This window comes from Rattus rattus, chromosome 2, assembly GCF_011064425.1.
Source record: "Rattus rattus isolate New Zealand chromosome 2, Rrattus_CSIRO_v1, whole genome shotgun sequence".
Lineage (NCBI taxonomy): Eukaryota > Metazoa > Chordata > Mammalia > Rodentia > Muridae > Rattus > Rattus rattus.
In genome coordinates this window covers 176,113,067-176,185,155 of record NC_046155.1, presented here as the reverse complement: position 1 = coordinate 176,185,155, position 72,089 = coordinate 176,113,067, and the positions used below count along the sequence as shown (strand labels likewise).

The 72,089-nt window shown below is 36.4% G+C and overlaps 1 protein-coding gene and 3 pseudogenes across 1 annotated transcript; 3 read left to right on the top strand and 1 right to left on the bottom strand.

The window, feature by feature from the left end:
- The window catches only part of LOC116894536, an 18,405-nt pseudogene extending 17,079 nt beyond the window's left edge, over positions 1-1,326 (top strand).
- A 17,865-nt stretch (positions 1,327-19,191) lies between these two features.
- LOC116894535 (low molecular weight phosphotyrosine protein phosphatase-like) lies at positions 19,192-19,623 on the top strand. The gene has a single exon (XM_032896239.1). It carries the CDS (start codon positions 19,192-19,194, stop codon positions 19,621-19,623), a length of 432 nt encoding a protein of 143 aa, XP_032752130.1.
- Positions 19,624-31,426: 11,803 nt separating this feature from the next.
- On the bottom strand, positions 31,427-32,401 carry LOC116893438 (annotated as a pseudogene).
- Positions 32,402-42,282: 9,881 nt separating this feature from the next.
- On the top strand, positions 42,283-61,506 carry LOC116894534 (annotated as a pseudogene).
- Positions 61,507-72,089: the final 10,583 nt, after the last annotated feature.

Sequence of the window (72,089 nt, the reverse complement as noted above, 5' to 3'; positions counted from 1 at the left end):
ATGTCACAGGGAACAAATTCATAAAGCAGTCAATTATCTCAGGAAACAGTGAGTGTAGGGTTTTGTATTTAGAAAATATACCCAACAGCATTGTAGTTTATGAAAGTATCTTCTCTCAGTTTAATATTCAAATTGACATTAACATAGAACAGAAGGTGGTTTTGGAAATCTTTTCTTTCTGATAACATTAAATATGATATATCAACAATGTTAAATAGACAACAAAATAATTTCTTGCTATTATGTTTCTTTGCAACTTTATGAACATTATGAACTGAAAGAAATGCTGTGCAGAAATGTCCTTGAGATTATATTTTCAGCATCGATGCAGCATTAACATGCTTCTTTCAACAACCTTACTTGAAATACCTTTTCACTAAAGTTTCTGAAATAATACTAACTAAACTCTTCTTTGGATATCAGATATGGATCAGTGTGAATTGTCCAGAATACCAGTATGCCAACAAAGAAAAGAACAAATGCATTCAGAAAGGTGTGATTTTTCTAAGCTATGAAGACCCATTGGGGATGTCTCTTGCCTTAATAGCCTTCTGTTTGTCTGTCTTCACAGTTGTGGTATTTTGTGTCTTTGTGAAGAACCATGACACTCCTATTGTGAAAGCCAATAACAGAATCCTCAGCTACCTATTAGTCATGTCACTCATGTTCTGTTTTCTGTGCTCCTTTTTCTTCATTGGCCATCCTAACAATGCTACCTGTATCTTACAGCAAATCACATTTGGAATATCATTCACTGTAGCTGTTTCCACAGTTCTGGCCAAAACAATAACTGTGGTTCTGGCTTTCAAAATCACAGACCCAGGAAGAATGTTAAGAAACTTCCTGGTATTGGGGGCACCCAACTACATTATTCCCATATGTTCCTTATTGCAATGTATTCTGTGTGCAATTTGGCTAGCAGTTTCTCCTCCCTTTGTTGATATTGACGAACATTCTGAGCATGGCCACATCATAATCGTGTGCAACAAAGGCTCTGTTATGGCGTTCTACTGTGTTCTAGGATACTTGGCCTGCTTGGCCCTTGGAAGCTTCACTATGGCTTTCTTGGCAAAAAATCTGCCTGACACATTCAATGAAGCCAAATACTTAACCTTCAGCATGCTAGTATTCTTCAGTGTCTGGGTAACCTTTCTCCCTGTGTACCATAGCACCAAGGGCAGAGTCATGGTTGCTGTGGAGATCTTCTCCATCTTGGCATCCAGTGCAGGGATGCTTGGATGCATATTTACACCCAAAATCTACATCATTTTAGTGAAACCAGAGAGAAATTCTATCCAAAGGATCAGGGAGAAATCATATTTCTGAATATTTCAGGAATTCTGTCAAATGTAAACTTGGTATATACCCACCAAATATTTGTTTACAGTTCATGTACACAGTTTTAGAATCACTCTCACTGGTACCTCTAGTGATGCCTAGAAGTATCATATCTACCAATCTTGCATACGTTGTCCATAAAATCTTGCACTCTTCCACCTCCTTGATTTCCTCTGGGGAAACTAAAATTCTCAAATTGTTATTCAAATTTTATTCAACATCATGTTTTCATGGAGATTTGCCCCCTGGTAACATCAAATAAATTTGATGAGGCAGTTGAATCTGTATTCTTACACAGAATATGAGTTCCAGGACAGACAGGAATTACACATCAAAACCTTCTATTAAATAAAATGATCAATTAGACTAAAAAACAAACTAAGGATCAACAAGATAAAATCAGGATAGATTTTCTGACTTCAAGGAGTACATACATGGCAGGATGTTGTCTCTTCTTCCAGTTGTTCTTCAAGATATTGGTCAATAGTCTAAGGAAAATTCTTTTCTGATCTAAAACAAAAAAAAATGTTATTTCCAACAATGGACAGAAGTCTTCAACCAGTGTGTTTGAATTAGGGAATAGTTGGAGGATCCTTAGAAGGAAGGTTACTCATAGGAAGACTGGCAATCTTAAATAACCTGGAAAAAAATTCTCAGAATCTGAGCCATTAACCAACTAGCAGCATACACCAGCATGATATGGTGCCCCAACCATATGCAACATAGGAATGGCCTGGTCTGGCCTCAGTGAGAGAAGTCACACCTAACCCCCAAGAGACATGTGGCTCAAGGAATTTGGAAGGTGTGGGGATTTTGTAGGTGGGGATTTCCTCTTCGAGTTGGGGGAGGAGTTATGATATGAGGAAGAGTCAGGGGGAAGACTAGGAAAGGGTTAATGAGTACACAGTAAAAATAAAATAAGAAAACATAAAAAAACTAAAACAAAATTGAATTAAATAGGCTTGTAGATATGTCAACATGCAATTATATTACAGTTATGGAAGGGATAGGTAAAACCCCTGATATTGGTATATAACTAATTTTTCTTCGAGTCTGCCCTAGGTATGCCATTCTGATTGAGGTCCCGTAATTACAAAATTCTGGAAGAAAGAATTGGGAGGTAGATGCTTTGATTATACTGCTTCCTAGAAAATGAATTTTCCAAAAAGACAATTGAGTTCATGCAACTGCACTAAATCTTCACATTTATTAATTCTCTTCCCACAATGGGATACTGTATGGGTCTCAAGTGCATCAGCATTAACCAAAAAGAAAAAGAAATAAAGGAAAAATCATTTCCCTAAGTTAGTCTTCATAGACCATTAACAATGTCCCCTTAAGGAATACATTCTGCAGTAACATCCACTTTTCCTCACTGAAAATCTGTGGATGTTGTCATTTTCGCAAAGAAAGATTTGATAATTGAACTACGTTTTAAGGGATTTCTATGCAAATTTATTATACTAACTGATCTCCTCTAAAATTACATTCATACCATATTTCCATGTTCAATTTTAATATTTATTTATTCTTTTTGACATTTAACTATGAGTTCCTATATATTCTATGGACAACATGTAAGTGAATGAGATAGTGGAGAATAGAAAACGTGAAAAAGGTACCTGTTGGATGTAGGAAATCAAGATTCAAGACCTCTGTTAAGTTGATGAAGAGGATAAATGATTAAATTTAACATTAAAAACTGCTAAAGAAGAGACTGAAGACTTTATTCATGGACTAGACATTCCCATTGTCTTGTTTCCATTGTCATGGTTCCAATATCTGCACACAAACATCATGATTAATAAGCAAGTTGGGGAGGACACGGTTTATTCAGCTTATGTCTATGCTGTTCACCACCGAAGGAAGTCAGGAATGGAATTCATTCAGGTCAAGAATCAAGAAATGATGCAGAGGGAATGAAGGGATGTTTCTTACTAGCTTGCTTACCCCGACTTGTTAAGCTTGATTTCTTATAGAACCAAAGACCACCAACCCAGAAATGGCACCACCCATAATAGACTGGGTCCTCCCCTGTTAATCATTTATTGAGAACATGGCTTACAGCTCACTCTCATGAAGGCATTTCCCCAACTGAGACTTCTTTTTCTGTAATAACTCCAGCTTGTGTCAAGTTGACACACAAATCTAGCCAGTACACACATTTAAAAATTTCTCATGATTTGATATCTACAAATTTGTAGATACTTTTTGATCCATTATGTATAGAGCACAATGAATCTTATATTTGATATTTTATACAAACCCAGTTTATTGTGCTGCACTGTAATGGATTAAAATGTTATTGCAGAATTAGCCACAATTATTCAAATTTATGTTGTCATTTATAGAACCAACATTATTCAAAAGATTATTTGTTTACTGTTGGTTACATATGAATTGGAAAATGTTATATTTAACCTGTAATAATTTACATGGAAATCATTATCTTTAAAGTACATTTGTGGCCAGTATGAGTGCAAAGCAGTTAAGTCCCTTAACATTAAATATGATGAACTGAATCCACCTCAGGTCTATTTATTAAAATGAGAAAGCCTAACCCTAGTAGGTGTCTTATGGAAACCATACATCCTTATATAATATATACTCAAAATTATTACATAAACCCATATAAAGCCATTTCTAATAAAACAAATAAGAATCAACATAATATAGAAAAGTAAATACACCAAAATTTTCACAAAAATTGTTTTTATTGTTTTATTTATCTGTATGTCTGTGCAGTATGTACAGATGACAACCTTATCCCTCACTGCCTTTCTGCTGGAAGTGGGCTTTACAATTCCCCTCTCCCTACTGTAGGGCATTGGATCTAAATAGCTATTTCCTAAGTTGAATTGAGGCATTCTATCTTGGGAACTTTGCTTTGTTAAGTTTTTTGAGTTCTGTGTACTTTATCCTATGTTTTCTGTACTATTTTTGCTAATGTTGAATTATTAGTAACTATAAACCCTACATGTACTTTTGGTTTTGCGTTACTTCACTCATAGTGATATTTTTAAGTTCCATCCATTTTTGTGAAAACTCAGGATGTCCTCCTTCTTAATAGCTGAATAGTATTCTATTGTATAAATGAACCACATTTTTTCTATCCATTATTCTGTTGTGGGACATCTGGATTGTTTCCACATTTTAGGTATCACAAAAAGACCACTATGAACATATTGTAACATGTATGCTTGTGGCATTGCGGGGTATATTTTGGGAATATACCCAAGAGTATTGTAGCTGGATCTTCAGATAGTTCTACATCCAATTTTCTGAGTAATCTCCAGATTGATTTTAAAGTGGCTGAAACTGTTTGTAATTCCATCAGGAATGGAGGAGTGTTCCTATTTTCCACATCCTTCACAACATGTGCTGTCCCCAGAGGTTTTGCTATTAACCATTCTGATTTGTGTGAGGTGGAATCTCAGGGATGTTTTGATTTACCTTTCCCTGTTCACTTTCTACTTTGAACATTTCTTTAAGTGATTCACATCCATTCTCTATTCCACTGATGTGATTTCTTTGTCTAGTTCCATACCACATTTTTAAATTGGGTTTTTGGTTTCTTGATGGTTAGCTTCTTAACTTCTTTATATATTTTGAATATTAGTTCTCTATTTGATGTGGGGATAGTGAAGATATTTTTCCAATCTGTAGATTGCAGATTTGTCTTATTGACTATTTTCTTGGTCTTACAGAAATTTTCCAGTTTCATGAGGTTCCTTTTATCAATTCTACATCTTAGAGTCTAAGGTATTGGAGTTCTGTTAAAGAAAGTACATAAATTTCCCCTTGAGCCAATAAAATTAAAGTAATTTGCCAATTTTTCTTCTATTCGATTCAGTGTATGTGGTTTTATGTTGAGGTGCTAATCAACTTGGTATTGAGCTTTTTGCAAGGTGACAAATATGGATCTATTTTAATTTTGCTACATTGTGACTGCCAGTTAGACTAGCACCATTTATTGAAGAAGTTTTCTTTTTCCGTTTTATATTTTTTCTTCTTTGTCAAAGATCTACTGTCTTTAAGTATGTGGTTTCATTTCTGGGTCTTCAATTCTATTCCATTGATCAATGAGTCCATATCTTTACGAATACAGTGCAGTTTTTATAACTATTGCTCTGTAGTACAATTTGAGGTCAGGGATATTGACTCCCCCAACAGTTCTTGTGTTGTAAGGAATTGTTTTCACTATTCTGGGTTTTTTTGCATTTCTACTTGAATTTGAGAATTGCTTTTCCATGTCTTTGAAGAATTGTGTTTGGATTTTATGGAGATTGCAATGATCTGTGCTGGGGATAACATACGATGACAAGGACTGCCAGCAGTAGGCCAGGATGGAGACATCTCAGAAGCCTGTGGCAGCTCCTTGTAAAGTAGGGTGATGTCTTGGTGTGTGAGAAGCAGGAGACACATCCCTCCAGGGTACCTGCCATCTGAAATAAGAGGCTGGCTGCAGTAGGCCTGGATGGAGACATTTCAGTTGTCCTCAGAAGCTCCTTGTAAAAACTGGTTGTTCCCATTTCTCCTAATCTTAGTACTGGGCAGTGGCTGCATAGATTTCATCTGTGCATGACTGCCTTTCAGTTGGCCTTGTTGTGCATAATTATTCTATTATATCTGACTTTACCACTTCTCCCTCCTTCTGCTCTGGTGAATTCTATCAAACATTAATATTATAATTTTACAACACTCACCTCTCATACTTATACACCCCTAGCACGCATATTAAACCGGATAAGTCTAACTAACTTTCGCATGCACACACACACACACACACACACACACACACACCCTACAGATTGCCTTTAGTATTGTTTGAAGGTCAGTGTTTGGGTAGGAGAATTTAAACTATGAAATTTATTTGATGTCCTGTTGTACTAGAAGATAGAGGTTGCATCTCTCATAGGGACAGCAGTCATATAAATGAGATTAAGACATTGGGGAGCACTGAATCCCTACCATCTCTAACCTTGATGTACACTCAGCTTGAACTTAGCTCCTGAGCCTTTACCAATATATGTTGATTCATAATAGTTTTGATAATGTACTAAAATCTGTAATTTCTGAAACATAATATTATTTTCCATTATTTTCCATTATTTTCAAAATATGGAAATGATGGATTCATTTTACTCTCTGTAAAGGTAATGAGCACTATGAAACCAAATCCTTGGTGTGTGGCAACATCCTTCTATTACATATTTGGCTTACAGATGACTATCTGTATATATATATATATATATATATATATATATATGCATATATATGTTAGATATGTATGGTTATATGTATATCAATATGTATTATATATATTTATATGTTGATCTGAAGGCTTCTTCTGTAAGATTCAAAGTCAGTCTTAACTACCAGGAGACCCCTCAACTGAGATAGAAGAGTGAAGTTTGATGCGAATTCAAGAGGTTAGTTTTCAGGCATGTCATGTCAACCTTCAATCAGTCCCTCATAGCAAGTGAAGAGAAGGCAAGAGAATGGCTATAACAAGCAGTTTTTATAGGGATACAGGCTACATCAGCAAAGTTATAGTTTAAACTTATTGGCTAAACATTTTGACCTTTGAATCCCTTGGCTAGCAAGCATGTGACAAGCATTTGAACTCTATCTTGGACTGCAGAGTCAGGTGACAAGAAGTCAGTACATTCTGCAGACTTGCAAGAGTGTCCCTGCTCCTCCTGATAACTGTGGGTAGAGAATGGATCTTGGACTAGCCTTGACCCATGGTGGAAACTGGTACTTGGATTAATTTTGACCTGAGGTGGTGGGTGTAAAACTGGCGATAGTCCTTAGGGTCCTTCACAGGAACTCCATAACCTACCTACTTTCTACCAGGTCAAGCTTTTTAATAACTCTTATACTTCAGTAAGAACTAGGGTCCTTCACTTTATCACACTTAAGGACAATGGATTGTCTATAAAACTGCTGAACCTGCATGAGCAATATGTTCCTTTCTCTATCAGATATGGATTTGTGTGTGAAGTACCCAGGGGAGAAGTAAGCCAACATAGAGAAGAAACACACATTCATAAAACTGTGATCTTTCTCAGTTATGCAGATTCTTTGGAGAGGCCTCTTCTTTAATGCTTCTGTTTTTCTACATTTACAACATGAGTCTTTCATATGAGGGCTTTTCAAGCACCACAGCAAGGCACTTGTGAATTATAACAACTTTTCTTAAACTGTGTCTTCCTCATATTTTTTCTGTGCTCCTTGTTCTTAGTTGAAAATTCCACTATAGGCTACTGGAACATACACTTAATCCAAGTTTTAGTTATAGTTTCTGTTGTTCTTAGATTGTGCTCACCAAAACTCTTACTATGTGTTTTTCAAACCATAGCTACTGGAAGAAATATGAAGTACACACTGATTTTATTAGAAACGAGTCTCAACAGTACTAGAAGATGGACAGAAGTTACAATGGTTATCATGGTAAATCCATGAAGCCCCCAAAACAGAATAAACATATTAAGGAAGGGGTATAAATATGACAAGAGACCAGTTGCAAGGAGAAATGCATTGTGCTAACTGATGAGAAAAAATGTATATGTAATATGATAATATTATTATGAAACAATATCTCATAGTGGATTAATAGCATAGTACATGATTGAGAAGGTTAGAGAAAATCTAGTTCATTTATTAAGATATTACAGGATTCAACAGAACCCTTTAGGAAGTTCATACAGACATTTGGTCCATCTGTGAATATAGCCATATCAGGCCCTAAAACCAGATAGCCACTGTTAGAAACACTGGCATTAGAAAATGCAAACATTGAATTTAAGAGAAAAAATTAGACCACTGAAAGCACAAGGAGCCCTGAAAAATGAAAGGATAAGCGAGAAAACTGGTCTTGGTTTTCCAGAGCATAATAAAATCTCATAGGTCAAATTGTATCTAGAAATTTCAGGACTCAAAATGTCCAAAGCTTTAATTGTGGTGAATTTAGTCATTAGTAAAAGAAATTATAAGGATATAAATTTAGGAACCCAAAATAAAAGATATATTGTTTCTAGAAAATATGATGTTCATAGATGAGAACAAGCAGTTTCTGGTTCTTATAAGCCACAAAGGCACGGAGTATACTTAAGCTTCTGTGGAAAGGGCAAACACTGTTATAAGGATAGTCAGTCCAAGAACAACACACAAGGTTACATATTGCCATTGGGAAAATACAGAGGGTCTTGTCAACCCAAGGCCCAGCTGAGAAAGTATGAGCAATTTTCCTTTGGTAAACCAGACAGTATCATATGTCAAGAAAACACAAAATAAGTATTTCTTACTTTATTCATGCAACAGTAGGAAGTAGAGTTTGGTTCTGACCAAAAACACTCATTGAACACTATTTCCTAAAGTTAAAAGTTATCCATTGTTTTTTTTTTTTGGTCTTTTGCCCTCAAGGGCAGTGGGAATAATCTTGGGAAGAAGTGGATTAGCTTCCCACGAATTTATTGTACATGTAGGTATAGTAGATGTAGACAGCAAAGAAGAATTAAACATAATGGTATCTGTTTCAAAAGGCATGCAAATTGATGCTGGGGATATAATATTTCAACTATTTCTGGAGAGTTTTTGGGGATGCTTGTCAGGAATTTGACATTGGACCAGAACTACTACCAGGGCTACTCCAGGCAGGAATTTGACATTAGGCCAGGACAGGTAAGTAAGCTCTGAGAAGAATCAGATTTTAGGCTAGGAAAAAAGATGTAGCCCTCAGACAACATTATGAATTTGGGCTAGGACAGGGAAGTGGACTCAGGTATCTTGGTTATGATGATAAGCCCTTTAAAAAAGTGACTATGTGATTTTGTTTATTGCCATGCTTGTTTCTTGACTATTTGTGATTATTGACTTGCTTGTTCCATTAACCTAGAACTGACCTTATTATTTGCATGTTATTAAAATGGTGTAAAAGCACACTGGAAAAAAACAAAAAACAAAAAACAAACAAACAAACAAAAAACAAAAGCAAAACCAGCCTCAGCCTCAGAACTGACTGGGGTCATACTACAATGTAATCTAATTGTCTTCTTTCTTTTTAATCCTTGCTCCTGTACAGGAAAATCTGTTGACTGCCTGAGCTGGCTTGGTCAACCTTTGTTTCCTAACATCAAGATCAAAGATGATTCAGTAGAAATAACAGGGGATTTCAGTATTCTGGAAAAATGTGTTCTGGAAGGTAGTGGTCAATAATCACAGATCCAAATTAATGGCATAAATGTATGGATTTGACATAAGGGATTTGTTGACCATAGGAGCTGAGGCTACTATCCTTTTCCTAAAATATTGGAATCCAATCTTGACATTTCAGAATGATTACATACAATTTATACAAATTAGTAAATTATTAACAATATGACAAAGTGTATGATGGATTACCTGTGTTGAAATAGATGTCCAAACAGGAATTTTGAGACCTTATATGGCTGTATACCCATAAATATTATGGAAAGGAATTCTTTTACAACAATAGCAAAATTAAGTTAATATTCCTGCAATTACAGGTACAGAAATGGAGAAAATTAGTGTTGATAAGGTAGATATTTTGGGGAAGTGTTGATACAAGTGATTGGATGCAACCACTATCTGTGCCAGTTGTCTCAAAAAGACAGCACAGGGATTGAGTTTCCAAATTTATAAAAGCAGTCATGGCTGAAATACCAATAACCATACCACTAAAATAGTAGTCAAACAGACATGCATGGATTGAACAGTGGGTCACAAAAAAGAAAAAAAAAACTGCAGGCACTTGAAGAACTGGTACAAGAGCAGCTGGAGGCTTAACATATGGAACACTCTAACTGCCCATGAAATTCCCCTTTTTGTTGTAAAAAGAAATCAGGAAAATAAGACAAGTTAATAAAGTAATTCCTTAACAGACAAAAAGTCCTTAACAGCCTTGACTTACCTTATCATTTTTACTACTGAGATCATGGCTTATAGTAGTAATTGACTTCATAGATTGATATTTCACAATAACCTAACATTAGCATGATAGGAAAATGTTTGCTTTCTTAGCACCTACTCTGAACAACTGTGGCCCAAAGGAAAGATAACATTGTAATGTTCTTTCACAGAGAATGTTAAATTGTCCAACTCTATGTGAATATTTCATCCAACAACCATTAGAAAACAATTCATGGGTTTTTAGCTGGAGCCCAAACCTCGCTGATCCCTGCCCACAGCTACCTGCTCCCAAACCTTGTGGGAGAGAGAGCTCACCACCCAGACAGGTGGGCACTCCTGAGACTGCAGAGTGGGAGACACTGAAATTACTGCCCACCCTTGCCCACATCCATGGCCCAAGAGTAAACTGTATAGGGCCTCTGGGGACAGGAAGATAGGGGCACGCAAGTGGCAAGCTAGAAGAGACTACACTCTGCACACATTTCTGACTCCAGAGGAAAACACCTAATGCTATCTGAGACCCCTGTGCACAGAGGCCCGGGAAAAAGGCAGAACAGGCCCTTCTGGTTGTCGCCCTCACGGAGAGCTCAAAAGCAACTCCCCAGTAGTAACTGCAGTAAAAAAGAAGTTTTATAAAAACGAAGGCTCAAGTGAGGCTGCTTCAATCACACTTAGAAAAGGGAACAAAATAATAATGGGAAGCAGATGGAGGGAGGGAAAACAAAGAGGGGGCAGGATCATGTATATCACAAGACAGATGAGAAGGCCAAAAAGATAAGGAAAATGAATCAAAATATGCAGCTGCATGGGAACAGGGTCTGGGGAAACTTCTAGAAAGTTCCAGAGAATTGTAATGTTAAAGGCTCCTATGACTCAATAGGAATGACATCAGTAGAAATGCCCAACAGAAGGGGAATGAAGCCTTAAGAGACCACCTGCAGTAGAAAGATAGAGTGTCAAGTGGAGAGAGGGGGTCACTAAGTTACCTTAAGCAATTTGTACACAGAAATGTTCCTGACTAAAAGAAGTACAGGGATAAAAATGTAGCAGAGTTTGAAGGCAATACCATCAAGTGACAGGCTCAACTTCACATTTTTCCCTTGGATGGACACCAATCCCTGATACTTTTACTGATTCCATGTAGTACTTGCAGACAGAAGCCTAGCATGGCTATCCTCTGAGAAGCTCTATCAATGGATTATAAAGACCAATGCAAGTGAAGACACTTAAAGCCAACCATTGGGCTGATACCAGTATACCAATGGAACAGTTAGGGGAAGAATTGAGAGAGATGAAGGTGATTGCAACCACAGAGAAAGACCTACATGATCAACTATTCTGTACCTCTGGAGGTTCCCTGATACTAAGCCAACTGCCAAATAACATACATGAGCTGGCCTGTGGCCTATGACATATTTCTAGCAGAGGAATGCCTTCATTTGGTCTCAGTGGTAGAGAATGTGCCCAATGCTATATGAATTTAATGCCTGAGAGAACACAGTTGCTTGTGGGGTTGAGGTAGGTTTAGGTGGGTGGGAGAGCACCCTTTCAGAAGCAAAGGGAAGGTGGGATGGGCTGAACAACTTGGGAAGGAAAGCAATATTTGGAATGTATATAAAATTTAAAACATCTGTCTTATTCTTAAATGCTCTTCTAAGTTCTTGTTCTTGTGGGTTATCTGAGTTAGCCTGTAAGAGGATGATGACTGTGGTAGAGATTCTGAACTCTACAAGAGAAAATTTTCCTTTCTGTTTTCAATTGTGCTTTTTTGGCTTGTGTCTAGACATAGATGATTAGAAAGATTACAGTTCTAGATTCTGACGTCTATTTTTTTTTTTTATTGAATTGGTGCTAAGTATCTTGAAATATGCTTCTTTCCTTGATTTTTGGAGAGTTTGGTGGATGTGTGTGGCTGAATAAAAATTTTCTGTTGCATGATATGTTGGATACTGTAAATATATACAGTTAAAACATATTCCCAGAATTATGATGTCACACTTAGGAATGAGGATAGAGTAGGTTTCTGAAATTGTTCCAAGGCATGGGAAACCTATTACTTTGGGATTTTCTTATTTATTATCTTCGAAAGTAATGTAGAAATTAAAGTGAAGTCACAAAAGTTCATCTCCTATGAAGTAAAAAATTGAGAGTTGGAATGTGGAGCATAAGAGGGTGATGTAAATATCTGCATTCATTCTATAATTTTCATTGCAGTGGCTTTTTTTGTAGCAAGAAATAACAACTGGAATATGGGTGATGAAAAAAATGCAAAGAGAAAATAGACTGGTTAGGATGAGAAGAACCCTGACTTTCTCAGGAGTTGTGGCACGGTCACATGTCAGGAATGGCTTCAGCAGAAGTTCACATGTAGATCCTAGGTTATTTGGTGTGATTGTGCAAAAAAAAAAAAAAAAAAACTCTGAAAATTGCCATGACATACCTTATACATTTGCACAAATTTTCTGTGGTTATATCTTTAGTTAATTTTAGAATATGCCTGTAAATTGATAATTGTACTGATGAGGTTGGGCATAGGAATCTCCTGGGATGATAAAGCCTACATAAAGTTTAAGGTGTTGCAGATCAATTCTTTTGTGTGAAGGCTAATAGATGTTCTTTGTTATTAGATTTGAGCCAAACAGCATTGGTGTATTTCTCTAATTCTTGTTAATTTAAAATACAATTTTAATATGTTTATGATCACTGATTCTGTGATGAACTGTACTTTTTTGTCTAATTATTATATATGTAGGGCATAACCACAGTGATTATCCACAGACCATAGAAAATCTTCTTTGTAAAGATGTCATTTAAGATTTCCAGTGGTGTTTATTGTACATGGAAAACAATATTAAAATTTGTTTATCACTATTATGATGACATTCTATTGTAGAATGCAGTGTAATAAAATTCATTATAGCAATTTCATATACATGTAGCAATATACTTTACTGGTTCTTGCTTATTTATCACCCTCTTCTATAGGCCAAAATTTACTGAGTAGGCCACTCTATCCCAGTAAACATCCTCTGATTATGTTTGTAGGCCATTTCCTTATTCTTCTCTGGGTACCAATATCCGATGTATACTTCAAGCATATGTGCCTCACTTTTGGACATCTAATATCTAAGGGAAAATTGGAAGTATGTTTAATTTTATCACTAACTTCTATCATTTATAGATTTGAAAAAAATCAATGATTTATAATTTAATAAAATTGCAGTTCATTGTGTCATGCCTGGGGCCAACAGAATGAATGGAAATAGGTAAGCTTGAGTGTTGTGATGTAGGAGAACCCTCAAGAATGTACCGGAAACCTGGGTAAGAGAAAGAATTTCAAAATTCAAAGATTTGATGAAATCCTGTACAATGGGGAGAGGGAACATGAAGAATTCACCCCCAGTAGTCAGACAGGGCATTGAGTGGTTAGATGGGGTTGTGATTCCACAGTCAAAATTTCTGATCCAGGATTGTTCCTGTCTAAATGTACTACAGGGACAAAATCTAGCATAGACTGAGAGAAATATGATACAGTGACCAGCTATATTGGTTCCAATCATAAGGGGAAGCTCCCGTCTGATACTGTAACTTATGATAAGGTGTACTTACAGACTGAAGTCTAGCATGGCTGCATTCCAAGAGGCTCAAGGATCACCTGAATAAGTCAAATACATATATTTATACCCAACCAATGGACTGAAATCAGAGACTCCTGTGGTTGAATTATGAAAAGGCTGGAAGAAGTTGAGGTGGAGATCAACCCCATAAGAAGACCCAAAAACCTGGAATTCAGAATCTCTCCAATACTGAGATGCCAACCAGGGATCATGTACCAGATGGTCTGAAGCCCCAGACCCATATACATCAGGGGACTGCTTGGTCTGGCCTCAGTTGGAGAAGATACACCTCACCCTTAAGAGACTTGACACCCCAGGAAATAGAAAGACCAGGCAAGGTTTGTGTGTGTGTGTGGGAAGGTGAGGATATTCTCTTGATGATGGGGGGAAGAATGGGTTGAAGAGCTCTTGGAATGCAGAATGGGAAAGGGATAAACACTGTCCTATAAAAAATTAAATATAATAATAAAATTATTTTCATCTTGTTATTTAGCTAAATATTTTGTGTACTGTTCTGCACAGGTAGGTTAGTGGTTAACAACATTGTGTGCTCTTCTTGAAGAATAGGATACTGTTCTCAGGACACACAGTACAGATTACATCTTATTGTATCATTATCCCAAGATATGACAACCTTTTCTGACATCCAAAATTAATGGATAGAAATGTAGAAGTATATTGATATACAGTATGTAGCAAGATTTACACACACACACACACACACACACACACACACACACACACACACACACACACACACACACACATTTGACCACATTTTTAAAACAAGAAAGAAATGGCCAATTACATTATCCTCTTCCTCCTCCACATTCTCTTCCTTTTCCTTTCTTTCTTTCTTTCTTTCTTTCTTTCTTTCTTTCTTTCTTTCTTTCTTTCTTTCTTTCTTTCTTTCTTTCTCTCTCTGTCTGTCTGTCTGTCTTTCTGTCTGTCTGTCTTTCTTTCTCTCCTTCATTTTTCATTCTTTCCTTCTTTCTTTCCATCCATCTTTCTTTCTTCTTTTTTCTTCTTTCCTTCCCATTTTTTAACTTGTACACTGCACATTCCCCATGCTACATGACTTATCACCACTCCAACCCACTATTCTACCATCATTACCAATCTTCTGCTCTGAACAGGTAGGGACCACCTGGGTCTCAGCACAACCATGCACTACAATTCTTTGCAAAGATAGGTGCTTCCTCTCCAACTCATTTCTTAGAAATCAGCCCATCTATAGAACATAACCCTCATATATACATTTGTTCTTAGTACAGCTCTTGCTCCAGTGCTTGGCACCCAAACTGTGCATCAGTTAAATATATGCAGAGAATCTTATATACATTCAGTATATGTTATTTGGTTAGTGGTTAAATATCTGAGAGCCTGAAAAGTCTCGGTTAGTTGATTCTGTTGATATTTCTGTGGATTTACTATCTTTTTGTGGTTGTAATATTTCCTCATATACTTTCATAAGAATCCCGAAGCTCAATGCACTGTTTGGCTGTGAATGTTGTATTTGTTTCAGCTGCTCCATGGAGCTTCTCAGAGAGCAGCCACCTTTAACTGGTGACTACAAGCATTAGAAAGCATTTCTTATAGTGACATGAATTTGTAACTGCCTATGGAAGACATCTTATGTTGGTTTAGTTTCCTCAGTCTCTGCTCCATCCTGTTCCATCCACAACCCCAGCATTTCTTGTACACAGGTTAATTGTGAGTAGAAAGTTTTGTGGGCAGTCTGGTCACCCTATAATACCACTGGAGTTCCTGAATGACCACAGAAAGCAGTCTACGTTGGCTTTATATCCTTGATGCTATTTTCAGAGCTAAGATATGTCCATTTATTACTAGGTACCTAACACATACCAAGACGCTATCTCTTCCTGGATATGCTCCCTACCTTCCCATTGGCTGCAGATCTCCATTCATTCTAATGGACATCAAAACATTCATCTTCCAACTCCACACACCTTACCCTTATATCTGACTCTCCCCACTATATCTTCACCCACCCAGTTCCATTCTTCAGTCTACCTTCCCCTTCCATGAACTTCCATTCCTCTTTCCAAGTAAGGCTTAAGCATTTGTTCTTATGCCCTTCTTCATGTCCAGTCTTCTTGAGTCTGTGGAGTGTGGCAAGCTTACCCTCATGGTAGATGTACAGTTCTTACTATATACAATTGTTTACATAACAACTTATATACTGAACAACCTTCTCTATACATTCTGTTGCTGAAATAAAACTAAAGTATGGCTTATGGAAGAATCAATTTCTGGACAAATTAGAGGATATCTAATCCTTATTTGCATTTTATTCTAACTGAATATGGAGTTATGCCGCATTATTTGATTTTTAAATTTTGTTCTGTTACATATACTCAAATATTAAAAAGTGGGTCAAATATGTCAATAGTATTAGTTCTTTATCCACTTTATTCTCTATATTCATCATAATCATTTCTGTACAGTAGACACAAAAGGAAGACAAGTTAGATATCAAATGAGATTTCATCTTATATAAATATTTTGGCAATTTGGATAATACATTTTTCTAATACATTTGATTTAAAATATAGTTTTGCAATTATTTTCACTGTATATTATATATATATATATATATATCTCATAGAAAATACCTTTTATTGGAGTAAATGGGGGGTATGACAGGAATCTCTTCTGCCCTGTGTGGATGCTTCAACTTTCAATAAATAGCCTAGGTTCAATGTGTTGAAGCAAGAATAGAAGTTGGGATATTTGGCAGAAGGATATGATTCTGTGAGATAGTCAAGTGCAGGGGATTAACCCAAACACAGAAAACGAGGCTCATATGAGACTAAGGATCAGGTTAACAACAATGTGGCATGACTTAAATGGCAACAAATGGGTGATAAAAGTATGAGTTAGGGAAGAAGAAAAGTTTTTGGTGTAGGCATTTATCCATATATATATGTATATATATATTATATTAAATATATTATTATATTGTATTATATTAAATATATTATAAAATATATATATGTATATATATATTAAACTTTATAATTTCTACCCTTCCTGTTTTTGACTGATCCTTTCCAAATACCTCCCTCTCTGAAAAATCTTCCATACCCCTCTAAAACTGTTAGCTACTTCTTCAGAAATATTCCATGACAAAACCAAATCTGTACAGTAATTTTACCAAATCACTACTATCTATCTATCTATATATATATATTTATGTGTGTGTGCCTTGTAAATGTATATATATATATATTTATGTGTGTGTGCATGATATATATATATATATATATATATATATACTCATATATCCTTTCTCTAATGACAATAAATATTTAAACTACTGAACTGTAACACAGCTCCAAATGCAAATAAATATGCATTTATATGGACAAGCATATAAATTTAGAATGCTATGTCTCCTTTTGGGCTTGCTGTGTATGCATTTTACCATGTTGACCCTCTCTAGTTTTCAAGTAGCCTGTGATTCTTTGTACAGAAATGTGACCCCAAGAAATGTTCTCAATTAAACATTACCATGTCTATTAATATGTCCAATGAATAAATCTTGTTTATTCAGTCATTTTGGGAGAGCATGTTTCAACAGCAGATCTGATATTCTGATTTTCAATCTTTAGGCTCTCTCTTCTACAATATTCCCTCACAATTGAAGAACTTGTAATATAGATGAATCCATTGGAGCTAGGCTCAGTAAAATTTGTTAAATTCTACGTTGTATGTTCCTCATTTATGATGAAGAATAGCTTCTTTGATTATGGGTGTTAGCTACCTCATTTATCAGTAAGCCTAAAGTTGAAACTTAGTAAGGGTCTGTGCTAGTCTTGAAATATGCTATTCACTTCTTTTCATTACTTGCATCATGTAAAGACATTTCCTCTGTTACCTATAATTTAACTTTAATACTGAGACAAAGAACAGACTTACAATCTGCACAGAACACACACACTGGAATGCTCTTTCAGATAAACATTATTTGTAGAATACCAAAATTCTAAGCTAAGGAAATGCTTTAGGATTATGGGACCAATTCATCTCTTTTCATCCTTATGTTCGGCAAATAATTTATAGTAAGATTAAATATCTGTGTATTAATTTATCTGTAGTAAACGAAATATGAAAGATCTGTATTTCTCAAAATGATTGCAATTTTATGCACCATGGCAAATATGAGAGTTAGCTTTGGGGATCCAGATTACTTGTGAATGTCATCAAGTTGATGTATAAATAAAAAGTACATAAAAGCTTTTTGTGAACATTTACAAAAGCACAAGAGGTTTTGAGAAGGTACTAGTTTTCATTATCTCTTAAAGATGACCAGGTGTCCTGTGGAAGATGCTAAAATTTTGATGCAGATTTGTAAGAAAGTCAAGAAAGTCTCTGTGTACTCCTGGTACCAAGTTTTAGTGACTATTTTCAACAAAAAGTATTTAGAACACTTAATTCTTAAATATTTATTAGAATATTTTATATGTGCATATGTATTTTACTCATTGGCCAAATATTATTAATTTTCCAATCTCTTCCTGATTCCCTACCACTATTTCCTCCAAACTTCATGTTTTCAAGAAGAAAAACACTTGTGCCACTTAGAGAATTGAAATGAAATATGAGTAGAGTCAAGACATAAATTGGCCATCTTGAACAGGAGATGTTCAGATAATTGAGATGTTCAGAATTTCTAGATTGATTTTTGAAAAGTTATATGCATATTGGTAAACCAATTATTGAGGGGAAGTGCACTATTCTGTCTGAACAAAACCTTACTTGGAGTCATATGACACCTCTGTTTTTATATAACTTCTGAATAGTCTTTCTGGATGATTCCTGACTCTTGAAATGAAAGGTGTGATACAGATATTTAATTTTAGCTGAACACGCCATCATCCATTATTATCATCATTTTGAATGATGGTGGACCCATTAGTTAATTACCATAAATTTTGAAAATAAGATCCCCTAATGAGGATTGAGGTATAGACTCATCCTCAATAAAAAAGAAGATTCTGCAGAAATATTATCAATTTTACATTAAGCTGGACATTTCTGTTAGATCCTTCTCCAGGGTTTATATAACTCTCTAGCTGCATACTATACTCCCTGATAACTGTGCCAGGCATGTTTACTATCTTGTGAAGTGGACCTTTAATTCAATTATGTAGCCATTAGTTGCTACTAGGATTGTCATGACATTATTTCAACAGATATAATTTTGTTATTCCTCTCAGGGACCACCATTGGGTAATATGATTACTTCCAGGACTATAAAAATACCCACTATAGAAACATGGCAGAGTTTGGGTCCAAGTCAGTGCTGTTCGTGTGTCTTAGTAACATTTACTGGTCACCCATTGCAGTAACAGTGTTCAGAAAATTGGTAACCGATGAAAACATTTCAGATAATTGGGCCATTGACAGCAGGGCCGTTTCCGACTGGAATGTGGGCCAGACCCCAGACCCAAGAGCTGTCAGCTGCCTAAGAAATCATGGCATTAGCACAGCCCATAAGGCAAGACAGATTACAAGACAAGACTTTGCCACATTCGATTATATACTGTGTATGGATGAAAACAATCTGAGAGATTTGAATAGAAAAAGTAATCAAGTTAAAAATTGCAGAGCTAAAATTGAGCTACTTGGGAGCTATGATCCACAGAAACAGCTCATATTTGAAGATCCCTATTATGGCAATGACTCTGACTTCAAGGTGGTGTGCTAGCAATGCCTTAGGTCCTGCAAGGCCTTCCTGGAGGAGACTCACTAGCTGGTCCTAACCACCAACACTGAGCAACTCACTCATCAGTGCTATGCCCAAGTGTGGTGGCAGTCCTTAGCCCCATATCCTGCCTCTCTTTTCAGCTTACTTACTGTATATCTTTAAAATAATTGTAGATGGAAATCAGACATTTGTTCAGAAGGATAAAAACATTTGAGTCAGACATTTGAAGTATGGCTAAGTATTCTTAAACTAACTAAAGCTCTGACCTTGCCATAATTACAAAATAGTGGAGCAAGCAACTATGGAACAAAAGAAAATCCAATAAAGTAAGAATGACCTACAAGGTTCAGATCAGCCTTTGAGCCCAGCAAGGCTGGGTAGTCTGGTCTAACTCGATTGTGTTCATGGACAGCACCCAGTGTGCTGTTTGCTTGCCTTACACTCTGTATTCTAGACTCTTATTGTGACAATAACTCCATCCACAGCAGCCTTCTATTTAATACTGGGAGAGTTTAAACCCAGACACACTGAAGGGATCAGATATTTGAGGGAGGAGAACCTGGATGTGATGATGGGCCTGGAACTCCAGCAGGCCATCATGGGCTATACAGTGACTCCCAGTCTGAAAGATAAACAAATACTAACAGATGGGAGCAACAGGTTGGTAAAGTTAACACCTTTAATCTCATTTGGTTTTTGTGTAGTTTCTTGAGCTTGGTTCCTATTTGAACCACTTTTCTTTTTAAAAAAAAGTAAGTGTGCTTAAGTAGTGGTGTGCATTTGTAAGTGTTCTCTCATCAACATTTTACAAAGTTACAGGCTAGCATGAGCAATTTTTGTGTATTTTCAGAAAAGGGACCTCAAATTTATATGAATATATGTCAGAAAGTTTTGTGAATTAAACTGGGATGCTATCAAATACAACTAAAAATATAAATCCCTGTGTCTGCCTGCTTTCTTATTGACAAATGACAAGGTACCTAAGCATTGCCTGCTTGTGCCTGTTTATTTGCTATAATGTGAATAGTGTGAAGTTTGGGGAGTTATCCTCTATATTAGAAAGTAAAGTGATGGGACATAGGCACATTGCTGTGATTGATGGCGACTGATGTCCAACTGAGAGACTCCAGGACTATCCGTATCCTTGGGCCTTCATGTAGCTGGTGCTCCCTACCCACTTTCTGACTGAAAAGGTGGTATCTGTCTGTTTTAGCCTGTCTCAGCTCTCTGGTCACAACTGGTGAGCTCCAGTCATGCAGAACTTCTAGTTAGAAGAAATATCCGGATGTCTGAAAAGGAAGCACAGAGACTTGGGACTATGCAGGTATGTGTGTGTCCAGGGCTCGCTCTGTCAAAGGAGGAAATATTAAACCTGACTCCAGAAGAAGGCAGCTATCCCAATACCCTCCTACAGAAAAGCATGATGCCACTCCCAGCAAAGGCAGACACTTTAACTGCCTGTTTCTGGCTCTTGTGGGGTTTTGGTCAGAGTTTTCACAAAGTTAAAAACTAGGAAGGGAAAGGGCAAATAGTGAGCCATAAGGAGGAAATAGATTAAGTCAAAAGCCCTCTGTCCTACTTCACTAGTTACTTCAGAATTTCAGATTTCTCTTTCATGTCATACAATCTTATTGTTTTCTTGAACTTTTACATGTATATATCTCACATGCAGATCCTTGAAATGTGGGGTTCTGGTGGCTAGTTTGGTCTATGGCTATCCCAAACAGCACCATAGGTCTCATAAGCAGAGAAACTTAACTTTTTACATTCAATCAAATTACATTTGTTTAAAATATAGCTATTAAAATTTAAAATTGTAAAGAAAACATACCCACTATAATTGAAGCTTCTACCTGAATTTCATCTTATTCATCGAATCATGCGTTCAGTATCTTCTGTAATGGGTACTTACCATAAGAATATGAATACTGCTAAACACTACAGGTCATAAGCATAATCCTAGCTTGTCCACTATTTATTTCTTAACTTGCAAATAACTCATCTATCCCATTTTAGAATACTCATCAAAGAACATAACACTTTATATCAAAATGTGTTTCTAAAGAATCAGAAGTTAAACAATCTACTCGTTGCTGCCCTCATGGAGAGCTCAAATGCAGTACCCCAGGAGCAACTTCAACCCCGGGACCAGAGGTAAGACCAACTTTTCTGCTCCAAGTGACCTGCCTGGTGGACTCATGACACACAGAGTCAAAATTCCTCTGGGACCGGACACTTCTGGTTTTTAGCTGGAAACTTGCTGATCCTGGCCCACAGCTTCCTGCTCCCAAACATGGTGGGATTGAGCTTACAGCCCAGACAGGTGGGCACTCCTAAGACTGCAGAGCAGGAGATACCACCAATACTGCCCACACATGCCCACATCCCTGGCCCAAGAGGAAACTTCTGGCCTCTGGGAACCAGAAGATAAGGGCACTAAAGCGGCAGGTCCCCTGCGGTCCAGACATCGCTGGGACCTGAAGGGACCTTGTGGACAATTCCCTGTACCCAAATCCCATGGGAGGGAGAGCTGAACATTCAGAGGGGCAGACATGCCTGGGAAGTCAGAAGGGACTACACTCTGCCAGCATTTCTGACTCCAGCAGAAAACATCTAATGCCATCTGGGACCCCTGGGCACAGGGGCCCGGGAAAAGGCGGGACAGGCCTTTCTGGTTGCCACCCACAGGGAGAGCTCAAATGTATCCCACCAGGAGCAATTTCAGGCCCAGAACCACAGGTAAGACCAACTCTTATGCTCCAAGTCACCTGCGTGGTGGACTCAAAGACACGCCCACAGGAACAGCTGAAGACCAGTAGAGAGGAAAGACTGCACGCCTGAAAGTAGAACACTCTGTTCCTATAACTGGCCGGAAGAAAACAGGAAAACAGGTCTACAGCACACCTGACACACTGGACAATAGGACGGTCTGGCCACTGTCAGAAATAGCAGAACAAGGTAACACCAGAGACAACCTGATGACGAGAGGCAAGCACAGGAACCAAAGCAAAAAAAACAAACAAACAAACAAACAAACAAAAAAAACCAAGACTACATGGCATCATTGGAGTCCAACTCTCCCACCAAAGCAAACACTGAATATCCAAACACACCAGAAAAGCAAGCCCTAGATTTAAAAATCACATTTAAACATGATGATGGAAATCTTCAAGAAAGACATAAAGAACTCCCTTGGGAAACAGAGGAAAACATAAATAAACAAGTAGAAGCCTAGAGAGAGAATCACAGAAATCCCTGAAAGAATTCCAGGAAAACACAAACAGGTGAAGGAATTAAAAATGGAAATAGAAGCAATAAAGAAAGCACAAAGGGAGACAACCCTGGATATAGAAAACCAAAGGAAGAGACAAGAAGCAGTAGATACAAGCATCACAAACAGAGCACAAGAGAGAGAAGAGAGAATATCAGGAGCAGAAAATTCCATAGAAATCATCGACACAACTGTCAAAGATAACGAAAACGGAAAAAAGCTACTGGTCCACAACATACAGGAAATCCAGGACTCAATGAGAAGATCAAACCTAAGGATAATAGGTATAGAAGAGAGTGAAGACTCCCAGCTCAAAGGCCCAGTAAATATCTTCAACAAAATCATAGAAGAAATCTTCCCTAACCTAAAGAAAGTGATGCCCATAAACATACAAGATGCCTACAGAACTCCAAATAGATTGGACCAGAAAAGGAACTCCTCCTGTCACATAATAGTCAAAACACCAATTGCACAAAACAAAGAAAGAATATTAATAGCAGTAAGGGAAAAATGTCAAGAAACACATAAAGGCAGACCTATCAGAATCACACCAGACTTCTCACCAGAAACTATGAAAGCCAGAATCCTGGACAGATGTCATACAAACCCTAAGAGAACACAAATGCCAGCCCAGGTTACTGTATCCAGGAAAACTCTCTATTAACATAGATGGAGAAACCACGATATTCCATAACAAAACCAAATTTATACAATATATTTCTCCATATCCAGACCTTCAAAGGATAATAAATGGTAAAGTCCAACAGAAGGAGGCAAGATACACCCTAGACAAAGCAAGAAACTAATCATTGTGGCAATAAAACAAAGAGAAGTGAAGAACACAAGCACAATCTCACATCCAAATATGAAGATAACAGGAAACAACAATCATTATTCCTTAATATCTCTCAATATCAATGGACTCAATTCCCAATAAAAAGACATGGATTAACAAACTGGATATGCAATGAGGACCCTGCATTCTGCTGCCTACAGGAAATGCACCTCAGAGTCAAAGACAGACACTACCTCAGAGGGAAAGGCTGGAAAACAACTTTCCAAGCAAATGGACTGAAGAAACTAGCAGCAGTAGCCATTCTAATACAGAATAAAGTTGATTTTCAACTAAAAGTCATCAAAAAAGATAAGGAAGGACACTTCATATCCATCAAAGGAAAAATCCAGGAAAATGAACTCCCAATCCTAAATATTTATGCTCCAAATACAAGGGCACCTACATACATAAAAGAAACCTTACTAAAGCTCAAAAAACACATTGCACCTCACACAATAAGAATAGGAGATTTAAACACCCCACTCTCACGAATGGAAAGATCATGGAGACAGAAAGTAAACAGACACACAGAAAAACTAAGAGAAGTCATGAACCAAATGGACTTAACAGATATTTATAGAACATTCTATCCTAAAACAAAAGGATACATTTTTTTCACTACCTCATGGTACTTTCTCCAAGATTGACCATATAATTGGTAATAAAACCGGCCTCAATAGATACAAAAAGATAGAAATTATCCCATGCGTCCTATCAAACCACCACAGGCTAAAGCTGGTATTCAATGACAAAAAGGAAAAACACCCACATATACATGGAATTTGAACAATGTTCTATTCAATGATAACTTGGTCAAGGAAGAAATAAAGAAATTAAAGACTTCTTAGAATTTAATGAAAATGAAGGTACAACATACCAAAACTTATGGGACACAATGAAAGCTGTGCTAAGAAAAAATCTCATAGCTCTAAGTGCCTGCAGAAAGAATCAGGAGGGAGCATATATCAGCAGCTTGACAGCACACCTCAAAGCTCTAGAACAAAAAGAAGCAAATACACCCAGGAGGAGTAGAAGGCAGGAAATAATCAAACTCAGAGCTGAAATAAACCAAGAAGAAACAAAAAGGAATATACAAAGAATCAACAGAACCAAAATTTGGTTCTTTGTGAAAATCAGCAAGATAGATAAACCCTTAGCCAGACAAATGAGAGGACTCACAGAATGTGTCAAAATTAACAAAATCAGAAATGAAAAGGGAGACATAACTACAGAATCAGAGGAAATTCAAAAAAATCATCAGATCTTACTACAAAAGCCTATATTCAACAAAATTTGAAAATCTGCACGAAATGGACAATTCCCTAGACAGATACCAGGTAACAAAGTTATATCAGGAACAGGTAAACCATTTAAACAACCCCATAACTCCTAAAGAAATAGTAGCAATCATTAAAGTTCTCCCAACCAAAAGGAGCCCAGGTCCAGAAGGGTTCAGTGCAGAATTCTATCAGACCTTCATAGAAGACCTCATACCAATACTATCCAAACTATTCCATAAAATTGAAACAGATGGAGCACTACCGAATTCCTTCTATGAAGCCACAATTACTTGTATACCTAAACCACACAAAGACCCAACAAAGAAAGAGCAATTCAGACCAATTTCCCTTATGAATATCGATGTGAAAATACTCAGTAAAATTCTGGAAAACTGAATCCAAGACCACATCAAAACAATCATCCATCATGATCATGTAGGCTTCATCACAAGTATGCGGGGATCGTTTAATAAACAGAAAACTGTCAAATAATCCACTATATAAACAAACTGAAAGATAAAAACCATATGATCATTTAATTAGATGCTGAGAATGCATTTGGCAAAATTCAGCAACCCGTCATGATAAAACTCCAGGAAAGAATAGGAACTCAATGCCCAGACCAAAACAGAAAAAGCCATATACAGCAAACCAGTAGCTAACATTAAACTAAATGGAGAGAAACTTGAAGCAACCCCACTAAAATCAGTGACCAAACAAGGCTGTCCACTGTCTCTATACTTATTCAATATAATTCTCGAAGTTCTAACCAGAGCAATCAGACAACAAAAGATCAAAGGGAGACCGATAGGAAAGGAAGTTAAAATACCACTATTTGTAGATGATATGATTATATATTTAAGTGATCCCTAAAGTTCCACCACAGAACTACTAAACCCGATAAACACCTTCAGCAAAGTTGCTGGGTATAAAATTATCTCAAATAAATCAGTAGCCTTCCTCTACACAAAAGAGAAATAAGCCGAGAAATAAATAAGGGAAACAACACCCTTAATAATATTCCCAAAGAATAAAAACTACTTCGGTGTGACTTTAACCAAGCAAGTGAAAGATCTGTATAATAAGAATTTCAAGCCTGTGAGGAAAGAAATGGAAGAAGACCTCAGAAGATGGAAAGATCTCCCATGTTCGTGGTTTGGCAAGATTAATGTAGTAAAAATGGCAATTTTACCAAAAGCAATCTACAGATTCCATGCAATCCCCATTAAAATACCAGTCCAATTCTTCATAGAGTTAGACAGAGCAATTTGCAAATTCATCTGGTGCAACAAAATCCCAGGATAGCTAAAACTATCCTCAACAATAAAAGCACTTCCTGGGTAATGACTATCCCTGAACTCACGCAGTATTACAGAGCAATAGTGATAAAAACTGCATGGTATTTGTAAAGAGGCAGACAGAAAGACCAGTGGAATAGAATTGAAGACCCAGAAATGAACCCAAACACCTATCGTCATTGATTTTTGACAAAGGAGTCAAAACCATTCAATGGAAAATAGACAGCATTTTGAGCAATTGGTGCTGGTTCAACTAGAGGTCAGCATGTAGAAGAATGCAGGTCAATCCATGTTTATCAACCTATACAAAGCTTAAGTCCAAGTGGATCAAGAACCTCCACATCAAACCAGATATACTCAAACTAATAGTAGAAAAAGTGGGGAAGAATCTCAAACACATGGGGACTGGAGAAAATTTCCTGAACAAAACACCAATAGCTTATGCTCTAAGATCACTAGTCGACAAATGGGATCTTGTAAAACTGCAAAACTTCTGTAAGCCAAAGGACACTGTTGTTAGGACAAAACGGCAACCAACAGATTGGGAAAAGATCTTTACTAATACTACCAATGGTAATGGGTTTATATCCAAAATATACAAAGAACTCAAGAAGTTAGACTGCAGGGAGATAAATAACCCTATTAAAAATGGGGTTGTGAGCTAAACAAAGATTTCACAGCTGAGGAATGCTGAATGACTGAGAAACACATAAAGAAATGTTCAAAATCTTTAGTCATGAGGGAAATGCAAATCAAAACAACCCTGAAATTTCACCTCACACCAGTGAGAATGGCTAAGATCAAAAACTCAGGTGACAGCAGATGCTGGGAAGGAGGTGGAGAAACAGGAACACTCTTCCATTGTTGGTTCGATTGCAGATTGCTACAACCATTCTGGAAATCAGTCTGGAGGTTCCTCAATATGTTGGACATTGAACTACCTGAGGACCCAGCTATACCTCTCTTGTGCATGTACCCAAAAGATTCCCCAACACATAACAAAGACACATGCTCCACTATGTTTATAGTAGCTTTATTTATAATAGCCAGAAGCTGGAAAGAACCCAGATGCCCTTCAACAGAGGAATGGATACAGAAAATGTGGTACATCTACACAATGGAATATTACTCAGCTATCAAAACAATGACTTTATGAAATTCATAGGCAAATGGTTGGAACTGAAAAATATCATCCTGTGTGAGGTAACCCAATCACAGTAAAACACACATGGTATGCACTCATTGATAAATGGATATTAGTCCAAATGCTCAAATTACCCTTGATGCACAGAATATATGAATCTCAAGAAGGATGACCAAAATGCGAATGTTTCACTCCTCCTTTAAAAGGGGAACAAGCATACCCTTGAGTGGAAATATGGAAGCAAAGTTTAGAGCAGAGGCAGAATGAATGCCCATTCAGAGCCTGCCCCACATGTGGCCCATATATATATATATATATATATATATATATATATATATATATATATATATATATATTATAGCCACCCAATTAGATAAGATGGATGAAGCAAAGAAATGCAGGCTGACAGGAACCGGATGTAGATCTCTCCTGAGAAACACACCCAAAATACAGCAAATACATAGGCGAGTGCCATCATTAAACCACTGAACTGAGAACGGGACCCCTCTTGAAGGAATTAGAGAAAGGATTGAAAGAGCTTGAAGGGGCTTGAGACCCCATATGAACAACAATGCCAACCAACCAGAGCTTCTAGGGAGTAAGCCACTACCCAAAGACTATAAATTGACTGACCCTGGGTGCCAACCTCATAGGTAGTAATGAATAGCCTAGTGAGAGCACCAGTGGATGGGGAAGCCCTTGGTCCTGCTATGACTGAACCCCCAGTGAATGTAATTGTTGTTGGGGGGAGGGCGGTAATGGGAGGAGTAATGGGAGGGGAACACCTAGAGAGAAGTGGAGGACGGGTTAGGGGGATATTGGCCAGTAAACCGGGAAAGGGAATAACAATTGAAATGTAAATAAGAAATACTGAATTTAATAAAGATGAAAAAAAGAAGTTAAAGCAAAACTTGCTGTTGGATGAAGCAATAGAGATTATTAGAACCTTTAGTATTGTCTAATAAATTGTTTTTATAATAAAAATTGAAGATATTCTAGGAAATATTGTCCATTTCTAACTTTTTTAAATTTTAAAATAAATACATCATTTTCCCTTTTCATTCAACTCTTCAATCCTTCACAATAATACTCTTCAAAACTCTGAGATTCATACTGTTCATTTAGAAATAACATATAAATAGAACCTGAATCATCCATACAACATAACTTATAGATAAAATATTTCAGGACTGAACTCTTCGTGTTATATTGCATAGTGGAAATCTCAGTCCTTGCGTAGACTAGTTCTTCAATTTCAACATTCCTTGATTGTAGTCCTCTGCATATGGTTGAATCCTCATGAAATTGAACTCATCCAGTTTAGTATGCCTATCAATATCTCCCTTTTCCCATTTTTATTCAGAAAATCAAATTTATGAGGCAACATGGATGCTGTATCTCTACCATGTGTAGGAGTGTATTCTCACAACAAACTTCCTGTTCCTCTCACTCTTGTAACATTTTTACTTGCAACATTTTCTTGCTCTTTGAAACCTAAGCTTTATATACAATTTTATTGTAGATGAATCCGATAGGGATAGGCAGGACAAGATCTCTTACGCTCTGAATTTGTTTAAATTTGGTTCTCAGTAATAAAACCCATCTGTTTCAATCTACATTTCTCTTAGGTATTAGAAATATACTGTTTTGTGAGTATAATAATAAATAAAATGTAGTTAGGATTCATGTTGGTTTAGTAAAGCAGCAGTTTCTCTTTTTAGATCCCCAAAATCTCTACTTCTGGAAAGTTGTGTAGGTTTCCAACAAAGCTTTCCTTTCCTCCCCAAAACAGAAAATATTCCTAAATCATTTTGTTCAGCCACTTGTGATCTAAAATCAAAACAAGATACATATTCAACAAAATTTAATACGTACATGTATTCTAGAACTTGGTTTACAGATACAACCTAGGACAAAGTTATTTTCCATGAAGGAAAAATATATACCAAGAGATAATTGTATTAAACAGTTAAAGCAAGTTATACAAAAAAATTTAAAAAAAAAGTGTTTCCAGTCTGAAGTGGTGGCACAACTTTAAGCCCAGAACTAAGAAGACAAGGATGCAGATTATATGCCCAAGGCCAGCCTGGTTCATACAGTGTGTTTCAGCACTGACATTTCATGGAATGTGTAATGATGGCATGTCATATAGAGTTAGGTGGTCACAATTCTGATCTTTCTGATAATGTAGTGAACATTCATCAACTGAGAGAATATTCAGCCACACAACTCCTTTTTTACGGCACCTATAGAACAATTGCTATACATGTTTGGAAAGCTAGATTATAGGAATTAAGAGTCTAGTTGTAATCTCATACTTGTCCCTCAGTCTATGTTCTCTAGAATACCAGTTTTGTCTGATCACTTCCCAGGACTTGCTCAGCACCTAACACTGCTAGAGTGAAGGGTTACTTCCACACTTCTAAGCTATACCTCACAGATGCTCACTGCTCACTTAAAGCATTTTTGTGACTTAATGATGTGAACAAGTGTTTCCAAGAAGTACTTCATCTCCACAAGCAGACACCCTGTGTCATGACTTCGTCATCCTCTAGGGTCATGAAGCCTGAAGTCTTTTAAGGGTAAAATTGAGGACTTTTATTTACTTGTACTTGAGGTTTCTGCAGGGTGATAAATATGGATCTATTTCCATTCTTCCTCATGCAGATATTCAGTTAGGCCAGCACCAGTTGCTGAAGGCACACTGCTTTCTTCCTGGAATTATTTTGACTTCTTTATAAAAGGCAATTGTCTGCAACTGTGCAGTATTATTTCTGGGACTTTAATTTTATTCTGCTGACCAATTTGTCTGTTCCTGTATCAATATTGTACATTTTCATTACTCAAGATCTGTAGGACACGAAGTCAGACTGTGAGATCTTAATGATTGCCTATAAGTGTGATTCAAGATTTAGCTGAATTTCTTTTACAAAAGGGGGTATCTTTGTGTTTGTGGCAAACAAAATAAGATTTGAAGCAGTTGATGAACATGTAATACCTTTTTTTGCTTATGATTTATTTTGGGTTGAGGTCTATTTTACTACCTACTGTAATGGTTCCAGAATCTTGCTCCTAAGGTCCATTTATATAAATTTTTCCCACTATTTATTTTGAGATAATGTATATCTTTGAAGTTGAGGTATATTACTCGAAGGCAGCTAAAGGATTGATTAGATGAAGAAAAGCATACAAAAATATCCAACACCACTTCATAAAAAGTTATGGCATCCAATATGTGTGAATTACTCAAACATGATGATTGTAGTTTATGACACACAGACAACAGTAATAATTTTGATATCTTTTAAAATAGCACTTAATTTTTATAACAAATTTTCAAATTGCGGAGAGTTACAAGAATATGACTCATGCATTTAGTATAAAAAATAAAATTATATTTGGGATAGGTTGTGAAGCTTAACTGACTTTGGGAAAGGGTTGGTAAACAGGGACCAAATAATTTATTGAGCAAGACAATTTTGTACAAAGTCTCACAAAAGATACCAGTAGGAAAGGCAGCATATATTGGAGTATGTTATAGTTTATGCTCAGCTCTGGTGAATTTTTCTGAAAGTAAACATGAGTGAGCATAACAAATAAGCTGTTTTCTGTCAATTTTTTGTTTTGATTTGTGATTATTCAAAATATACAAGAGTGCATAAATCTTGAAGATTTCAACAAATGAGTAAACAAAGCATACCATATATGACTTACTTATTTTACTTTAAAAATGGATATTCATTATTGCCATGTATACTGCATTTTTTGTGGATGCTGCAAACTTTATTGATGGTATTCAAGAGAGTAGGGATGGCTCCCTATAATCATCCTGCTATTATGGAGATCAGGGGTAGAAATTTTGAGGGAGATGCTAAGTCTCGGGGACCAAATTGGGACAGGGAATCTTCAGCAACTGAGGGCCTCACTCTTGCTCTTAGGATCCTTACTGGGGTTGGGAAGGTTTTCCAGGGTTTCTTACTTCTTGGAGCCCAGATATTCCATGAGGTCTCTGTAGAAGTATTCATTGTCATTCCAGGTAATGAACTTTACAGAGTTGTCATTTAGAGCACTATCAGCCCCAGTATTAAAAATAAAAGAGTAAGAGAAGCTACTGAAGCCGCAGCATACAAACTGATCCTCAGTGTAACCCAACATGCCCTTTAATGGTCTCTCAGATGTCTGCTTCACTACCTTCTTTATATCATCATACTAGGAAGGTTTCACCAGGAGGCATGGGTAATCCACAATGGATATTTTGGAATAGAAATATGAAAGGCCATCCTGGTGAGTTTCCATTTAGCTTTGGGTTGGCCTTGCCCACAGACTTGGCAGTACCAGTGGATGCAGGGTTGATATTCTGGGCTATCCCATGGCCATCACATATCAGCTTTCCAGGGGGCCCATCCACAGTCTTCTGAGTGGCAGTGATTGCATGAATTGTGGTCATGAACACTTCCATAATGCCAAAGTTGTCATGGATGCCTTTGGCTAGAGTGGCTATTCAGTTGTTGGTGCAGGATATATTGCTGACAATTGTGAGTGAGTTGTTATATTTCTCTCGGTTAACACATATCACAAACATGGGGGCATATGCCAAAGGGGCAGAGATGATTACATTTTTGGCCCCACCCTTTATGTGGGTCCAGGCCTTTTCCATGGTAGTGAAGATGCCAGTAGATTCCATGACAAACAGCAGCAACATCAACCTATTTGACAAAGGCACGATCTCACTCCTGGAAGAAGGTGATGGCTTTCCTGCTAATGACAATATTTCCACTCTTAGCCTAAACTTTGACATTAAATTTGCCTTGGGTAGAGTCATACTGGAATATTCAGAGAATAAAGTTGAGGTCAATGAAGGGGTCGTTTATGGCAAAAAATCTTCATTTTGTCAGACGCAGAGAAGGCAGCCCCGGTAATCAGGCACCTAAAACGTCCAGATCTGTTCATTCTGACCTTCACCGTCTTTTGTACAGGACAAGACTGGCATTGCACAAGATGTGGCTGTCTCTGGAACAGGGAGGTGCAGAGAGTTATCAACTGAATTCTTAGAATTTTAACAGTGTAATTCTATGGATATGGATTCTTAAATATAACTATTTAGACTAAAACTCACAAACGAATCTTATAAGAATTTAAGGGAATAGACTTAATGTAATGAAGAAATGCTAGAAAAGTGGATGAAGTTAAACACATAAGATTTGTAGGCCCACTGTTCTCATAGTCAAATCACAATTTAGATGACAGACATAAAGGGTGTACATACAAATATGAAACTTTTCTCAAACTTTCAAGAATTATATCATCTTTTTAAAAAGAATTGAGGATATAACTGGATGTGAACCTTTAAACTTAAGACCTAGGAAATTCAGAATTTTCTGAGTCTGATAATAGCAATGTGTATCTTTTTAGAAGTGTGTGTGTGTGTGTGTTTGTCTGTGTCTGTCTTTGTGTGTCTGTGTGTGTTCGTGTGCATATGTATGTGCATGTGTGTTTGTGTTTGTATGTTTGTGGGTATGTGCACATGTGTTTCCACATCTTGCACAGAGAAAGTAGAATGGAATTTCATTTGGAATGTGAATAGGCATGAAGTAATTGGGAATGAGTATATCATATAAAGCTTGTAGTATGGACATATCAATGAAAATACCATTTTTGTATTGAAAATTAAGCATGCATACAATGTCATGAAGGAAGAAAGAGGTTGATTGAACTGAGAAATGATTTAGCAGCAAGATGGGCAAGTGTAATGTTGATGGAGGTGCATATATTTGCAGAATATATGCTACATATTTGTTAGTGTGCCATAATAAAAACCAAAATAATGTGTGATATTTCCATAATAATAATTATTATTAAACACAAAAACATGAATACTAAATCTGGACTACTGCAAATTTCATTTGAACTCTTCTTTTTCTCTTTTTCATTGGTTATTTTATTTACTTACTTTTCTCTTTTTATCTTTTTTTTCTGTATTAACTTGAGTATTTCTTATTTACATTTCGATTGTTATTCTTTTTCCCAGTTTCCTGGCCAACTTCACCCTAACCCCTCCCCGTCTCTTTATATATGGGTGTTCCCCTCCCCATCCTCCATCCATCACTGCCCCACATGTGGCCCATATATATATATACAGTGTTTGAACTTAGCCATTCTCACTGGTATGAGGTGAAATCTCAGGGTTGTTTTGATTTGCATTTCCCTTATGACTAAAGATGTTGAACATTTCTTTAGGTGTTTCTCAGCCATTCAGCATTCCTTAGCTGTGAATTTTTTTTTTAGTTCTGAACCACTTTTTTTTTTTAAGTTGTAATTGTGTTGAATTTAACTTCTTTTTTTTTTTTATTAACTTGAGTATTTCTTATTTACATTTCGACTGTTATTCCCTTTCCCGGTTTCCGGGCAAACATCCCCCTAATTCCTCCCCCTCCCCTTCTTTATGGGTGTTCCCCTCCCCATCCTCCCCCCACTGCTACCCTCCCCCCAACAATCATGTTCACTGGGGGTTCAGTCTTAGCAGGACCAAGGGCTTCCCCTTCCACTGGTGATCTTACTAGTATATTCATTGCTACCTATGAGGTCAGAGTCCAGGGTCAGTCCATGTATAGTCTTCAGGTAGTGGCTTAGTCCCTGGAAGCTCTGGTTGCTTGGCATTGTTGTTCATAAGGGGTCTCGAGCCCCTTCAAGTTCTTCCAGTTCTTTCTCTGATTCCTTCAACGGGGATCCTATTCTCAGTTCAGTGGTTTGCTGCTGGCATTTGCCTCTGTATTTGCTGTATTCTGGCTGTGTCTCTCAGGAGAGATCTACATCCGGCTCCTGTCGACCTGCACTTCTTTGCTTCATCCATCTTGTCTAATTGGGTGGCTGTATATGTATGGGCCACATGTTCATAGCAGCCTTATTTACAATAGCCAGAAGCTGGAAAGAACCCAGATGCCCTTCAACAGAGTAATGGATACAGAAAATGTGGTACATCTACACAATGGAATATTACTCAGCTATGAAAAACAATGCCTTTGTGAAATTCATAGACAAATGGTTGGAACTGGAAAATATCATCCTGAGTGAGGTAACCCAATCACAGAAAAACACACAGGGTATGCACTCATTGATAAGTGGCTATTAGCCCAAATGCTTGAATTACCCTAGATGCATAGAACACATGAAATTCAAGACGGATGATCAAAATGTGAATGCTTCACTCCTTCTTTAAAAGGGGAACAAGAATACCCTTGGCAGGGAATAGAGAGGCAAAGATTAAAACAGAGACAGAAGGAACACCCATTCAGAGCCAGCCCCATATTTACTTACTTTTCAAAAGTTTTCTCCCATCCGAGATCCACTTTGCCAAACTTCTAGGCCATCCCACTCGCTCCTTCATTATATGAGGGTGCTCACCCAACCACTTGCTCATTTCTGTCTGTCCGGACTTGCATTCCATAAAGCATTTTTCACAGAACCAAGAGGATCTCTTTCTACTAATGCCAGCCATATTAGGCCACCCTTTGTTTTATATGCATGTTTATCCATTGGACCTTCCATGTATATTCTTTGTTTGGTGGTTAAGTTCATGCGAGCTCTAGGGTGTCTGGTTTGTTGATACTGTTGTTCTTATATGGAGTTGCAGACCCATTTAGCTCTTTCAGTACTTCCCCTTTATCCTCCATTGGAGTCTGCATAGTCAAACTGATAGTTTCCTGCAAGAATCTGCATCTGTATTTTTCAAGCTCTGGAAGAGCTTTTCAGAGGACTGCTATATCAGGCTCCTGCCTGCAAAGACTTACTGGAAGCAGCAATAGTGTCTGGTTTTGGTGGTTGCATATTAGTTAGTTTCCGAGGTTGTGTAGTCTTTAGGAGACATTTTTTTCAGTCTTTGCTCTACTATTTATTTCCGTATTTCCTTCACACAGGAACAATTCTGAATTAAATATTTTTAATGAAGTGTATGTGTCCCCATAACTCACACTTGAAATTTCCTTCTGTATTTTTTTTAACATTTCAGTGTGAATTTTTTTTTTGTTTTTCATCTTTATTAACTTAGGTATTTCTTATTTACATTTCAATTGTATTTCCTTTCCCGGTTTCCCAGTCAACATACCCCTCAACTGTTCACCTCCCCTTCTTTATGTTTGTTCCCCTCCCCATCTTTCCCACATTACCGCCCTCCCCCCAACAATCATGTTCACTGGGGGTACAGTCTAGGCAGGACCAAGGGCTTCCCCTTCCACTGGTGCTCTCACTAGGCTATCATTGCTACCTATGACGTTGGAGCTCAGGGTCAGTCCATGTATAGTCTTTGGGTAGTGGCTTACTCCCTAGAAGCTCTGGTTGGTTGGCATTGTTATTCATATGGGGTCTCAAGCCCCTTCAAGCTCTTCCAGTCCTATCTCTGATTCCTTCAACGGGGGTCCCGTTCTCAGTTCAGTGGTTTAATGCTGGCATTCACCTATGTATTTGCTGTATTATGGCTGTGTCTCTCAGGAGGGACCTACATCTGGTTCCTGTCGGCCTGCACTTCTTTGCTTCATCCATCTTATCTAATTGGGTGGCTGTATATGTATGGGTCACATGTGGGCAGGCTCGGAATGGGTGTTCCTTCTGCCTCTGTTCTATAGTTTGCCTCCCTATTCCCTCCCAAGGGTGTTCTTTTTCCCTTTTTAAAGAGGGAATGAAGTATTTGCATTTTGGTCATCCTTCTTGAGATTCATGTATTCTGTGCATCAAGGGTAATTTGAGCATTTGGACTAATATCCATTTATCAATGAGTGCATGCCATGTGTGTTTTTTTGTGATTGGGTTACCTCACTCAGGATGATATTTTTTCAATTCCATCCATTTGCCTATGAATTTCATAAAGTCATTGTTTTTGATAGCTGGGTAATATTCCATTGTGTAGATGTACCACATTTTCTGTATCCATTCCTCTGTTGAAGGGCATCTGGGTGCTTTCCAGCTTCTGGCTATTATAAATAACGCTGCTATGAACATAGTGGAGCATGTTTCTTTGTTATATGTTGGGGCATCTTTTGGGTATATGCCCAAGAGAGGTATAGCTGGATCCTCTGGTAGTTCATTATCCACTTTTCTGAGGAACCTTCAGACTGATTTCCCAAAAGGGTTTTACCAGTCTGCAATGCCACCAACAATGCAGGAGTGTTCCTCTTTCTCCACATTCTCCTCAGCATTTTCCGTCCCCTGAGTTTTAAACTTAGCCATTCTTACTGGTATGAGGTGAAATCTCATGGTTGTTTTGATTTGCATTTCCCTTATGACTAAAGATGTTGATCATTTCTTTAGGTGTTTCTTAGCCATTAAACATTCCTCAGCTGTGAATTCTTTGTTTAGCTCTGAACCCCATTTTTAATAGGGTTATTTGTCTCCCTGAAGTCTAACTTCTTGAGTTCTTTGTATATTTTGGATATAAGCCCACTATCAGTTATAGAATTGGTAAAGATCTTTTCCTAATCCGTTTGTTGCCTTTTTGTCCTAACCACAGTGTCCTTTGGCTTACAGAACTTTTGCAGTTTCGTGAGATCCCATTTGTCGACTCGTGATCTTAGAGCATAAGCCATTGGTGTTTTGTTCAGGAAATTTTCTCCAGTCCCCATGTGTTTGAGATTCTTTCCCACTTTTTCTTCTATTGATCTGAGTGTATCTGGTTTGATGTGGCAGTCCTTGATCCACTTGGACTTAAGCTTTGTACAGGATGATAAGCATGGTTATATCTGCATTCTTCTACATGCTGACCTCCAGCTGAACCAGCACCATTTGCTGAAAATGCTATCTTTTTTCCATTGGATGGTTTTGGCTCCTTTGTCAAAACTCAAGTGCCCATAGGTGTTTGGGTTCATTTCTGGGTCTTTGATTCTATTCCACTGGTCTATCTTTCTGTCTCTGTACAAATACCTTTCAGATTTTTATCACTATTGCTCTGTAATACTGCTTATGTTCAGGGATAGTGATTCCCCCAGAAGTCCTTTTATATTTGAGGATAATTTTAGCTATTGCGGTTTTTTTTGTTATTCCAGATAAATTAGCAAATTGTTCGAACTCTATGAAGAATTGGATTGGTATTTTGTTGGGGATTGCATTGAATCTGTAGATCGCTTTTGGTAAAATGGCCATTTTGATTATATTAATCCTGCCCATCCATGAGCATGGGAGATCTTTCCATCTTCTGAGATCTTCAATGTCTTTCTTCAGAGGCTTGAAGTTCTTATCATACAGATCTTTCACTTCCTTGTTTAAGGTCACACCGTATTTTATATTATTTGGGAATATCATGAATGGTGTCATTTCCCTAATTTCTTTCTCGGCTTGTTTCTCTTTGGTGTAGAGGAAGGCTATTGATTTATTTGAGTTAATTTTATACCCAGCCACTTTGCTGAAGGTGTTTATCAGGTTTAGTAGTTCTCTGGTGGAACTTTTGTGATCACTTAAACATATTATCATATCATCTAAATAGTGATATTGTGACTTCTTCTTTTCCAATCTGCATCCCTGTATGCCTGTATTTCTGCAGGCACTCAGAGCTATGAGTTCTCCTCTGAGTTGAGCTTTCATTGTGTCCTATAAGTTCGGGTATGTTGTACCTTCATTTTCATTAAATTCTAAGAAATCTTTCATTTCTTTCTTTATTTGTTCCTTGACCAGGTTATCATTAAGTAGAGCATTGTTCAACTTCCATGTATATGTGGGCATTCTTCCCTTATTGTTGTTGAAGACCAGCTGTAGCCTGTGGTGGTCTGATAGGACACATGGGATTATTTCAATCTTTCTTTATCTATTGAGGCCTGTTTTATGACCAATTATATGGCCAATTTTGGAGACAGTTCCATGAGGTGGTGAGAAGAAGGTGTATCCTTTTGTTTAGGATAGAATGATCTATAAATATCTGTTAAGTCCATTTGGTTCATGACTTCTTTTAGTCTGTCTATGTCTCTGTTTAATTTCTGTTTCCATGATCTGTTCATTCATGAGAGTGGAGTGTTGAAAACTCTTATTATTATTGTGTGAGGTGCAACGTGCATTTTGAGCTTTAGTTAGGTTTCTTTTATGTATGTAGTTGCCTCTGTATTTGGAGCAAAAACATTTATGATTAAGTGTTCATCTTGGTGGATTTTTTCCTTTGATGAATATGAAGTGTCCTTCCTTATATTTTTTGATGACTTTTGGTTGAAAATTGATTTTATTTGATATTAGAATGGCTATTCCAGCTTGCTTCCTTAGACCATTTGCTTGGAAAGTTGTTTCCCATTCTATCACTCTGAGGTAGTCTCTGTCTTTTTCCCTGAGGTATTTTTCCTGTAGGCAACAGAATGCAGGGTCTTCGTTGCATATCCAGTTTGTTAATCTATGTCTTTTTATTAGGGAATTGAGTCCATTGATGTGGAGAGATATTAAGGAATAGTGATTATTGCGTCCTGCATATTCGTCTTTGGATGTGAGATTATGTTTGTGTGCTTTTCTTCTCTTTGTTTTGTTGCCAAGATGATTAGTTTCTTGTTTTTGCCAGGGTGTAGCTTGCCTCCTTATGTTAGGCTTTACCATTAATTATCCTATGTAGTGCTGGATTTGTAGAAAGATATTGTGTAAATTTGTTTTTGTCGTGGAATATCTTGGTTTCTTCGTCTATGTTAATTGAGAGTTTTGCTTGATACAGTAACCTGGGCTCGCATTTGTGTTCGTTTAGGGTCTGCATGACATCTGTCCAGGATCTTCTGGCTTTCATATTCTCTGGTGAGACATCTGGTGTGATTCTGATAGGTTGGCCTTTATATGTTACTTGACATTTTTCTCTTACTGATTTTAATATTCTTTGTTTTTGCATTTGGTGTTTTGACTATTAAGTGAGGGGAGGAGTTTCTTTTTTGGTCCAATCTATTTAGAGTTCTGTAGGCTTCTTGTATGTTTATGGGCATCTCTTTCTTTAGGTTAGGGAAGTTTTCTTCTATGATTTTGTTGAAACTATTTATCGGGCCTTTGAGCTGGGTGTCTTCACTCTATTCTATACCTATTATCCTTAGGTTTGATCTTCTCATTGAGTCCTGGATTTCCTGTATGTATTGGACCTGTAGCTTTTTTCGTTTTACATTATCTTTTAAAGTTGTGTCAATGATTTCTATGCAATTTTCTGCTCCTGAGATTCTCTCTTCTATCTCTTGTATTCTGTTTGTGATGCCTGTATCTACTGTTCCTTTTCTCTTCCTTTGGTTTTCTATATCCAGGTTTGTGTCCCTTTGTGCTTTCTTTATTGCTTCTATTTCCATTTTTATTTCCTTCACCTATTTGATTGTGTTTTCCTGTAATTCTTTCAGGGATTTTTGTGATTCTTCTTCATAGGCTTCTACTTGTTTATTAATGTTTTCCTCTGTTTCACTAAGGGAGTTCTTTATGTCTTTCTTGATATTCTCCATCATCATCATCACATGTGATTTTAAATCTAGGTCTTGCTTTTCTGGTGTGTTTGAATATTCAGTGTTTGCTTTTGTGGGAGAATTGGGCTCCTGTGATGCCATGTATTCTTGGATTCTGTTGCTTTGGCTCTGGCGCTTGCCTCTCACCATGAGATTGTCTCTGGTGTTACGTGTTCTGCTGTTTCTGACAGTGGCTCGACCGTCATATAGTCCTGTGTGTCAGGAGTGCTGTAGGCCTGTCTTCCTTTTTTCTTTCAGCTAGTTATGGGAACAGAGTGTTCTGCTATCAGGCATGACGTCTTTCCTGTCTATTGGTCTTGAACTGTTCTTGTGGGCATGTATCCTGAGTCCACAAGGCAGGTCACTTGGAGCAGAAAAGTTGGTCTTACCTGTGGTCCTTCATCTGAATTTGCTCCTGGGCAGCTGCTTTTGAGCTCTCCATGAGCTGCTAACCAGGAGGGCCTGTGCCGCCTTTTCCAGGAGCCCCCATGCACCTAAGTCCCGGATGGCATTATGTGTTTTCCTCTGGAGTCAGAAATGTGGGCAGAATGTAGTCTCTTTTGGCTTCCTATGCGTGTCTGCCCCTCTCAAGGTTTAGCTCTCCCTCCCATGGGACTTGGGTGCAGGGAACTGTTGACAGGGTCTTTTCTGGTCCAGGCAGTGTCTTCCTTCTGTATTCTTATGAAAACTTGTCCATTCACATTCCTCTAGATATGTCTTAGCACTCTAAGAGAGCTTATAAGAGAACCAGAAGTCATACATATGAAAAACATTAAATTTTCAGTGTACAGCAATATCCAGTGCAAAGGTCAAAATTTTGTGTCATGAAAACAAAAAAATAGGGCTTATCATTCCACAAACCAATGAGTTGCCTACATGTTCTCTAGTTTGTTTCAGTCCAAAACCACTGAAAAAGTTTTATGAGTGTAAAATTTTCAGTAAACTCATGATTGCCATTGTTGATACTAGATTTAAAATAAAAATAGATGTGTAGAAAGATTTTTATGAGAAAAGTTTACATATTAGAACACAGTGTTGCTTCATACACACTTGTTGCTTCTAAGATACAGAGAAGATATTTCTTTTTTTTTCTTATCTTTTCTTTTTTTCGGAGCTGGGGACCGAACCTAGAGCCTTGCACTTGCTAGGCAAGCGCTCTACCACTGACCTAAATCCCCAAACCCCAGAGAAGATATTTCTAAACAACACTTCCACACAGCAACTACTGCAATGAAAATTAGCAAAAAAATGTAGGAACATAAAGCCAATCTTGAATAGATTGGTTAGTACAAGTTATTGAATTGAAGAAAAAATCATGAGGATCAGAGTGGAAGATCATGATTTTGAGTTCAAATCTGAAGATTACATTACTTTGTCATTAGTATTGAATGTTCAGGATGAGTTGCAGGGACTAAACCACCATCCAAAGTGTTCAGATGTGGGTCCCATGACTCGAGTTGGAATTTTCTAGCATCACTGTATGGGGTGTCCTTTGGTCCTATGGAGTCTCCATGATGCAGGTAAGGGAATGCTAAGGAGCTGAGTGAAGATTAGGTGAGGTTTATGTGTAAGTACCATCATAGAGGAAAGGGAGGCAGACGGGGTAGGAGATTCATGGAGGAGAAACTGGGAAGGGGGATAAAATTTGAAAAGTAAATATTTATAGTGAGCCATAAAAAGAAAGAAAAAGAAAGAAAGCACAGAGCATGACATTCCTTCTGGATCTTATTGAGACCTTATTCAATCATTATTACTTAAATTAATTGTGGGTAAGTGAAGAACTGAATAATTTTGGATAGAGCTAGATTAAATATATTTCTGACTTGGTCTGTTTATTGATTCTCAAGAAAATGGAAGCAGAGGCATTGTTTTGATAATCTGTTCATGCCACCAGTGTGACATAGTTCATACTGTACCTGGACTGTGGACCTTAGTGAGTATAAATATGATCCTGCCTATCCATGTCTTTGATCTTGTAGTACAATGTCCTGTGCATGTACAGTAGCTCAGATTGCACCATTACTGAATTTCTAACTGTGACTGTTCTGATACAACCTACTAACATCATTTCTAGTTGTGTCCATGTAATAACTTTGTTAAAAACCTCTAAGACCAATTGAGAACAAAAGGTTTCCTTACAGGCATTAACAAATATGAGTGATATCATGGAGCCTGAGAATGAATAATTCTCCAAAGTATTTACCAATCTGTGTTACATGAGCTGTTGTAATTAGTTGCAGAGCCCCAGGGAAGAAAGTTCTTAAGCTTCCTCCAAGGCTCAGAAGCAATCTGGAAAAACAAAATAAATCATGAAAATACAACCACTTCTATACAGAGCATAATAAAAGTTAGTAGATACTTCATGGGCTTATATGCACAGCACATCACTGTCCAGGTTAAAGGCAGAAAAATATGTTCATTTTGATGTTAGTATATTTCCTCCTCAACCTTCCACATCTCATGGCAAATTTCATTGATCCCAAGTGCTTTTGGAGAATACATTTCAATGAAGTCAAGGAAAAAGACCTGAATATAAGTTGTGCCTTCATCCTTGGAGCAGTTCAGTTGCCTATGGAGAAATATTATTTCAATGAGACTCTGAATGTCCTGTAAGTGCATTTGTATTTTCCATGTAATGACATTTTTAACATTTCTTTAGTATTCTGAGGATGTAGGTTAGGCAAATCCTTGGGTCTTCTGTCATGTTGCTAAGTCTGAACACAACTAAACAAGGTTAATTTGTTTATAGATTCAATCTTATAGTCTCCATCTCATTAATCCAGTGAAAGTATTGCTTTTCCTCAAGGTGACCACTGACTTAAAGCATGGAAGCTGAGGAATAAAGGAATATCTACATGGATCCTTCACTTAAAGCCCTCCTAGTAACAGTTTACATTGCAAACTAGACAGTGATGACATATTGAATTTGATCCTGTAGTATTTCATTGAGTTTTATCCCAAGTACTTGCAAATAAATGGCCATAAACTTTGCTTAAAATTCTTCCATCAATGTCTTTCTCCTAGAGCATATGCTGGTTCCATTAATATTCTGGTGCCTCTAGTTATCAAAAACTTAATATACATGCAAACTTTGTCTCTAAATTTCTTTGCACGTTGTCACTTCTTGCCTTCTAATGCTTCATCAACTTTGGAAAGATTCATTCAGAAGTGCATACTTCATATGAATGCATGGATGTTTATGTTTACATGTAATGAGCAAGGAATATTTAGGCCATTAGAGGGAAAGACATCAAATTGCTTTACAAGATAAAATCATAAAGACCCATGGCTGTAGGCTTCAGACAGTTCATGTACAATCACTGGCTTTAATCTTTCATAAAGTTTAGTTTGGCACTCTCTCTTTAGAGTAAAATATATTTGAAACATATGCAATCAAATGATGTGTTTACATTCTTGGAATAAAGAGGCTATCAATAACAGTGTTTACTGCTTATGTCCCTTGTCACTAGCATAGGTTCCAGATGTGGTGTGGGACAGTTGTAAAATTTGACAACAGAGATACAGGAATTTTCCATTAGATTTTTGTCATTGTTTTAAAAACATGTCTACTCTTCACATGTCCAAGTTGGTTTATCTCCGAACTTTTTATGATATTTACATCTTATGAGACATTTGTGGTAATTTTATGAAATATATGTGCACATGTTACCAATGTGATATCAATACTCATTTTAGTGAGTTGCTGATAGTTTTTTTTAAACACAGACCTTTAGACTGCTAGGCTACACAGACATCTTAAGTAACTGATGTTTCCTAAAATTTCACTGAAGAAATAGTTTGAGCACTGCACAAGGTTTATTCTTAAATTACTTTTGTATGTTAGTAAAATGTTTGATTGAAAATTTTGTGTGTGATAATAGAGAATATCATACCATAAAATTGGAATTTTATAGAATATAGAATGAAAACACCACATGGATACAGGTTGTGGTGAAAACCTAATTGTACTTACCTCAAATTTAATCATTAAACATATAGGCATATATTTATTGTTTATTTTTCAGATTATTTTAAATAACAAGGATGACACTGTAGATATTAGTCTTTACATAAACATAAACCAAGTATGCTATTATTCTTTTCCCACTGTCCTGTGGCCCCCTTTTTTTTTATTTTTTTTATTATTATTAACTTGAGTATTTCTTATATACATTTCGAGTGTTATTCCCTTTCCCGGTTTCCGGGCAAACATCCCCCCCCCCCTTTCCTTCCTTATGGGTGTTTCCCTCCCAACCCTCCCCCCTTGCTTCCCTCTCCCCAACAGTCTAGTTCACTGGGGGTTCAGTCTTAGCAGGACCCAGGGCTTCCCCTTCCACTGGTGCTCTTACTAGGATATTCATTGCTACCTATGAGGTCAGAGTCCAGGGTCAGTCCATGTATAGTCTTTGGGTAGTGGCTTAGTCCCTGGTAGCTCTGTTTGGTTGCTGTGGCCCCCTTTTATTACAAAAAATGAACATATTACATCAAAATTTCTTCTACATTATAAACATGTAATACTGGAAATTACAAATATCACCCCAATTTATGTATTTTCCTTGTTCTCATTAGGATGCTAGCATTATTTTATTGTAACTGGAAAGATTGTCAACTATGTTTAATATAAATTAAGTTATAATAATGAGAAGTACCCAGTTTGAATATATCACATTCTTTTGTAAATATGAAAAAGTAGTTGAATGGTGCTTGGGTGGTGGGGCAAACACTTAATTTCTGTACTAAGCACCTGGTGCATGATTTTATGTGTACATTTGAATTGCATATAGTCTGCAGCAAAATATCTTATAAAACACTCAAAAAAGATTGAAGAAGCTAAGAAGTGCATGCTGACAGGAGATGGATATAGCTGTCTGCTGAGAGGCACAGCCAGAGTATGTCAAATACAGAGATGAATGTCAGCAGTTAACCGTTGAACTGAGAACTGGATTCACAGTTAGAGGATTAGAGAAAGAATTCAAAAGGCTGAAGGGGCTTGCAACTCCATAAGAGCAATAATACCAACCAACCATAATTCCCAGGGACTGAACCTCATGGTCCCAGGTGCATATATAGCAGAGGATGGCCTTTTTGGGCATCAGTGGAGGAGAAGCCATTGTTCCTGCCAAGACAAGACACCCCCTCTGTAGGGGAATGTAGTTGACCAGTTACAGGGTTGGATAGAATACCTTTATAGAAGGAGAGGGGGATGGAATAGGGGATTTATGTCCAGGAAAAAGGGAAAAGGAATAACATTCAAAATGTAAATAAAAATAATCAATAAAGGAAAAAATTAAAATTAATTATAGGTCGATAAAGTTTGATGTGGAAAGTAGAGTAAGAATTTGTGTTCAAAGACAAAAAACAACTATAAAAATAATAAAAGAAAACACTCAGGTATATTGCTCTTTCATGACCTAAATAATCCTTGCTCAAATACATACAAATATGTGCAAAGACATGTATGATTTACAAAATATATGTTTGATATTTGAATTTATATATTTAGAAAATATTTTCTTTCACTAAATATTGAAAGAAAAATTAACAAGATTAGGGTAGATATGATGTGACATGTTAAGAATATTTGCCACTGTTTGTAAATGATTGTTAATACTGGAAACAAATGGTGCTGCAGAAAGACTATTATACACTTAAAAATAAATGATCTTTTTAGCTCCAAACCAATTCACCTAATTTCACAAGAAAAATATCATGAACTCAGTAGCTCTCATAACACACATATTTTATATTGCTTAATAATTTCAAAATGAAGGCATTATCAGTATTACTGTTTTGTCCATATCTTTTGTTTTCTCTTTATTTCTAATCAAACAATCAAAAGCAAAAATTTAAATCCTCTCTGCAAAAGAGGTAAATACCATATCTTATTTATGGGAGACACACTGATATGAACTCTTAATGTGTTTGCTATTTTCTAGGTTAGTTTGTCAACCCAATCTCACAATGAAAGGCAGTTGTTTCCATCTTCAGAGGTCAGATACAGAGACATCCATTACAGAATAGTGGTTCTGTTGAGCATTATTGATCATCTATATACATGTGTCCATAATGAAAACTGTGCTCTTTTACAGAAAAACAACTGAAATCAACAAATATACTTTGGCATTAGCATTTTCAATGGATGAAATCAACAGGAATCCTGATCTTTTACCAAATATGTCTTTGGTTATAAAACATATTTTGAGCTACTGTGATGGAAATACTGCACTCCATATATTTAAAGAAAAATTTTATAGGCCTTTACCTAATTATGTCTGCAATGAAGAGACAATGTGTTCATTTGTTCTTACAGGGCTGAATTGGGTGTCATCTATAGAGCTGCTTAGAAACTTGGACATCTTCTTATTTCCACGTGTGAGTTATTGTAGGCAAGGATTTCTTCACATCATTTCTCTATGGGAAACTTTGATAGATATTAAGAAAATTAATTGGTGAGATTGTATTTGAGCTTATATCAATCTGTATAGTTCCACAGTACTTACTATTCAAAGACCTCCAGAAGATGACAGATTCCAGAAAGGAAGAATAGAGGAGGCCATGAAGAATTGAGTCTGGCTGGCATGGTAGCAGTGAGAAATTTGAAGCCTTGACTCACTGTCAGTCAAAGTGTTTCTTAATTTACGCAAGCCTCATTAATCAGAGATTGATTCATTTTGTTCAAAAACCTAGAAAATTTTATTGCTATAACCAGATATATGCTACCTTCATCTTGGTTATTCATTTAGATTATCATTGTTAAAGTGTTATAATTTTAGTTACCAGTTATAAATTGTGATTTATCAGAATTTTAATTTGCCAACATTTTCCCTGTAAGCCAACTTCTAATTATATGGAGTATTTCTTACACAGGTATGATGACAAACTATTTTTGCCAGACAGCTCAAGCTATTTCTGTGTCACTAGACCAGGTGAAAATCTCCAATCTAGTGTGTGAAGCTAGCCATTTTACTAGCAGTGAGTGCTTGACCAACCAATAAGGGTGAGCGTGCCCACTGTTATTAGAACTTCTGTCTAAAATTTCATCAACATACTTCTATAGTTATAAATTATTTTCTTTAATAATACAATGACTAAGTCATATCTTTGTAGAATTTATTGCTATGTCTTATCTTATTTTTCTTTGTTTCCTCATAAGATACAAGAATTGACCTTCCTAAGTAAACTTTTCTAAGAAAAAGGAGTTATGGAGTTCTGATATTTCATTCTTATATATTTCTACATGACTATATTTCCATCATTATATGATACTTTGTATGTTAGAGACAGCTCTATTTAATCTAACTTTGTTTCTGTCTAATTGCCTCAAGAAATACAAATTATGAGTCTGATATATTTTGCAGCAAATTTGCTTGGTTATTTTGTAGGATGAGGTTTTTAATATGATTTGCTGCTAACACTTTTAGGGAGCCAAATTGTGTTTACATATTTAAATTTACTTTGTTCTGATTATCTGTTTCCTGAGGAGAACAAAGGCAGATATTCACAGAGCATTTTGGATCCTTATCCTGAAAAGGAGATCTATAGCTACTTTATGTGAGTCTCATCCTCTAGTGTACAAGGAATACTTACAAGAAGGGCAAGATAAGAATATGTGTTCCTAAAAGCTAAATAAGTATTGTGCATCAGTCTTTCCCGTTAAATAGTAGAGGAAATATTTCTGGATTAAGGCACAAATGCCTTTTTTTGAAAAAAATTTAGCCAAATATCCGCAAATTGTAAATATATTGAAATCTTTCCCAACATTGAATTCACAGATATCAAGACAAAAACTGAATGACAGAATTCATAACATGCAAATATGTTTTGTTATATTATTTTCAAACAGCTATGCCTGCTGTTCCCATTAAAAGTGGATGTAACAGTCTTCTACTTTTGCTCATTTATATCAGTGATGAGAGGAAAAAGCCATAGATAATCAACTGTTTGTAGGTAAATATGATTAAAAGTTTTTTTTTCAGTGCACTCCACCTCATGTTGTTCTCTGTATTGCAGTTCCTTCAGATTTCCTATGGACCTTTCCATTCCATCTTCAGTGATAATGAACAATTTCCATATCTCTATCAGATGACCCCAAAGGACACATCACTATCATTGGCAATGGTCTCCTTCATACTTTACTTCAACTGGAACTGGGTTGGCCTTGTCATCTCAGATAATGATGAAGGCAATCAATTTCTCTCAGAGTTGAAAAAAGAGACCCAAAACAAGGAAATTTGCTTTGCCTTTGTGAACCTGATGACAAACAATGAGATTTCATTCTATCAAAAAACTGAAATGTACTACAACCAAATTGTGATGTCATCCACAAATGTTATTATCATTTATGGGGAAACATACAGTATTACTGAATTGAGCTTCAGAATGTGGGAATCTCCAGTTATAAAGAGGATTTGGGTCACCAAATCAGAGTTGGATTTCCCGACAAGTAAGAGAGACTTAACTCATGGCACATTCTATGGCACTCTGGCATTTTTACACCACCATGGTGTGATTACTGGATTTAAAAATTTTGTAGAGACACAGTACCATCTCAGAAGCAGAGATTTAAATCTATTAATACCAGAGTGGAAGTACTTTAGCTATGAAGCCTCAGCATCTAACTGTAAAATATTAAGGAACTTTTCATCTAATTCCTCATTGGAATGGCTAACAGAACAGAAGTTTCACATGGCATTTAACGATTATAGTGATAGCATATACAATGCTGTGTATGCCATGGCCCATGCCCTCCATGAGAATAATCTGCAAGAGATTGAAAAGGAGGAAATAAGAAATGGGAAAGGAGCAAGTATTCACTGCTTGAAGGTAGAGTTTCTTTTTTTTCTATTTTTATTGGATATTTTCTGTATTTACATTTCAAATGTTATCCCCTTTCCTTCAATTCCAACTCCCCTTTCCCTACTTTTGTGAAGACTCTCCCACTAACCCCCACCCACTCACAAGGCCATGTTATTGCTCTATATTTTCCGTCCATACAGAATTACCTGTGGGTTTTTTTTTTTTTTTGAGTATAGGCTTTTATAGTACAATCTGATGATTTTTTTAATTTCTTCATTTTCTCTTATGTTTCCCTTTTAATTTATGATTTTGTTAATTTTGATACTGTCTCTGTGCTTGCTGGTTAGTCTAGCTAACTGCTTAGATATATCTTGTTGATTTTCTCAAAGAAATAGCTCCTGGATTTGTTTATCCCCTGTATAGTTCTTTTTGTTTCTATTTGGTTGCTTTCAGCCCTGAGTTTGATTTCTTCCTAGTCCTCTTGGGTTTATTTATTTCTTTTGTCCTTGAGCATTCAGTTATGCTGTCAACTGCTATCAATCTGCTAGTGTATGCAAGCTCCAGTATTTTTTCTTTTTTTTCTTTCTCTCTCTCTCTTTTTTGGATTCACTGAAGCTATGAATACTCCCGTTAGTACTGTGCTTTTTGTGTCCAAAAAGTTTTGGTATGTTGTGCCTTTCTTTTCACTATATTCTTGAAAGTTTTTAATTTCTTTATGTCTTCCATGAGCATGTTATCGTTGGGTAGAGTGTTGTTCATCTTCCATGTGCATGTGGGCTTCCTGCTGTTTTTGCTGTTTTTGAAGACCAGCCTCAGTCCATGGTGATCTAATGGGAGGCATGTGAATATTTCCATTTTCTTTTATCTGTTGAGGCCTGTTTTATGAATGATTATATGGTCAGTTTTGGAGAAGGTTCCATGAGATCCTGAGAAGAAGGTATATTCTTTTTTGTTTTAGGATGAAATAGTTTACAGATATCTATTTATTCCATTTTGTTTATAACTTCTGTTTGTTTCAACTTGTCTCTGTTGAGTTTCTGTTTCCATGATCTGTCCATTGATGAGAGTGAGGTGTTAAAGTCTCTGATTATTATTTTGTGTGATACAAGGAATGATTTATCTTTAGTAAATTTATTTTATGATAGTGGTTTCCATGGCATTTGGGGCATAGATGTTCAGAATTGAACATTCATCTTGTTAGATTTTCCCTTTGATGCATATGAAATGGCCTTCCTTAACATATTGATAACTTTTGGTTGGAAGTAGATTGTATTCAATATTCGAATCACCCCTCCAGCTTCTTTCTTGTAATCATTTGCTTGGAAATTTTTTTCTAGCCTTTCACTCTGAGGTACTGGGTGTCTTTGTCACTGTAGTGTGTTTCCTCTTTGCAATAAAATGCTGAGTTTATATCTCCACTATGTTAGTCTATACCTTTTTATTGGGGAATTGAGTACATTAATGAAAAGAAATATTAGGAAGGAATGATTATTGTTTATGGTTATTTTTGTTTTTAGAGGTATAATTATGTTTGTGTGGTCATCTTCTCTTGGGCTTGTCAAAAATGATTACTTTCTTGCCTTTCATAGGGTGTAGTTTCCTGATTTGTGTTGGAGTTTTCCATCTATGTTTGTTGTAAGCCTGGATTTCCAGAAAGATATTGTGTAAATTTGGTTTTGTTATGGATTATCTTTGTTTCTCCATCTTTGTTAATTGAGATTTTTGCTGAGTTCAGTATACTGGATGGCATTTCTGTACTCCTAGTGTCTATATGACATCTGCCCAGGGTCTCCTAGCATTCATCTTTCTGTTGAGAAGTCTGATATAATACTGATAAGTCTGCCTTTATATGTTACTTGATCATTCTTCCTTACTGCTTTTAATGTTCTGTCTTTGTTTTGTGGATTTGGTGTTTTAACTATTATATGATGGGAGAAATATTTTTCTGATCCAATCTATTTGGAGTTCTGTAGGCTTCTGGTATGTTCCTTAGACATCTCTGCTTTCAGGTTAGGAATGTTTTCTTCTATTATTTTGTTGAAGATATTTACTGGCCCTTTAATTTGGGAATCTTCACTGTCTTCTATTCATATCATCCTTAGGTTGGGTCTTCTCATGGATTTATGGATTTCCTGAATTTTCTGGGTTAGGACCTTTTTTTATTTTGCATTGTCTTTGATTAGTGTGTCAATATTTTCTATAGTATGATCTGCCCCTGAGAGTCTTGCTTCTATCTCTTGTACTCCATTGGAGAATCATGTGTCTATAACTCCAGATCACTTTGCTAGGTTTTTTATGTCCAGGGTTGTTTCCTTTTGTGATTTCTTACTTTTTCTATTTTCATTTTTAGATCCTGGATGTTTTTGTTCAGTTCTTTCAATTTATTGGTTGTGTTTCTTGGTAATTCTTTAAGAGATTTTCTGTTTTCTCTTTTTTGTTAATTGTGTTCTTCTATATTTCTTAATGGGAGTTATTTATGTCCTTCTTAATGTCTTCTATTATCATCATTAAGTGTTTTTTTAAATATGAATCTATTTTCTTCTGTGCGGGGGCATCTAAGATTTGCAGGCCAGAAGGATCCTATCTCAGGCTCCTCCATGGTTCCTGTGCCCTATGTGCTTCTCTTGGGTCCCTCTTTGTACAGTAGCAAAACTGGGGACTCACCTGTGGACTTAGGAGTGAGAGCATTCTTGAGAGACTAGCTCTCTCTGGGCAGGTTTTGGGTCCCAAGGCTGTTGGAGACCCTTAGCTCGGGGTGCAGATGGAGACCAGAAGGATGTAGAGTTTCTTCTAATGGATGATGTTTGGTGTCTTCAATTGAATAGCCATTTAGAATCTCTCAAGTGCACACAGTTAATGAAATAGGAAATATTTTCCAAAATAGATTTGTTTCTGAACATTTTTTAAAGAAAAATAAATCTGGTGATTGTTATATGTGTGAATGGAAAACGAAGATACTTTATCAATTAAAATTTGTAGTTTCCTAGGGAGTACCTGAATATCCATCAGCATACTTTTACCAATATTCAATATACACATTACTTCATGCATTTTCTCTATGATGAAGAGATGACTTTTTCTACACACTCATCACTTGTTTGGAAATCATTTTAAGGAATGGTTTTTATTAGGGTCCTCCAGTGATTCTGCCCATAGTGTTGCCTCTGGTAACTTACTAGGTTTTGGGAAATAATTAAACAAGAAATAGTGTTGATAGTCAGTACCATCTATAAAAATATGTTCATAAGTGTGAGTGTATCTTTCTCACTGTGTATATTTATATTTTTTTACATTTTCAGTTTATCTGTATTCATATATGTGTTACTTTGAACATACATATTTATGTATCTCTATGACTGTGGATGTGAGCAACAATTTTTCTATGTATGAAATCCTTTCTATAAGTGTGTTTGTATGTTTCTTTGTGTGATTGTCAGGGTGTTTTTCTTTGTCTACCATTGTATGTATTTTGTGAGTGTTTGTATGTACTTATACATACTGTATCTGCTTTACTGCATAGGTGTCTGTGTATTTCTTTGTGCTTGTCTTAGCCTTTACCTGCCTTTTAGTCATTATGTGTGAGTGTATATTTCTCTTGGTGTCAATAGCATTCAGGGCTGGTGTTTGTATTTTATACTTCTCCCTGTGTGTTGCTATCAGTCTGTGTATTTCTATATGTGTGTGTGTGTGTGTGTGTGTGTATGTGTGTGTGTGTGTGTGTGTGTGTTTATATGTGTGCCGGTGTATGTATTTTGTGAAATTTCTTATCTGTGAATATGTATATCATTTTTGTCCCTGAATATTTACATTTGTGTGTCAACATGTATGTATATTTGTGTGTACATAAGTGTATAGCTCTATGATATGTGTGACTCAGAAAAGATGTGAGCCTCTCTATGTGTTAATGTGTGTGCATGCGTGTGTGTGTGTGTGTGTGTGTGTGTGTGTGTGTGTGTGTGTGTTGCATATCTCTGTTTGGTTCTGCATTTTTGTCAGTTTATATTTGGTAGTCCTGACTGAGAGAACTGAAATTCTTACAATATTATGATTATTTCATTTTTAAGAATTTTTTGTTTTACAGAATATTTTTAATTTGCATTGTAATTACTATCACCATCCCAGTTTCCCCTCCAGAAACCCACTATCCTATTCACCCTCGACCAGCTTCTATGAGGGTGCTCTCTCACCCAACAACACACTATCTCCCAAATCCCTGGCCTGACATTCCCCTACACTGGGGCATCAAGACTTGACAGGACCAAGGGCCTCTCCTTCATATGATGCCTGAAAAAGCCATCCGATGTTACATTTGCAGCTGGAGCCATTGGTCCATTCATGTGTACTCTTGGGATGGTGGTTTAATCCCTGGAACACTGGGAGTTCTGGGGTTTCTGGTCTCTTGATATTGTTCTTATGGTGTTGCAAATTCCTTCTGCTTCCTCAATCCTTTCTTTAACTCCTTCATTGGGAACCCTGTTCTCCCTTCAATTGTTGGTTGCAAGCATTCATCCCTGTATATGTCAGGCTCTTACAGAGGCTCATAAGAGACAGCTACATCAGGCTTCTGTCAGCAAGTACTTCCTGAGATCCACAATATTTTCTGTGATGGTGTCTGTATATGGGATGGATTCCCCAGGTGTGACAATCTCTGCATGGCCTTTCCATCAATTGCTGCTACAAAATGTATCACAATATTTCCTCCTGTGAGCCTTTTTGTTCGCCCATCAAAGAAGGTCTAAAGCAACCACACATTGTTCTTACTTCTTCTTGAGCTTCAGATGGTCTGTGACTTGCATCTTGATTATTTCATGCTTTTGGGTTAATAGCCACTTATCAGTGAGTGCATACATGCATGGTCTTTTGTGATTTGGTTACCACACTAAAGATGATACTTTCTACTTCCATCCATTGACTTAAGAATTTCATGAAAACATTGTTTTTAAAAGCTGAGTAGTATTTAATTGTGCAAACGTAGCACATTTTCTGTATCTACTCCTCTGTTGAAGGATATCTAGATTTTTTAACATTCTGCCTATTATAAATAAGACTGCTTTGAACATAGTGGAGCATGTGTCCTTGTTATATGTTTGAGAATCATTCAGGTATATGCCCAGGAGTGATATAACTTGGGCCTCAGGTAGTACTAAGTCCAATCTTCTGAAGAAACACCGGAATGATTTCCAAAGTGGTTCAGCCAGCTGGCAATCCCACCAACAATTGAAGAATGTTCCTCTTCTGCACATCCTTGCCAGCATCTGCTGTCACCTTAATTTTTGATCTTAGCCATTCTGAGTAGTGTGAGGTGGAATCTCAGAGTTGTTTTGATTTGCATTTCTTGATGACTAAGGATGCTGAACACTTCTTTAGGTGTTTCTCAGATAGTAAATATTCCTCAGTTGAGAATTTTTTGTCTAGCTCTGTAGCACATTTTTAAAGTGGTTTTGATTTACTGGTGCCTAACTTCTTGAAGTCTTTTTATATATTGGATATTAACCCTCTACTGGATGTAGAATTGGTAAAGATCTTTTCCTAATTGGTTGGTTGATCTTTTGTTCTATTGACAGTATCCTTTGCCCTATAAAAATTTGCAATTTTATGATGTACCATATGCTCATTCTTGATCTTAGAGCATAAGATATTAATATACTGCTTAGTAAATTTTCCCATGTGCCCATGTGTTTGAGCACTTTCTTTTCTATTAGTTTCAGTGTATCTGTTTTTATGTAGAAGGTCTTGATCCACTTGGCCCACTCTCTCCCTATCTGTACTCCCAATATAGTACTTTAAGTCCTAGCCAGAGCAATGAGGCAACAAAAAGATCAAAGGGATACAAATTAAAAAGAAGAAGTCAAAATATCACTATTTGAAAATGATATGATAGTATACTTAAGTGACCACAAAATTCCACTAGAAACACCTCCACCTCATAAACAACTTCAGCAAATAGGCTGGATATAAAACTAACACAAATAAATCATTAGACTTCCTCTACTCAATGATAAACAGGATGAAAAAGAAATTTGGGAAAGACACATTTCACAATATTCACAATTCATATGAAATACATTGGTATAACTCTAAACAAGCAAATGAAAGATCTGTGCAAAAAGAAATATAAATCTCTGAAGAAATAAGTAGAAAAAGATCTTATTTGGTGGAAAGATCTCCCATGCACATGTATTGGCAGGATTAGTATAGTAAAAATGGACATCTTGCTGAAAGCAATAATCAGATTCAATGCAATATCCATGTAAATACAAAGTCAATTTTTCAGAGTTAGAAAGAGAAATTTGCAAATTCATTAGGAATAACAAAAAAACCAGCATAACAAAAACTACTCTCAACAATTAAAGAACTTCTGAGGCATTCACCATCTCTAAAGTCAAGCTTATTACAGAGAAATAATAATAAAGACTGCATGGTATTAGTACAGAGTCAGGCAGGTAGATAAGTTTACTACCCAGAAATTAACCTACACACCAAGGTTCACTTGATCTTTGGCAAAGAAACTAAAACTATCTAGTCGAAAAAAAAAAACCAGCATTTTCAACAAGTGGTCCTGGTTCAACTGGAGGTCAGCATGTAGAAGAATGGAAATTGATCTATTCTTATTGCCATATACAAAGTTCAAGTCCAACTGATAAAGAACCTCCATATAAAACCAATTTTCATTTCTCCTCTTGCTTTTGTTGTGATTTCTCTCTTTAATTCTTTAAAGGATGTTGCCTTAACTATGAAATTAGAATAAATTTTATGACTTGAAGGAATGGTACGTAATTGTGTGCAATGCTTTTCTTTTAGCTAAACTCCTTTCTCCGCAAAACCCACTTTACTAATCCTCTTGTGTACAGAGTGATTATGAAAAAGAGAGAGAGAGTGCAGGAAGACTATGACATTGTTCACATTCAAAATTTCTCAGAACTCCTTCAGATTAAGGTGAAGATAGGAAAATTCAGCCCATATTTTCGACATGGTGAACCCTTTCACTTATATGGAGACATGTTTGAGTTGGCCACAGGAAGTAGAAAGGTGGGTGTATACTAAGTTATTGATTTATACTACATAGCAGTAACACTGCAACATATTGAAGTGAAGTATTTTGTCACATCAGGGACCAATTTCTAGGCTTCTGTTTTATCTTTCTTTTCTTTTCATTTTTAATATATTTCTACTAGTACTTTTAGGATTTCATTCATGCATAAATTATACCTATTTCATATCAGAGTCATTATATGAAATATACTGAATATAAAACTGTTCTTCACCACTGTTTGGTATTCTTTCTTTAAAGTGAACAATATTCTCTTCATATCATTGTTGGTATTGCACAATAATACCCTCCCTTAACTTAAACCTCTGGAACACATGTTGATACAAGTAAGACTAATGCTACAGTTATGAAACACTTAGATTCAAAATTCTAACACTTATCATTAGACACAAAAATATTTTCCCATATGATAGAAGGGCATATACCAAGGTCACTAATGAAAACAATTACAGAAATTCACATTCAGAGAAACATTACTTTTTAATAAACTTTAAGAACCCCTTCACACTTTTAAGTTAGATGATCAAAATTTCAAAGCAATATTTAGACAGGAATAGTACAACACACAAAGAAATAATTATCAAAACCCATTAAATACAGCAGTAACTATAACCAGACATAAGCAAAAATAATTTTCAATTGTAGTTTAATATTTTTGGTAATATTCTCTAAATGTAATCAATTACAAGGAGGCTCTTTTATATTTTAAGATATTCCTTGCTCCAATCAGAAGGTTTGGAGACTCATTCACATGCTAGAGGAGAACTTTTATTAATAAAATTGCTGGAAAACATTAAAATGTATAATAAGAGAGAAAAAGGAAATTGGATAACAATACATTTGATTGATTTGTATAGTATAATTCTTGACTAAACTACCTAGCAAAGGAACATAACACACAACAGAGAGATCATTCTATGAGAACAGAGAGAATTCATGGTTCCAAGCATGGTTCCACACATGCGGATTCTTTGAGTGTAATACAGTAAACAATATAAAATTACATTACAGGGGGTTGGGGATTTAGCTCAGTGGTAGAAAGCTTGCCTAACAAGCGCAAGGCCCTGGGTTCAGTCCCCAGCTCCTAAAAAAAAGAAAAAAAAAGAAGAAATAAAAAAAGAGAAAAAATTAAATTACTTTCCATAAACATTTGGAAAAGATTGTTAACCAAGCCCAAAATTCATTCAGAGTTAAGGAAATCAAACAGGTAATAGAACAGAAGGAACACATATTGGTATGACATTTTCTTTCACAAACCTCTTGACAATACATGCAGAGAAAATTATTATCCGTGAATGTCAGAAATAATGACAAGTAGTTTTATTGGTTCAAGTTTTTATCCAAGCACTTTAGGGCAGCGATCTGTAAATCACTGTTTCTTACCAGTCTGCCCTGTATTGTGAGCCTAAATCTGCCATGTGTGATGTGGAGGTACTTACTACCTTAAAATAAATTGACGTGAACCATAAAAGTATGCCCATTTTAGTACTCTCACTCAAAATAATCTTTAAAATAATACAGTGTTAACATACATTTAGAGAAAATGATGGGGTAAGAAAGAGAATATGTACTCTAATCTTTATTGTGTGAATAATTGTATGGATACTTCATAGTAAGACCCTCTTTTAACAATATGAAAATCATAGAAAGAACTCTTCAAATCTTCAATTAATCTTAAAGAGTCTAATTTTTATCCAGCCTTTTCCAGTATTTGCAGTCACTTTGAAACATATTGACCTCATGAAACACTACATATTTAAGGTCACTACACATCACTTTATCATTTCCAACCATATTAAACCAGTGTCTGCATATTCCACTGTTCTTTCATTTACAATCTCTCATGCTTTAAAATGGCAATTTATTCAAGATCATATTTGTTTTCAGTGATTAAAAGACAACTGCTCCTCTTTCAAATATCTTCAAATACTAATTAGCTTCACTTTTGCTTCCACTAAACTTAATAATAAGGAACATGAAGAGGAAGGGGTGATTTGATATATGGCTTATAATCAAAGAAAGACCAGTGTGGATATCTGGAGACTGGAACTAAGTTGAAGATTTCCAAAGCACACTATTTCCTGGCTATACTACCCACAGTGAAATGGACAATATTATATCAATTACAAATTAAGGAAATGCTTGAAATGTATGAGGGAAGGCTAGTTTTGGTTGAGAAAATATCCCATTTAAAGGTACTTCTGTCTGTTCACAGTACTTAGTGCAAAATTGAAAATAATTAAAACAAAACAAAACAAAACAAAACAAAAAACTCGATCAGGTTGCAATCTCTAGTTTTCACACAGCTCACCATCAGCTCTTTTTTCTGAATAACTAGATGTTGAGAAAATTTCACCATTTTTTCAATGTATTTCCAATATTCATAACTATTCAATAAAAATGGACAGAATGAAATGTCATCGGTTGGTGTACATAAAACAAGTTCTTGAATCTTAGTATACTACTACAAATCATAAAAGTAATAGGGAAAACTCATTTTTAATATGTGTCTAAATTTTTTCTCAGATGCCATCCTCTGTGTGCAGTGAAGCTTGTACTCCTGGATTCAGAAAAATCTGGAAGGAGGGAATGGCATCCTGCTGTTTTGTTTGCAGCCCATGCCCTGAAAATGAAATTTCTAATGAGACAAGTGAGTGTTTGCTGCTCAGATAAATCCTTCAAATATATATTATTCTTGTGCCCCCTGGGATTATGAATTCAACTATCGGGCAACTGCAAATATAAAATATATCACTTCTAATTTACTAGTTTCAGATATAAAAATAATTTAAAAATTCATGTCAAAATAAACAAATAAACACATACATCTTGTACCTTGAACCACATATTGACTCATTGAAAATTCATGGCAGATTATATTTCCTCAAAAAATACTTTAGCAAATAAAACTGCAATATAAGGGATTCTCCACAAGATTCTCCCAAATAATTAATCTATTGTAAAACAACATGTACAAGGGGTTGGGGATTTAGCTCAGTGGTAGAGCGCTTGCCTAGGAAGCGCAAGGCCCTGGGTTCGGTCCCCAGCTCCAAAAAAAAAAAAAACCATGTACATTAGATTTTAGTCAATTTTTTAAAAAATTAAATTAGTCATATTTCATCAATATATCCATCCAGTATATGATTATGCACATCATGTACATATAGGAGCCCATGAAGTATCAAATGTAATAGGGGAATACTAGACATTGAGAAATTTATTTAAAATCTATTGGACTAGATTATGAGACTACTATGTACAAAATACATATACTACTATGTATAAAATACATAATACATGGTCTCTGTAAGGTTAACATAGACTACAAAAGTATTTGAAAATTTATGAGCAATCGCTAAGTATGCAAAATTCTGAAGATCATGTTCAAAGCCAGATGTGATACGAATCCAGAAAGCAGGGAATAAGTGTTAACCCATTATTTAGAATATTTGATGAGACTTGTATTCAGCATATTACAAACCACATGTATTATTAAAATTATTATTTAGGGTTGGTTAACATGCATAAAGTTCATGGCTAGCTTTGCAATTATTTTGTCTTTCAATTTATAAAATTAATCAAAGTTATCAAAAGACATATAATGCCTGTGAGATGGTACAGTAGTTAAGTCATTTGTTGCTCAGGCTTGCAATCTGACTTAATTCCCATGATGCATGAAGTAAAACCAAGCAATGTACTCAGAAGATCTCTTTTGAAGTCCTGCATTCCAACATTATACTATGCTCAAAAATAATTTCTAAAAGTATACTTAAATTGTTTTAGATGTAAAAACAAAAAAGAATTAATATTTATATCAATGAATTCCACAAAAGTCCATAAAACTTTTCATTATATTAATTGTTATGTGTGTGGTATTGGTAATACATGTACAGATACACAAAAGAGGAAATAATACTCCTATCATTGCATTTATATGCACTCACAAGACACCAGTGCTGGGATTTGAACTCAGGTTTTCTGCTAGACTAAAATATTCTATGTATAGCGCAACCAACTTCTTAGTTTTTTACCCATCTTATCAAGTAATAGCTCTCCAAAAAAGTCATTGTTCTAGATAAGAATTCTGAAACCAAAAATAGCACATCCACATTCTCTGAGATGACATAAAAATTAATTTAAAATACAATTGCATGAAATTTTGTAGCCATGATGGTAATTAGAATTTAGGAATAGGATGTTATTGTTTAAGAAAAACCATTTGAGATTCCAGTTATTTTACTGATTTTGCTTCTCAATACTGATTTTATCCTTGAGTACATTCACAGTCACTGAGGGAATGGAGATGAGGCAAGGATGAAATTGCTCAGCATTCCAAATGAAGAAGGGATCAAAGTGAAGTACTTCTTAGTACCAAGAAATTACATAGGTTATTCTGTTTGTTTTGTTTTTTTATTTTTGTTTTCTGTTTTTTTTTCTTCAGTGCTACCATTAGTGCATCTCAGGGACAATAACCAGACTTCTGTTTACTTTTTGACAGATGAAGATATATCTAAGGGTTTCTTTCTTTTTAATATTTTTATTAGATATATTTCTTTACTTACATTTGAAAGGTTATTCCCCTTCCCAGTTTCCTGTCCATAAGCCCCCATTCCCTTCCATCCCCCTCCCACATACAAGTATTCCCCCTGTACACCCCCCTATTTCCTCCCCAATATTTCCCTGCACTGAGGATCCACCCTTGGAAGGACCAAGGGCTTCCCCTTCCCCTGATGCTCCAACAAGGCTATTCTCTGCTACACATGAAGTTGGAGCCCTGGGTCAGTCCATTTCTACTTTTCAAACATCATTATTATATCTCCTCTCATTGACTATCTTCTTCTTATTTCTAAAGAAGCACTAATGAAACATTTCTTTGGATATCAGATATGGATCAGTGTGTGAATTGTCCAGAATACCAGTATGCCAACAAAGAAAAGAACAAATGCATTCAAAAAGCTGTGATTTTTCTAAGCTATGAAGACTCCCTGGGGATGGCCCTTGCCTTAATAGCCTTCTGTTGCTCTGCCTTCACAGCGGTGGTACTTTGAGTATTTGTGAAGCATCATGACACTCCTATTGTGAAGGCCAATAACAGAATCCTCAGCTACCTATTAATCACGTCACTCATGTTCTGTTTTCTGTGCTCCTTTTTCTTCATTGGCCATCCTAACAGAGCTACCTGTATTTTACAGCAAATCACATTTGGAATTGTATTCACTGTGGCTGTTTCTACAGTTCTAGCTAAAACAATCACTGTCATTCTCGCTTTCAAAATCACAGACCCAGGAAGAAGTTTAAGACACTCCCTGTTAGCGGGTGCACCCAACTACATTATTCCCATATGTTCCTTATTGCAATGTATTCTGTGTGCAATTTGGCTAACAGTTTCTCCTCCCTTTGTTGATATTGATGAACATTCTGAGCTTGGCCGAATCATCATTGTGTGCAACAAGGGCTCCATTATGGCTTTCTACTGTGTCCTGGGATACTTGGCCTGTCTAGCCCTTGGAAGTTTCACTATGGCTTTCTTGGCAAAGAATCTGCCTGACACATTCAACGAAGCCAAGTTCTTAACTTTCAGCATGCTAGTGTTCTGCAGTGTCTGGGTCACCTTCCTACCTGTCTACCATAGCACCAAGGGCAGGAACATGGTTGCTGTTGAAATATTCTCCATTTTGGCATCCACTGCAGGGATGCTTGGATGCATCTTTGTACCCAAAATCTACATTATTTTAATGAGACCAAGCAAAAATTCTATCCAAAAGATTAGGGAGAAATCATATTTCTGAACAAATATTTCTGGAATTCTGTCAAATCTAAAGTTCGTATATACCCACCAAATATTTGGTTACAGTGCATGTATCTAGTTTCAGAATCACTCTCAATCATTCCTCTAGTGATATCATCCATCATATCCATGAATATCTAGTGATATCTTCCATCATATCTATGAATCTTGAATCCATTGTCCTTAGAATCTTGCACTCATTCACTTGTTTAGTTTCCTTTGGGAAACTAAAATTCTCAAATTATTATCAAAATTTTATCCAACAATTTGCTTTCATGGAGATTTCACCCCTGGTTACTTCAAATAACTTTGATAAGGCAATTGGATCTATAGCCTTGTATAAAGTATGAGTTCGAGAACAGACAGTAATTACACTTAGAAACCATCTCTCAAATCAATCAATGAGACTAAAAATCAACTAAAGAATCAACAATGATAAAATTAGAATACATTTTCTGATTTCCAGTGGGAGCACATACATGACAGAATACTGTCTGTTTTTACAGTTGCTGTTCAAGATAATGGTCCATAGTCTAAGGTAGAAATGTCCTTTCTTGAGCTCAAACATAAAATATTATATCCAACAATGGACAGAAGCTAATGACCATTGAGTTTGTATTAGGGAATATTTTGAAGATTCTGAGAAAAAGGGTGACCCATAAGAATACCAACAGTCTCAAGTAACCTGGACAACCAAGTATTCTCAGACATTGAGACACTAACCAGGCAGTATACAGCAGCTGATGTGAGGTCCTCAACAAATATCGAACATAGGACTGCCTGGTCTGGCCTCAGTTAGAGAAGACACACCTAAGCCCCTAGAAACATGAGGCCCATGTGATTAGGAAGGTATGTGGGTTTGGGAGGTGGTGAGTTCCTTTTGGAGTTGCAGATGGAGGTATGGGATAAGAAAGAATCACTGGACAGACTGGGAAAAAGATAATGAGTACACGGTAAAAAAAAGTTAAAATAAAAATACTAAAAAATTAAAATAAATAGGCTTGTAGATACATTAACATGGTATTATATTGTTTTTATAGAAGGGATAAGTAAAACTCCTGATATTGGTATGTACCTAATTTTTCTCTGAGTCTACCCTAGGTGTGAAGTTTTGATTGAGGTACTGGAGTCAAAATATTCTGTCAGAATGGATTGGGAGGCAGATACTTTGATTTGCAGCTTCCTAGAAAATGAATTTTTCAAAAACACAATTGAGTTCTTGTAACTGGAATAAATCTTCACATTTGTCAATTCTCCTCCCACAATGAGATATTGTATCATTCTCAAATGCATCAGCATTATCAAAAAGAAACATCACTTGACTAAGTTAGTCTTCCTAGATAATTGGCAATGTCCCCTTAAGGAACACATTGTGCTATAACATGCACATTTTCTCACTGAAAATTTGCTGAAGATACAATTTTCAAAAAGAAAGGTTTATTATTTAAGCTGTGGTTTGTGTGATTTCTACGCAAATTTATTATACTAACTGATCTCCTCTAAAATTACATTCATTTTATATTCTCATATTAAATTTTAATAATATTTACTTATTCTTTTTGACATTTAAGTATGAGTCCCTATATATTTTCTAGTCACTATGTAAGTGAAGTGAGTGGAGAACAGAAAATGTCAAAAGGTCAACTGGACTGTACTTTTTGGATGCTGGAAATCAAGATTCAAGACCTTGTTAGATTGATGAAGAGGATAAATGATTAAATTTAACATGAAAAAAAAACTGCTAAGGAATAGACTGAAGACTTTATTCATGAACTAGACAACCCCCGTTGTCTTAGTCATGGTTCCCACTTTTGCGCACAAACATCATGACCAAGAAGCAAGTTGGGGAGGAAAGGGTTTATTCAGCTTATGTCTATGCTGTTCACCACCAAAGGAAGTCAGGAATGGAACTCAAGCATTGAAGAATCAGGAGCTTATGCAGAAGCCATGGAGGAATGTTTCTTACTAGCTTGCTTCCCCTAGGTTGTTCAGCTGATTTCTTATAAAACCCAAGAATACTAGCCCAGGAATGGCACCACCCATAATGGGCTGGGTGCTCCCCCCTTAATCATTTATTAAGAAAATGGCTTACACTTGAAACTCATGAAGTCATTTCCCCAACTGTGGCTCCTTTTTCTGTGATAACTCCAGCTCGTGTCAAGTTGACACACAAAACTATCCAGTACACACATTAAAAAAATTCACATGATCTGAAATCTATGACTTTGTAGATACTTTTTGATCCATTATATATATATATATAGAATACAAAGAATCTTATATTTGATATTTTATACATGCCCAGTTTTTGTGCTGCAGTGTAATGGATTAAAACGTTACTGAAGTGTTAGCCACAATTATTCAAATTGTGTTGTCATTTATAGAACAAACATTATTCAAAAGATTATCTGTTTACTATTGGTTACACATAAATTGGAAACTAGCATATTTAGCATGTAGCAATTTATATGGAAATCAATGTTTTTAAAGGACATTTGTAGCCAGTATGATGGCAAAGCAGTTAAATCCCTTAACACTAAATATGATGAACTGAGTCCCCCTCAGGTCTATTTAATAAAATGAGAAAGATTAACCCTAGAAGGAGTCTTCTGAAAACCATATATTCTTTGAGTATAATATATACTCAAAATTATTAGACAAAGTGATATAAAATCATGGGTCAAATAAGGATCAACATTATTTACAAAAATAAATGCACTGAAATCTTCACAAAAATTGCTCTTATTGTTTTATTGTGTGCAGTATTTGTGTGCAGTATGTACAGAAGAGCTTGTACATGTGTACAAGTACAGCTGCAAGTGAAAGTCATACAGTGATTCTGGAAGTAGATAGAGAGACAGCTGTGAAAATCCTAGCAAGGTATAGGAATAGAAATCAGATATTCGGGGCTGGAGAGATGGCACAGGGGTTAAGGGCACTGGCTGCTCTTCCACATGTCCTGAGTTCAAATCCCAGCAACCACATGGTGGTTCACAACCATCTGCAGTGGTATCTGATGCCCTCTTCTGGTGTGTCTGAAGACAGTGACAGTGTACTCATATATACAAAATAAATAAATCCTTAAAAAAAAAAGAAATCAGATATTCATCATGGGCAATACATTCTCTGCACAGTTGACCCAAATGCTCAGGCCCATAATAATATTAACTAATAATTGCTTTCCATCAATGCATTTTGACAGATAAACCTTAATAGAACCCTGGAAACACATAAACATTCTCTCCAAATCATAAAAGATTCAGTGCAATTGCAGTATTGTTTCTCTATCTTTATGTAAATTTTATGTTTTATTTAATCTTTTTTTTTACATTTCTGATTTTATCCCCATCTCAGTCAATGTTCTACCTGCTCCATATTCCATACCTCCTGACCCTTCTCAAGGATGATGTTCCCACACCACCCACACCACCCCCCCATCTCACCTCACCAAACCACCACATTCCCAGGGTGCTTAAGTCTCTTGAGGGTTAGGCTCAGCAGCTTGGACAGAGTCATACCTAGCAGTTCTATGCTGTATATGGCCTTTTCCCAGCTGGTCATGCTTTACGGTTGGTGGTTCTGTGTCTGAGAGGTCTTGAGATCCAGATAAATTGATACTGCTTGTTCTCCTATGGAGTTGCCCTCCTCTCCTCAGCTTCCTTCAGTTTTTCACTAACTAATAAAACCACAGGCATCAGTAGGTTTTGTCCACTGGTTGGGTATAAATATCTGCATCTGACTGCTTTTTGTTTCTTTCAAAGGGCCGTCATGATAGGACCATTTTTTGAGAACACCATAACCTCAGTAGTAGTGTAAGGCCTTGGGGTCTCCCACTGAACTGGATCCTACCTTGGGCCTGTGACTGAACCTAATTTTCCTCAAGATACTCTCTATTTTTTTTCACTGCAATTCTTTCAGAAAGGAATAATTATGGCTCAGAGTTTTTGAATGTGTAATGTCAACCCTATCCCTCACTGCCTTTCTGATGGAAATGGGCTCTAAAATTTCCCTTTCCTTACTGTAGGGCATTGAATCTAAATAGCTTTATTCTTCTTCCTAAGTTGAATTGAGGCATCCTAACTTGGGAACTTTGGTTTGTTAAATTTTTTGAGTTCTGTGGACTTGATCCTGTTTTCTGTACTAATTTTTTCTTTGAGTTTTTTTGTTTTTTTGTTTTTTTTTTAAAATTAAATATATTTACTTACATTTCACATGCTATTCCCTTTCCAGTTTTCCTGTCCATAAGCCTCCATCCATTCCCACTCTGCCTCCCCCACATGGGTTTTCCCTCCTCCATCCCCCTTACTGTCTCCCCATATTCCCCAGCACTGGGGTCCAACCTTGGCAGGAACAGGGGCTTTCCCTTCCACTGGTGCGCCAAGTCTATTCTCTGCTACATATGCAGTTGGAGCCCTGGGTCAGTCTAAGTACAGGCTTTCGGTAGTAGTTTAGTCCGTGGAAGCTCTGGTTCGTTGGCATTGTTGTTCTTGTGGGGTTGTAAGCTCCTTCAACTCTTTCAATCTTCCTCTAATTGCCCCCAAGGGTGTCCTGTTCTCAGTTCAGTGGTTTGCTGCTAGCATTGACCTTTGTATTGGACATGCTCTGGATGTGTCTCTCAGGAGAGATCTATATTCGGTCCCTTTCAACATGCATTTATTAGCTTCATCAATCTTATCTAGTTTTGGTGGATATATATATATGGGGAACATGTGGGGCAGGCGCTGAATGACCATTCCTTCAGTCACTGCTCTAAACTTTGTTTCTATATCCCCTCCTGTGGATATTTCTCCCCTTTTAAGAAGGAGTGGGAGCATCCACATTTTGGTCATTCTTCTTGAGCTTCCTTTTGCTTATGAAATGAAACTGGAAGACAATACAGTTCTTTGACAGCTTAGACAAATATGATTTACTAAAATTTTCAAAGGTATAAGTACTCTTGGCATTTGCTTTTGAAATAAGCTATGGTGTCAAAATGGAAACTTATTTTTGAAAAGATTCATGTGTTAGCAATTTTGATTTTGTGTGCACGTTTTGCTTCAATGCATATAAATGGGACATTGCTATCAAACTGTTCCTTACAAAGCCAAAGGGTCATCACAAATGATGAAGGGAAGTTTTATATTCTTTCTTATTGTAGGTGAATCCTAGAAAACAGGCTTTCCACAGAAAGAACAGAACCCTTTCATGCCTCAATTAACTTGCAGTACTATATGCACAATATCTGCAAATTATCAACTTAGAAAAATACCAGCTAATGTGAGAAGGTCAGGAAGTTACACTCCTAGTTGAAGAACTAATGGCCATAGATGATTTCTGAGAGGAACAATCAGATTTCTTTAAGATATCCACATTTAAAAAAAAAGATATCCACATTTTACAGGCTCCTCATATGCCTGTGATCTAGTCACATACTAGCTTCTCTAAATAGAGATTTTTTTTGTTTTGTTTAAGGAAAACAAGAAATTAAGAGGGAAATGCGATAGATGTTCAAGAAAAGAGAGGAATGGAAAGCTATCATTTATAGATTAGTAAAACACACATGCCCATATAGAGCACTCAAACATCTTAAGTAATTCATATTGTGAATCTAAAATTAACTATGTTCATTCGTGTTGAAATAAGATAAGTGAACATGGAATCTAAATCAATACAGAGATTTCACTTACTTTCTCATGAATATGACATCAACATTGTAGAACTTATTTCACCTGTTTATATTTGATGGATCTTAAAACATAATTACTATTAAAAACAACTTATCCATTTGGAAATATTCACACAAAAAATCTCTCCAAAATGTTTATGTTAATTAACAATGACAAAATTTTATAGATAATCTTGCCTACCAAAGCCAGTGCTGCCATAGTTGGTATAGGTGAAATGAAACCTGAAGTTCTGGAAGGTGGTGAGGTCAGAGACATCTACATAAGGCTCAATATGATTCACTTACAACATTACTTATTAATGCATCTGAATCTGCTCAGTGAACTAAGTATCCTGTAGACATCAAGATCCAGGTGAGTAGATTGTATTTCGGTCTGAGTAGCAAAGCCAGTGGAGTAGAGCAGCCTAGGCAAATATTCACATCTGCAAATATGACACTTATATAGAATAAGATCTATGGAATGGGCAGAGAAGGACAACAAAAATTCCCTGAGAGATGATTGAAAAATTAGAACTGGTCGTGACCATGTACCAGTCCCTGCCATTTTTAATGGAATATAATTCCCTATTAAGAGTAACTGTGAATAACAGTGGGTGGTTAAGCCCTTATTTGAAGGTGCTGAAATATTGTGAAAATAAGTCATTAGATAATTCATCTTACCTTAGACACTGTGCAGACTAACCTTAAATTATTATTGTTACCATTTAACTTATCATGGATTTATGTCCTAGGAAATATTGGAATGGCAATAAAGGTAGCTCCCAATCCTGTGAATTACAGAAAATGCATTTCCACTATTTGTGTATTGAAAAGTATTCATGTGAGACACTACATCTATGATCAGGTTACAAAGGCAGTAACTGTGTCTGAATTGAGTGGCCACTGATACAAGGTCTGATTGGAAGCCTCTCCCTCTTAAATGTGGTAATGCAATGTGGAAGGGTACAAACCATTTGAGTATTGAGCATTGGCAGACAGAATCAAATGTGCCTTGTTTTCTGTGGTTTAATAATACTCTAAGCCCAATCTGATATCACACCTTTTCTTACTATTTGTTCTTGATTTTCATGGAACATTTTTGATTGTTCATGATATAATCCCACAGTTTTATCCTTCAGACAAATGTGAATCCACACCTAGTGCTGTATCTCACTGGGCAAGAGTTAATCTTTCAAAGTTTTTAGATTGAAGCTTTTTGTTTTGAATGTATCTCTTTTATTGACTATATCAGAAATGTCTTTACGACAGAAATTTTAATGTAGGAATTAGCAAATAAAACAGGTGGGTAGGGAAAAACTTTAATCACAGCATTTGAGAGGCAAGGACAGGCAGATCTCTGATTTTTCAGGACAACCTAGTATATATAGTGAGTTGCAGGCTAGCTATAGCTACAGAGTAAGAGCCCATCATGAAAAATACATTTCAAAGCAAATACATGTTGAATTTGAAATAAAATGCTTTATCTCATTGTTTTCAACTTATTTTTTCATGTCATGATATTATTTGTTAAATGTTCATACTTATGTTGTGTTTTGCTAATGAAATGATCATGTTGTTTTTATCTTAAAGTTTGTTTATATAGTGGATTACATTGATGGTATTCCATATATAATATATTTAATATATTCCATATATTAAATCATCCCTCCATCCCTGGGATGAAGCCTACTTGATCATGATGGATGTTTGTTTTGATGTCCTCGTGGATTCGGTTTGCAAGAATTTTATTGAGTATTTTTGCATTGATATTCATAAGGGAAATTAGTTTGAAGTTCTCTTTCTTTCTTATGGTCTTTGTTTGGTTTAGATATAAGAGTAAATGTCGCTTCATAGAAGGAATTTGTTAGGACTCCATCTGTTTCAATTCTGTAGAATAGTTTGGATAGTATTGATTGAGGTCTTCTATGAAGGCCTGATAGAATTCTGCACTGAACCCATCTGTACCTGGGCTTGTTTTGGTTGGAAGACCTTTAATGACTTCTATTTCTTTAGGAGTAATTGTGATGTTTATCCTGATTTAATTATGGTACCTGGTATCTGTCTAGGAAATTGTCCACTTCCTGCAGATTTTCAAGTTTTGTTGAATATAGGCTTTTGTAGTAGGATATCATGAATTTTAGAGTTTCCTCTGATTCCGTAGTTATGTCTACCTTTTCATTTCTGATTTTGTTAATTTGGAAACACCGTCTATGTCCTCTCGTTAGTTTGGCTAAAGGTTTATCTATCTTGTTAATTTTCTCAAAGAACCGTCTTTTGGTTCTGTTGATTCTTTGTATAGTTCTTTTTGTTTCTACTTGGTTGATTTCAGCTCTGAGTTTGATTATTTCCTTCCTTCTACTTCTCCTGGGTATATATACTTCTTTTTGTTCTAGAGCTTTTAGGTGTGCTGTCAAGCTGCTGACATATGCTCTCTCCCATTTCTTTCTGCAGGCACTCAGAGCTATGAGTTTTCCTCTTAGCCTAGCTTTCATTGTGTCCCATAAGTTTAGGTATGTTGTCCCTTCATTTACATTAAATTCTGAGAAGTCTTTAATTTCTTTCTTTCTTCCTTGAGCAGGTTATCACTGAGTGGATCATTGTTCCACTTCCATGTATATGTGGGCGTTCTTCCCTTATTTTTGTTGAAGACCAGCTTCATCCCATGGTGGTCTGATAGGACACATGTGATTATTTCTTTCTTTCTTATCTTTTGAGGCCTGTTGTATGACCAATTATATTGTTAATTTTGGAGAAAGTACCATGAGGTGGTGAGAAGCATGTATATCCTTTTGTTTTAGGATAGAATGTTCTATAAATATCTGTTAAGTCCATTTGGTCCATGGCTTCTCTCAGTTCGATCTACATCTCTGTTTAATTTCTGTTTCCATGATCTATCTATTGATGAGAGTGGGGTGTTGAAATCTCCTACTACTATTGTGTGAGGGGCAATGTGTGCTTGGAGCTTTAGTAAGGTTTCTTTTATGAATTTAGATGCTCCTGTATTTGGAGCATAGATATTTAGGATTGAGAGTTCATCTTGGAGGATTTTTCCTTTGGTGAATATGAAGTGTCCTTCTTTATATTTTTGATGACTTTCAGTTGAAAATCGATTTTATTCGATATTAGAATGACAACTCCACCTTGCTTCTTCAGACTATTTCCTTGGAAACTTGTTTTCCAACCTTTCACTCTGAGATAGTGTCTGTCTTTGTCTCTGAGGTGTGTTTCCTGTAGGCAGCAGAATGCAGGGTCCTCATTGCGTATACAGTTTGTTAATCTGTGTCTTTTTATTGGGGAGTTGAGACCATTGATGTTGAGAGATATTAAGGAATAGTGATTATTTCTTCCTGTTATATTCATATTTGGATATGAGATTATGTTTGTGTGCTTTTCTTCTCTTTGTTTTGTTGCCAAGACGATTAGTTTCTTGCTTCTTCTAGGTTGTAGCTTGCCTCCTTATGTTGGGCTTTACCATTTATTATCCTTTGTAGGTCTGGATTTGTAGAAAGATATTGTGTAAATTTGTTTTTGTCATGGAATACCATGGTCTCTCCATCTATGTTTATTGAGAGTTTTCCTGGATACAGTATCCTAGGCTGTCATTTGTGTTCTCTTAGGGTCTGTATGACATCTCTTCAGGATCTTCTGGCTTTCATTGTCTCTGGTGAGAAGTCTGGTGTAATTCTGATAGGTCTGCTTTATATGTTACTTGACCTTTTTCCCTTACTGCTTTTAATATTCTTTCTTTGTTTTGTGCATTTGTTGGTTTGACTATTATATGACATGAAGAGTTTCTTTTCTGATCCAATCTTTGTGGAGTTCTGTAGGCTTCTTGTATATTTATGGGTATCACATTCTTTAGGTTAGGGAAGTTTTCTTCTATGATTTTGTTGAAGATATTTTCTGGTCTTCTGAGCTGGGAGTCTTCACTCTCTTCTGTACCTATTATCCTTAGGTTTGATCTTCTCATTGAGTCCTAGATTTCCTGTATGTTTTGGACCATTAGCTTTTTCCATTTTTCATTTTGTTTGACTGTTGTGTTGATAATTTCTATGAAATCATCTGCTCCTGAGATTCTCTCTCTTCTCTCTCTTGTATTCTATTTGTGATGCTTGTATCTATGGTCCGTGTCTCTTCCTTTGTTTTTCTATATCCAGGGTTGTCTCCCTTTGTACTTTCTTTATTGTTTCTATTTCCATTTTTAATTCCTTCACATGTTTGATTGTGTTTTCCCGGAATTCTTTCAGGGATTTTTGTGATTCCTCTCTATAGGCTTCTACTTGTTTATTAATGTTTTCCTGTGTTTCTCTAAGGGAGTTCTTTATGTCTTTCTTAAAGTCCTCCATCATCATGATCAAATGAGATTTAAAATCATGATCTTGATTTTTGGTGTGTTTGGATATTCAGTGTTTTGTTTGGTGGGAGAATTGAGCTCCTATGATGCCATGTAGTCTTGTTTTCGGTTGCTTGGGTTCCTGTGCTTGCCTCTTGCCATCAGGTTGCCTCTGGTTTTACCTTTTTCTGCTATTTCTGACAGTGGCTATACCGTCCTGTACACCTGTGTTTCAGTAGTGCTTTAGACCTGTTTTCCTGTTTTCTTTCAGCCAGTTATGGGAACACAGTGTTCTGCCTTTGGACATGTACTCTTTCCTGTCTCCTGGACTCCAGCTGTTCCTGTGGGCATCTGTCTTGGGTCCACTAGGCAGGTCGCTTGGAGCAGAAAAGTTGATCTTGCCTGTGATCCCGTGGCTGAAGTTGCTCCTGGGTGTCTGCTTTTGAGCTCTCCTGGTGAGGGTGGCAACCAGAAGGGCCTGATCTGCCTTTTCCTGTGCCCCCGTGCACCAGTGCCCCAGATGGCATTAGATATTTTCCTCTGGAATCAGAGATGTGTTCAGAGTGTATTCTCTTCTGGCTTCCAGGCCTGTCTGCCCCTCTGATGG

Bases quoted from the DNA above. Each gene is read 5' to 3' on its own strand.
- LOC116894535 (XM_032896239.1), top strand. From the start codon at position 19,192: ATGGCAGAGTTTGGGTCCAAGTCAGTGCTGTTCGTGTGTCTTAGTAAC.